Here is a 72,089-nt window from a genome sequence, read left to right as displayed (position 1 = left end):
TCCTATGATTGATACCTAAAGGCAGAAAAATGAACAAATCATAAAAACACCCCCCAATTCCAACAAAAACACACATATTTAAAGTTAAATTAGCCAAACAAAGCTAAGAACACCTACAAGTGCACGTAATATTATGGCAGACAGAACAGTTTCAAACTAAATAGTGAGGAATTGGATACCCGACTACTTCTTCATGAGGACAATGACCAGGAGGGTTGATTCGATAATATAGAGCTTCAACTACCTGACTTTAAAACTGGATTTGACCATATATTTTCTTATCTATAACAAGGAAGATTGGTACATTGTTTGCTCTCCACGTCTAAAACAAAAAACCCTGTAAATCCTTAGCTTAGTCTTACATAAGTGAACAGAAAAAGATGGAAGTACAAAAAGACAAAAATAAATTAAAAAGAGGCTAGATAGTTACATGATTTCTGCAAGTCTCTTTGTATTTAGAATGAAGGCACAACATTGCATTGCAACTAAGCAATGTGATGTGACACCTTTCACTAAATGATGGTAGCATGCTGGAAAACATAATGAAACATATCCTTCTATTGAATTGCCCACAAGACAGACTGGTTCTCCAATGACCACATAAATCAAATAAAACACAAATCAAACATCAAATTTCCTTAGATCACAACAGTAGTTCCATGGTATAACTATTGTGGCATGCCTCATTAAATTTCTCTATAAACAAAAATCAACAACAGGACCTTATAAACAAAAATCTGACATGTAACCAAAGATCTAACCTCTATTAGGTTGTCTACTTGCAACATTGTAGCTCATGAAACCATTTTTGAATCCAAAAGTGGGAGTTGTTGTGAAGATGATCATCATCACTTTCTTGAACTAGTTGATGTTCTAACTTTAACATGAACCATACACATTCATACACATAGCTACTCCATGAAGCCACGGCCAATTGCCATTCATCTAACCTTCTCACTAATGGCATCTTGGACCATGACAGCATCAGCGTTGATTGCAAAAACAACATCAGAAGTTTGAATGTCATTTCTTGGAATAAACTGCTTATTGTTTACATTGTTCTCTATGCCCTGTTCTGAAGCTGAAATAGAATCCATGATCAAATTAGAGAATCTATGATTATTTGGTTAAAAGAAAATCATCGAAACCATGTTGACAATATCTAACTTTTGTAAAGGAGATGTTGTATCCATATCATAGTCCCTTGGAACAAGCTCAAGTACAACCTTTTCAAAGATTCTCAAAGTTAAAATATATATAATTGATGTTGAGATATCATCCTGGAAACATAATTACTTGAGCTCAACACACAGTTATGAATCATTTACACATATACTAATATAAGTTCTTAAAGAGTAAATTTAGTAATTTTGAAATACTTTTCTAGCATGCAATTCTTCTTCTGTTTGATTTCCATTGTCCAAGTCCTATAGCATAAAAAAAGATATCGTCACATAAAGAAATGATTATGTGGAAAAGATCAATTTCAGTGTGTACCTTGATTTGTCCTATCACATAATGAAATTGACTTACAGAATATCAATTGTATGAATATCAAGTGAGTCTTCACACCATAATCAAAATGAGTCTTGTCATAACAAGAGTAGGTGGCATGTTTGTTGGCTTAGATGCGCCTTGAGATCCAACTTTATGATGAAGCTTAGTTATGGAGCTTGAACCAAGCTTTGAAAGCACTTTAAGGTACATCCACACTTTTTTTGTAGTGTCACCTCCATCCGACAACCAACTACTTCCAATGCTTGTGTTATCAAATTGAGATAACCCTACACAAATTTAAGGTACATGGTGTTATGATCTTTAGAAGTTAGAACCATGACATTCAACAAAACAATAACTAAAAATCACTGCCACAAGGCCCAAGCTACTATTGGCTAAGTCACGACCGTTTAAAGGTAATGGCCGCAATCCTCAAAAATGAAAACTAGCGACAACGGTTGATAGGAACCACCACTAAGCATTTGTCACAAATCAAAGTTTTTCTTGTAGTGTACTGAGATGTTGTCTACTGTTCCGTTGCATCACTAGATTGAAATTTTTAACAATAACTAACATATATGCTCACTAGGTGAACAAAAATACAGACTCTAAAGAATGCATTTATTGACAATCACTAAAATACTAGCAGAAGCTGAATATGTGAACAAACATTGAAATGTCAAAAACCTAATTACCAAATTTCAAAATCATACTAAATTAAGTGAACCTAATTAGCAAATTTAATTGAATGAACCTGGATTGTGAAGATTGAAGCTTAAGTTGAATGAATTTGAGGAGAAGGTTGAACAAGCTTGAAGCCGATTGAAAGTGAGGTTGAAGACAATTGATCGAGTTCGAGTTTGATTTTGAGCTTGAGTTTGATCGAACAAGAAGGAATCGGTGAGCTTGATACGGATTTTGTGGGTTAGTTGAAGGAATCGATGAAAATCTGCGAGGGATTGAACAAATCTGTGAAGAACGAAGGTTTGTGAAAAAAAATATGTGAAGAACAAAGCGATTGAAGGAATCGATTTTGAACGAATATGTGAAGAAGAAAGGGTTTGAGAAAAAAAATTGAAATCCTGGAGAGAAAAAGAGAGTGATGTGAGTGTGTCAAGTCGCGCGGAAATTAGAAAAAATCACGACGGTTTAGGATTGAACGGCCACAAACTATCTTGAAGATATGATAGCGGCGACGGTTCCAAAGAACAGCCGCTACATATAAGTCGCAAGAGACAATTTTTTTTGTAGTGAACACAATAAACAAGTTAAGAGAGAGAGAGATCACACAAGCAATTTATACTGGTTCCTCTCACAAAACGAGAGTAGTCCAGTCCCCTTGCACTTCCAAGGGATTTCACTATAATCACACAAGATTACACCTGCTCAAGCACACAAGCAAGAGACTTCTCAACAATGCTCAAGCACACAAGCTTAAGACTTCACACTTAAGCACACAAGCTTAAGTTTCCTCAAGTAATAGTAGAGTATATGAAAATATACAAATGCTCTTAGATGAACCTAAAGAGAACAAATACTAAGAGTAGAGAGTATTTGACTAAAGTGCAAAAAACACTTGATAAGAGGTTCAGAGCTTGTATACACAAAATTCAGAGTTTGTTCAGCGCACGTTAATTCCTTAATAATTGTTGTTAATAATGCAGCTGATCCTTCTAGTATATATACCACCAGAAAAGAGTCGTTGCAAAAAGAACCGTTGGAGTTGATAATCTTTTGTCTTCAAGCAGTCTGTCTTGATGCAGTTTGTTTATATCTAAACTGAGTAAGAGTTTCAGATACTTTGACTACTGCAGAGTGGACTTTCCTTATTCAGCTAACAAGTCTGAAGACCCACGTTCTCAAGTTAGGACAGACAAAACGAGAGTAGCTGAACTGATCAGGCTTGAAAGGTCCTTTTCTTCATTGGTAGAAGAGTTGACTTGCAAAGGGAATCTTTACAGCTTTCAAAAAGATCTTCAGAGGTTGATGAAACTTTTGTCACTCAAGAAGTTCTGAAGACTTCATCATCTGAAGGTTGTAACTTCTGAAGTCCAACATCTTCTGAGCGCTTGTGAACTTCTGAATTCACATCCTCTGAGCTTATCTGATGCTTATATCTGCGCACTTAAAATAAATTTTTAGTCCTTCCAATTGTTTATTAATACTTTGTTATCATCAAAACCTTTATAGATTTAGGGGCAAACATTTTTAAATCAATTTTGTTCCAACAATATGTTTCTCAATTGGTCCTTTCCGTCAATTTTTTATAAAAAACGTTAGTTTTAGTTGACTGAATTGTGGATGTCATTAAGTGTAAGTGGTCCACCAAAAACCTTATTAATTTTTAAAATTTTAACCAGTGGAATTTTTTGTTATATTTGGAGTTAAAATTTAATGAAAAGGACCAATATGGCAAACATATATGTCTTTAAGGGACCAATCCGGGCCTTTTTTTCTTTAAGTGACTAATCGGGGCTTTTTTTTCTTTAAGGGACCATTGTGAAACCTAAAATGTCGTTAAGGGACCAATAGACTAATTAAGCCATTTTCAATTTATATATCCAAATATCAAATTTTGTATCCTTCAATTTACTCAAATATCAATTAAAGACACAACATCGTCAATTCAATTTCATGCGAGCCACACAATTCCGTCAATTCGATTTCTTACAAGACACAATACCATCAATTCAATTTCATATTAGTCATCCTTCCAAGTCACGATGCCGTCAATTCAATTTATAAATCAAAATATCAAATTCAAAAATCATATTTTCCAACCATGTAAACATATTTCATATTAGTCGTCCTTCTAAGTCACGATGCCGTCAATTCAATTTATAAATCAAAATATCATTTTTTCCAACCATGTAAACACATATGAAATTATGCCTCCATAAGCTTCATCTCAAATTTTCTATTTCTTTTGTCATTCTATTAACGGTTGTCGAAACCTGAATATGTGTTATGAATACGTTTGAAAGAACCATATATAAAATAAAAAGGAAGAAGATACCTGCATATTGCACTTGACAAGGTCATCATACCAGGAGCTAATATTTGGTTGTAAAGCATAAAATTGAAGAATCTCTTTCTTAATTTGCAGCAAGAGTGGCGGAGATTTCCAATCACACCAACCTACAAACAAAATGCTCATTCAGATTTTTCTCGTAGCCTAAAACTTTGTAATAAGCAAAATTTAATATAAAGGATTATGTATTCATTTGAGGTATGCCACCTTCCGTGAAGGTATATTATATAGGCGTTTGCTAATTTAAACTCACTTAAAAACATGAAAGTGTAAATTAGTAATGTACACATTTTTACTTTGGACAAGAATACCCCTTTATCTATATTCAAAACAAACTGTTTACGCTTTGGGCTAATCAAATTAGTTGTTGCGTGATGTCGGTGATGATGTTTCCAAAATTCCCCACTCATAGAGTATTATTCATGTAAACTAAACAAATTAATGATGATCTTATTTTCTAAGTAGTAGGATTGATCACCAAAAAATAAAAGGTGTACCCAAATTTTGGGACGTGTGACTGTTTTTTTTTCCTTTCAAAAGAATGGTTGTACATTATTGTCCAAATTTCAAAAGAATGGTTGTATATTTTTAAGTGGGTGTAAATTAGCAAGCTCTCTCTCTCTCTATCTCTATCTCTCTCTCTCTCTCTCTCTCTCTCTCTATATATATATATATATATATATATATATATATATATATATATATATATATATATATATATATATATATATATGCAAAACCACAACACTATCCTAGTTTCGTTATTTTGGGGTTATGCTATTGATAACACTCTCTTATCCTCTCTTCTCTTTGGCTAAAAAGTTCAAACCAGTGCCATGACTTACCACACTCCCTAACTGCTTATGCAATGCTTGCAATATCCATAGACACATAACATCTACATCATATGGATGTTATGAGTAATTCTTGGGTAACATAACATGGCTTAGAAATAAAGAGACTGTCAGTTAAAAACACAAATCAACAATTTCAGTTGGTGGTCCCAAAAAAAAAAGGAAGAACAAGTTCAAGCACCAACAAACTATGTTATCAAGAAAATGAACTACTGTACTACTTACTCACGAAAGACTACATGTAGATCCGGTAAGAAAGTCTATCATAAGAAAGAAATCAGAACACCATTCCACAATATAAGAAACCGATTTTTGAATAATGTTAGGGATTTGATATGGAAAGTGAGTGTTGAATTTGAATTTGAGTTTGGGTTTGAAGGATTTCCATAAGTGGGGAAAAATTTAATTAAACCCTAAAAGATGAGAATTTGAGGGTTATGAAATGAATAGGGAAGAAGGGTACTAGAGAAAGGATGAAGAATATGTTGTAGTGTAGCAGCAAAAAATGAACATTGATTATTGAACGCGGAATCTTGTATTGTTCTTGTGTGCTTTTTTTTCCTTGCCTTGTCCCTTTGTGGCACTTTAAGTGCTTCGTGTCTGTACAGAAGTACTATGTTTCCCTCTAAATATTGTGGCAATTCAAGTGCCTTTGTGCCTTTCCTTGGCACTTTATGTACTTACTTCAAGAAACACAAACATTTAAAAAACAGTTTTTATTTTCTCTTATGATTTTTGTGACCACTTCTTCTTTGTTTTGTTTTTATGATCTCACAAATTTATGTTTGTTGTTTGACTGAATCCGGGTGAAGAAACTTTTTCCGGTACTGCCTAAAGACAAAGCTAGTAGTAGTGAGAGTAAATTTTTTCCGGTACTGCCTAAAGAAATAGTGAACTTTTACAATGTATTTCATGCTTGAGTCCAGCATCATCATTTGCTGCTTTTGACGAGGACAAATTATTCAAGATGGTTGCGCTTTATCCAAATGATTTTAAGGACGTGCCGGAAGTGGTGGTGCGCTATCAGCTTCGGACTTATGTTAAAAAATGTTAAAAATGTTCGACGTGACCTTAATTTTGCAAAGTTGAAAGGACTTTCAGACCTTTGTGCAACGCTTGTGAAAACAAACAAGTGCACCACCTTTGATGTGGTGTACAAGCTTGTGAAGTTAGCTCCGATTTTGCCCGTGGCAACCGCAAGTGTGGAGCGTGTTTTATTAGCTATGAAATATGTGAAGAGTCAAATGAGTAACAAGATGGCTGATCAATGGTTAAATGAGCGTCTAGTAACTTATATAGAAAGAGATATTCTTAGAACAATTGGTAATGATGTAATTTCAGCTCATTTTCAACAAATGGAGGATAGGCTATTTTCTTTGTAAATTTAGTTGCTACGGCTATTTTTAGTGTAACTTTTTATTAAATTTAATATAATTTAGTTCTTTGACCAAAAATGATAACCCCACTTGTAATCGAAGTCTGGGTCCGCCCCTTTGAGGAGGTGTGTTAGAAGTCTCACTGGCTAGAGATATGGCATAAATATGATAGTCTTTATAAGTGTAGTGCAAACCTCAACTCTCAAGCTAGCTTTTGTGGTTGAGTATATGTCTCACAAATTCTAATAAGCTATCATACCCCAAATTTTGACTTTCCTTTTAGTGTTATGATGCAATTTTATTTCAAATGTGTGTTAGCTCGTTTGGCAATGGAGGGAATTTTTCAAGTGCTTATGAGTATGAGGTTATGAGTTCGAGTCCTACTTGAGTCATTTTATGTGTATTTATTTTTTTATTTGTGTCCCCAACCTTATTTTTTATCTTTACTATATTCAAAAAAACCACAAAATCATCCATATAATTTCAATTTTCGTTTTTTATTTTAGGCATTTTTTAAAATGTTATTTAGTATTTTTAATCATAAAAAGAATTAAAAAAATATAATAAAAAAAAAACAAAAAGGATCAGAACAGAAGTTGGCTGTAGTGCGCGTGAATCAATCCCATAATGGAAGTTTTCAATTCTGCTCATCAAGAGCAAACGAGACGCAGGTCAAAGGATCCAGCTCATGCTTGAGAAAAACGACAGAAATCACAAATCAAAAAGGAATTCATCCCTGAATTACAGCAATCACAAATTAAGGCTAGACCTAATCTCTACCTATAAATAGCACCCGAAGTTCACACTCAAAAGACACACAAAAAAAAATCGCTAAGAGAGTTACACGCAAAAAGCATAGAAAACCAAAACCCAAAAATATTCATGCACTCCTTGCCTCCACCATCCAGCAGTAGCCTTGAACAAAACCAGAGGAGAAATTCAATAACAAGAAACATAAAGGAGGAAGCAGAGAACGAAGCAAAGCAAAAGGAAAATAGAAGACAGGAAAGCTTACTTGTGGAATTCGATGCACTCCAAGTAACTCTTCAATCTTCTAACCACTGATTGCTATGTGTTTAAGAATAAATTTGGGGTCTTTTATTATTAAAAAAGTCCCAAATTTCTTCTTAAACTCTTAACCATTAATTTTAAATCCGGATTAGACCCCAAAAATCCCAAAAATCCAAACAAACAGATTCAAAACACCAAAGCCTTATCTCTTATAGCAATAAGAGGTTAGAAGATTGAAGGGTTACCTGAAGTGCAGTGAATTCCACAAGTAACATTTTCTCTCTTATGTTTTCCTTTTGATTTGCTTTGTTCTCTGCTTCCTCCTTTATGTTTCTTGTTACTGAATTTCTCCTCTCGTTTTCTGCAAAGCTACTGCCGGAGTGGAGGCAAGGAATGTATGAATTATTTTGGGTTTTGGTTTTCTCTGCTTTTTGCGTGTAACTCTCTTAGAGATTTTTTTTTTGTGTCCTTTGAGTGTGAACTTCAGGTGCTATTTATGGGTAGAGATTAGGTCTGGCCTTAATTTGTGATTTATGTCGTTTTTCTCAAGCATGAGCTAGATCCTTTGACATGTCTCCTGTACTTGATTGCTCTTGATGAGCAGAATTGAAAACTTCCATTGTGGGATTGATTCACGCGCAGTCCAGCCATCTTCTATTTTGATCCTTTTTGTTTTTTTATGGCAAATTCTATGGTACATATGAACAATTTCAATTTACCGGTACATTAGATCATTAAATTACTAGGTAAATGAATATTTTTTCGAAAGAAATCATTTTTCTATCATTTAAAATATTATAATAACTAAATACTATTTATCAAAATTGAGAACTTTTTCTATTCTTTTGAATTTTTTATCCCTCATAATAGTTATTATTGATTTTTTTAATGAAAAAATGTAAAAAAAGTTAGTATAATGCTTATAAAACATTGAACTTTGTTTTTTCTTATTATCATCTCTAAAATACAATAATCGACAAATAGTTTTTTAATTTATAAAATAATCGTTAATTTCTTAATTAAATGTACCGGTACATTGAACTTTTTCATATGTAACGTAGAAGCTCCCTTTATTTATTATACTTTTTTATTCTTTTTATGATTAAAAATACTAAATAACAGTTTAAAAAAATGCCTAAAATAAAAAACGAAAATTGAAATTATATGGATGATTTTGTGGTTTTTTGAATAAAGTAAAGATAAAAAATATAAGGTTGGGAACACAAATAAAAAAAGAAATACACGTAAAATGACTTAAGTGGGACTCGAACTCATAACCTCATACTCATAAGCACTTTGAAAACTCCCTGCATTGCCAAATGAGATAACACACAAAAACGAAAGTCAAAATTTGGGGTATGATAGCTGCCCCTATTTAAATATCTTTAATTGCATTATTGTGATAATGGATAGTTAAATACAAGAAGACCCCGAATTTTGTTTTGGACATTGAACGAAGACGGGACTCTGAATTGATAACGAAGATGGTACTCTGAGTTTCCAACAAAGATAGGACCCTGAATTATCAATGACGTTGAGACTCTAGATTGATAACCAAAATGTGACCCTGAACTGCCACCGGGGATAGGACTCTAAACTGCCAGCGGGGGTAAGACTCTAAGTTGCTAGCAAAACAAGGATGAGACTCCGAAAATGATAGGGATGAGACTTGGGACTCCGAAAATAAGTATGGGACTCCAAAAATGATAAATAAGGATGGGACTCCGAAACTGCCAAATAAGGATGAGACTCTAAAAATTCCATATAGGGTAGGACTCTGAAAATTCCAAATAGGGTAGGACTCTAAAGATTCCATATAGGGTAAGACTCTGAAAATTTTAAATAGGGTAGGACTCGAAACTATTCCACACATAGGGTAAGACTCTAAAAATCCTAAATAGGGTAGGACTCCGAAAAATTCCACACACAAGGTAAGACTCTAAGATTCTACATAGGGTAGGACTCTGAAATGTCAAATAAGGATGGGATTCCGAAAATACTGATAAGTGCTCAAAAATAGTGATTTTACCTATATAGTTTTAGCACTTATTGACTTGTTTTATAAGTCATTTTAGATAAAAACCCCAATTATTTGTAAATAATAGTATTTACTAGCAAATTAGTATTTTAACTATTTTCCCTTACTTTTGTAGGTTTTAGCTATTATATATTAATTATATAAGTTACATATTATTATATTATGATTAATGTTTATATATGTGTTAATAGATAAAAAAAAAAAAGAAGTGCAAGGATACAATTATAAGTGGGCTTAAAAAGAAAATAAGGCGGTCCAATTGGAAAAGGCGGTCAAGCATCACCGTTTGTGCTTTCTTAATACCAAAGGAGTGCTAAGTTTCAAAGCCTATAAAAGGCATGAATCTGCCTTTCCAACAATTCATTCACTCTTACAACAACACACAAAACTTCATGAGAGAGGGTGAAGGCAGAGGAGATTGAGAGCTACCGAGAAGAGCAGAGGAATCATCTTTATCATCTTTCCATCTCTTCTAGCTATGTATTGTAAGGTTATTATGTATAACTAATTCTCTCTTTTGTTGGGATTAGGTGTAAATTACTCTATTAGTATGTGTTTCTATTGATCATGGTTTTATATATGGTTTTAGTTGTCTCTCAATATTGATGTTATCTTTGATTTCATTGTTTTAATCTTTTATTTGAATTGTTATAGACATATGCCTTTTGAATCTAAGAACTAGGATAATATCTATTGAACTCTAAATTCTAGACATAGATTTAGGTTTAATATTCACTTAGAGTATCGAATCTTAATACTATTGTATTGATTGACGATCCGAGACATCGGAGGTTAATAGATGCAATAGATATCTCGGCGTTATCTGGACACGGAAACGTTCGACGAGCGATACGTGATAATATTGATAGATGACTAAAACCTGTGTAACTGATTAGGGGAATATGTATGAATGAGTAATTGAAATCTAATCCCAGCAATTTAATCTCTCTGTCAAATTAATCATCTTTACTACTTTCATGTATTCGCAACTTTCGTAATCAACCATCTTTGAAATTCTTTACTTGAAATTATATTAATTGTTGAACGGCATCGATATCGCATCAGTCCCTGTGGAGACGATAAAAATATACTTACTTTTGTACTTTCAACAAATACCGAATAACGATGGGACCCCGAAAGGGTAAGCAGATTCGGACATCATTACCTACATTGGAAATATGAGTGGATCTTTGCAGACACAGGCGTCATCGCTAAGATCGAAAAGGTAAGCAGATTCGGGCATCTTTGTTTACTTTGAAAGGATAGGTAGATATTTGCAGACTCGGGCATCGTCGCTAAGATCGAAAGACAAGTCGTCGCCTCGATGGGTGCTTAAACTAAAAGGAAAATAGATTGTCGCTTCAGCGGATGCTTAGATCCTAAAGACAAGTCGTCGCCTCGGGGGGTGCTTAGATCCTAAAGATGAATAGATCGTCGCCTCGGGGGTGCTTAGATCCTAAAGACAAGTCTCCTCGGGGGGTGCTTAGACTTAAAGATAAACAGATCGTTAGATCCTAAAGACAAGTCAATTTGTTGGGGATATGAGAAGTCCTCTGAATATTAACATATTAAACTCAAAAAATGAAAAAATGGTAATTGCCAGACGAGAACCGGGCTTTGAATTGCCAAGCGATGTTGGGCTTTGAACTTTGGACGCAAGATGCGTGAATGATGTATTATAATGGATGCAATGTGAGGCATGGTTTGTATATATGTGTTTACGTATGCACGATTTTGATTGACACGGGGTATGCATGCTATGTGGAATGCAAGGTAGATGCATGAAATGGAGTGCTGGTAAAGACTGGGCTTTCAAAGGGCCGATGGTTATTGGGCTTTGAGAGTGCCAATGGATATTGGACTTTGGGGTGAAAGCAATTTCACGTTTATTGGAAGATTTGAAGATCCCATAACACAAGCATGATGCAAGATGCATTAATGATATGTTATGATAGATGCAATGTGATGCATATTTTGATATTATACTAATGCAAGCATGATTGATGCATGGTTATGATTCGAAAATTTCCGAAGGCTTCCCGTGATGGGCAACCGGCTGGTTGAGTTTTTTGAAATACTTTGCCACATGGGTTTCTTGAGGTTATGAGGTGTTGCACTAGCTTGATCTCCCGACACTCATGTTGAACTCAATGATTGGTGATGGTACTGCGACCCTTAATCTAAGTAAAATAGTGGAGAGGATTTGCCCCTGTTGTAGCTCATTTTGCCCTTTTTGTTTTTTCTTTTCTTTTTTTGAAATCCCTAACTTTTGCCTGGACCGCCCTTTTGAGTTTTCAGCCCACCGGGAGTATACCCTATTTTGCCTAGAGCGCCCTTTCGAGTTTTCGGCCTAGCGGGTTTTATTTCCTTTTTTGTGCCCCTAATTTTTGTCTGGATCGCCCTTTCAGGTTTTCAATCCACCGGTAAGTCGCCCTTTCAGGTTTTCAACTTAGCAAGCCCTTTTTTATATATATCTCTTTTTCTTTGGGCATTGTATCATTTGACTGCGTCAGACTGAGAGCGGTGGCTCCTCTCCATCCATGGGGTGATAATAGAAGCTGCCCCAATATTTAAATCCTCAAAAGACGTGCCCCTTGGCGTTTAGAATGATGTGACCCAGTTTGACCAATTCTTGAAATATTTTGCCCTCAATCAACAAGATCTTTGGATGATCTGCCCCTTGATTATAAGGATGTACTCTTGATTAGCAGGACCCCTAGATGATTTGCTCCTTGTTAAGAGTGCCTTGAAATGATTCACTTTTTGACAAGCATTGATTTGCGAGTGAAATTGTTTCTTTTGAAAAGTAGTTTTGGAGTAATGCACATGTAAGTTTCAAAATCAAAATTTGGATGGTATTTGGCTAGGAGATCGGTGCAAATGCAGGCGTGAAAAACCGATAAAACAGAATTGGTCAGTGATGATTCATAAACATGAGGAGTTAGTTTAGCAACAATCTGCCGAATATGCTTTCATAGTGAACCCACCTCTCAATTACGTTTATAAGGATGGTGAGAAGACCCGAGGCTTCCGAAGAAACTACTTAGAAGAAAAAGCAAGAAAATTCGCTGAGGCGCGAAAATGGGAGTCTCTTGGAGATGTGCTGGCTTTACTCGTCTTTGGTTTGGACCTTTTTCCTAACTTAGAGAATTTCGTCGACACTACGGCAATTATTGAGTTCTGGGTTGTTAAAGTTAATGAAGAAGACTGTACCTGCTCTTCTCGCCGACGTTTATTATACTCTTCACATATGCCATGATAAGGAAAAAAGGGTTAATGCTCTGTTGCATCCCACTGCAATACTTGTGGCTCGTTACCCATGTGTTCAACGATATCTTCATAGTCACAATGATGAGTAGTAATGAATGGTCCCAAAAGATAAGGAATCTCACCGAACACTGGCATGCTAAAAAACTTGATGTAGAAAAGGTGACGGTCAGCTGCGTGATTTTCCAAATGTACCCCTCAAAGGGTCCAATGGAAGGGGAGCCTAATAATGAAGCTCCAAAGGGTTTCGTACTACATGGTATTGGTGTCGGTGACCTAGATATGCTTCAAAGGATTATCCGGTCATGGGATGAGGTGAATAAAAAGGGGAGTGAGCGAAGAAAGAGGGGAAATGTGATGAGGGGAACTTACACTTAATGGGTCAAAGAGCGCGATGAACAATATCAACCGAATGAACAGTAGCGCATGAACAGTATGACAGAATGAACAGTACCGCACACAAAATCAATTGTCGTGATCGGAATGTAAACACGACGGCGTCTAGGGTTTTGCGGAAGCGAGACCCCCAAGATCGAGAGCTCTTTGAAAGAACAAAACTTGGAGTGCTATGAATGACACTACCAGATGGCAAGAAGACGGTTGGATGCAAATGGGTGAAGTATAATTCATATGGGAGCATTGAAAGGTATAAAGCTCGCTTGGTAGCTAAGGGTTTTACTCAGACCTATGGTATAGACTACTCAAAGACTTTTTGCACTGTTGCAAAATTGAACACCGTCAGAATTCTCTTATCTCTTGCAGCTAATTTAGATTGGCTCCTACATTAGTTGGATGTTAAAAATGCATTTCTCAATGGCAATTTTGAAGAAGTATATATGGACATGCCTCCTGGCTTTGAAGACAAATTTGGATCAAATGTATGCAAACAAAATAAGTCTTTGTATGGATTAAAGAAATCTCCTAGAACTTGGTTTGAAAAATTCACCCAGTCCATGACGAAACAAGGGTACATTCAACGACAGGCTAACCACACCTTGTTCACAAAGTTCTCCCCAAATGAGAAGGTCGTTGTCTTGATTGTTTATGTTGATGACATCGTTCTTACCGGAGACGATATGTATAGTTGAAATGGCAAAAGTAAAAGAGAAATTAGCAATAGATTTTGAAATCAAGGACTTGTGGTCCATGAGATACTTTTTTGGTATGGAGGTTGCCCGATCAAAGGATGGTATTGTAGTTTCCCAATAGAAATACATTCTAAATTTATTGAAAGAAACAGGAATGAGTGGATGTCAACTAGTAGATACTCCCATGGATCCTAATGCAAAACTTTGCTAAGAAGGTAGTGTTCCTGTTGATACTGGAAGGTACCAGAGATTCGTTGGGAAACTGATTTATTTGTCACACACAAGACCTGACATTGCTTTCTCGGTTAGTGTAGTAAGTCAGTTTATGCATTCTCCTTTTGAGGAACATCTTGAGACAGTCTATAGGATACTGAGATATTTGAAAGCAAATCCCGAAAAGGGATTATTTTTTAAGAAGACTAGTGAAAGAAATGTGTCTATCTTTACCGATGTTGATTGGGCAGGTTCAGTCACTTACAAAAGATCAACCTCCGGATATTGTACTTATGTTTGGGGTAATCTTGTAACATGGAGGAGCAAGAAACAAGTTGTAGAAAGAAGTAGTGTAGAAGCTGAGTTTAGAGCTATGGCTCAAGGTATTTGTGAAGGATTATGAATCCACATAGTCCTAGAAGAGCTTAAGATGAAAATTGAGCTTCCATTGAAATTATACTCTGACAATAAAGCCGCTATTAGCATAGCTCATAACCAGTTCAACGTGATAGAACCAAGCATATTGAGATCGATCGACATTTCATAAAAGAGAAGTTAGATGTTGGAATCATATGTCTACCTTTTGTAACTTCGAGTCAGCAAACTGCGAATATCTTGACCAAAAGCTTAGCAAGACCCAATCTTTGAACATTTGATAAGCAAGTTGGGCATGATAGATATCTATGCACCAACTTGAGGGGGTGTTGGAAAATGTTTAGTTTCCTAGTTTGTTATTTCTAGGAGATTCTAAGCTTATCTATTATTTCCTTTTATTTTTGTACTCTTTCTATTTAAACCAGCCTTGAGCTGAGGAATAACACACAACAGTATCGGATTTTGATTTCTTCATAAAACCTACTTAAATTTGAAACATCCATTTGGATCGGCTTAGGTTGGAAGTTTTTTATTTTGGGAGAGGGGCTTGATCATGTTTGAGTTCGCTCTATTCACATATCGAGTTAAAATTTAAATTCTCTATTCTAAAATTCTCTACCTGATGAGGATTCAACCTGTTCAAAAACTTTTAACACTAATTTTTTATTATTGGAATATCAAACACGTGTCTTATTATTTTTCTTTTTTCTTTTCCTGTTGGAGAACACATGTCTTGTTTTTTACCAAACTCAATCCAGGAAATTCACAAACTCCATAGTCACGGAAATAGATATCCTGCAGTTCATTTTGACACAGTTTCCACGCAGTTTTGCATTACAGCCATCCGATGAAAAACCTGTGGTAGAGATTGTTTCATGTGATTTTTCAACTGTGTTGATCTGAACCGTCTGATCTATCATCAACGGTCCAGATTTAAAACTGTGTGAAAACTTTGTGAAAATCTACTGCAGGAAATCTGCATCCCATAGTCACAACATACAGAACCTTTCCAAAAGCTACAGTACCAAGAGGCTCAAATTAATGACATGACATAGATCAATTGATGGTGATAGTAAGAAAATACTTCGTGAGTGGAGGAGAGAAAGGCTTCGCCGGTTACCGGTTAATGAGTCAGTGACATGGACCAATGAATGGACAAGTATATAAAAGAGTGTGTTTGAGAAGTTGTCCATAGCATTCCTCTTATTAAGATATATAAATAAAATATAAAACAAAATATTTGATAGAAAATAAAGCTACATTGGGTCAAGTTGATCACATTTCAATCTTCCCAAGCTAATACCGGACCCAACCTAGAACCATTTTTTCCCTTTCCATCAGAATCAACTACTCAAACCAAGTCCATTTCACTTTGGTTAAAATTATGAGAAGGCCTACTAAACGACAGGTATTTAGTGCTTCTAAATCTAATGTAACACTAATTAATTTCAGTATATCAAATTATTTGAACAAAGCAGGTGTAAAAGAAATGATATCATACTTGAGTCATTTATAGAAGTTGAATAATAAAGAACGCCTATTTAAATACCAAGTGTTCACCTTGTTGAGAACAACCACACGTGATTTGTTGGTAATCGCCATTTTATGCAAAAAGAGATTATCTCAGGGGTAGAATAGAACTTTGGCTTTCCATTGCCCAATTCAATAACTGCTGTAGCCACTACTGCTCCAAACAAGAAATGCCAATGAATATATGATAGGAAATAATACTACATCACACAATTCCAAAAACAAATTTAAGTCTATTTTATACATAAAATTTGGGCTAATTTTGTTGACTCGGTAAAAGTCATCCTTTTGTAGATAACAATATGAATTTTACTTTCCAAATTGTAATGTATTTTGAAATTTGGAATGTGTTTTTCAAATGAATCTAAAAACACTATAATATTCAAAATCACATGAATTTACCATAGTCTTCATGAGGACGCTGTCCATGGTATCCAAGAAAATAGTAAAGTTCCATGGGTTCTCTGAAAGAGAAGAAAATAGTAAAGTTCATTTCTTCAGCTTGAACACAACTAATGATAAATTAAATGAAGGTAGTAATAGAATACTACAGTATATCAATTTATAGTTATACAGTGAATTCAATTAACAGCCATATGAACTGGAAAGTGTGTTGGGAACTGGGAAGGGGAGAATGACTTCTGTCAAAATGATCATAAACCATGTATTGAAAAGCTATCATATTATTCATAAGCTAATCATTTACACGCTTTAATCATCAGCCCTGCAGGTGGTCGGAAATAAAAACAGGCATAATCAACAAAAAAAATGGTTACATAAAGTGGAATAATGAAGTAAATGCATTCAGAAATGGATCACTACAACAATAATATTCCTAGAAAAAAAAATTATTCTGATTTGCCATTTGCCGATGACCATCAATCACAACAAAGGAGAGAAAACATTAATAGCAAGGTAAATAGAAAGAGGGGACAAAAAAAAGACATAATCTCTTGTGGGCATAGAAATTTCCAAAACTGTTTTTTGCATAAGCTCCACACTCATGACCCGCATACATAAAAAGAGAGCCAAAGTGTTTAAGTGAAACACACAAGTCAATAAAATCAAGTCCACCACTGAAACAATCCAATCAAAGTTCATGTAACTAGTATGCAGTTAACTGCAACAACAAAAAAAAACTAGTTACAAAATTGTATGGAAATACAATACTACAACTACCATACCTCTAATGTAGCCAAACGTTATGAAACCAACTCAATAATCCTTGACCTTGTCTACAGGAACATAAAATACTGATAAGTAAAACCTTCATCCTTGACCTTCCCAACCAACACTCTGCTAAAGGAAGATTAAGTATGTAGTCTTTAGCGTCAAACGGAGAACAGTAAATAGAAATATCGGTTAAGAGAAAATGTAAAACAATTATTAGCTACACACATTTTTTCCATTAGGGTCATTTTATTTTTTCCATCGAGTCATTCTATTTCATTTAATTTATAACAAAGTAGGCTTTCTACTTTCATTCTATTAAGGGTCACAACAACATCATTCTCCCATTTATCGAACCGTATAGGATCACATACCATATATTTTCCATCGGCGGGATTTTATTTTTCCATCAGGGTCATGCTATTTTTCCATCGGGTCATTCTATTTCATAGAATTTAAAACAAAGTAGGTAGCAGGCTTTCTATTTTCATTCGATTAAGGGTCACAGTACCATCATCATCCCATTGATCGAACCATATAGGTTCAAAAACCATATATTTTCCATCAGGTACATTTTATTTTTCCATCGGGTCATTCTATTATATAGAATTTAAAACAAAGTAGTCTTTCTGTTTTCATTCGATTAAGGGTCACAATACCATCATACTACCATTTATCGAACTGTATAGGTTCAAATACCATATATTTTCCATCAGGGACATTGTATTTTTTTCCATGAGGGTTATTATATTTTTTCCATCGGGTCATTCTATTTTATAGAATTTAAAACAAAATAGGCTTTCTATTTTCATTCCATTAAGGGTCACAGTATCATCATCCTCCCATTTATCGAACCGTATAAGTTCAAATACCATATATTTTCCATCAGGCACATTCTATTTTTTTCATCGGGTCATTTTATTTCATAGAATTTAAAACAAAGTAAGCTTTCTATTTTCATTCGATTAAATGTCACAGTACAATCATATATTTTCCATCAGGGACATTTTATTTTTTCCATCGGGTCATTTTATTATATAGAATTTAAAACAAAGTAGTCTTTCTATTTTCATTCGATTAAGTGTCATAGTACCATCATCCTACCATTTATCGAACCGTATAGATTCAAATACAATATATTTTCCATCAGGGACATTCTATTATTTCCATAAGGGTTATTCTATTTTTTCCATTGGGTCATTCTATTTCATAGAATTTAAAACTGATATAGGCTTACATACCATATATTTTCCATCAGGGTCATGCTATTTTTCCATCGGGTCATTCAATTTCATAGAATTTAAAACAAAGTAGGCAGCAGACAATCTATTTTCATTCGATTAAGAGTCACAGTACCATCATCATCCCATTTAATGAACCGTATAGGTTCAAATGCCATATATTTTCCATCTAAGTACATTCTATTTTTTCCATCACGGTCATTCTTCTTTTTCCCTCTGGTCATTCTATTATATAGAATTTAAAACAAAGTAGTCTTTCTATTTTCATTCGACTAAGGGTCACAGTACCATCATCAGACCATTTATCGAACCGTATAGGTTCTAATACCATATATTTTCCATCAAGGACATTTTATTTTTTCCATCGGGTCATTCTATTTTATAGAATTTAAAACAAAGTAGTCTTTCTATTTTCATTCGATTAAGGGTCACAGTACCATCCTCCTACCATATATCGAACCGTATAGGTTCAAATACCATATATTTTCCATCAGGGACATTGTATTTTTTCCATAAGGGTTATTCTATATTTTCCATTGGGTCATTCTATTTCATTTAATTTATAACAAAGTAGGCTTTCTACTTTCATTCTATTAAGGGTCACAGCAACATCATTCTCCCATTTATCGAACCGTATAGGATCACATACCATATATTTTCCATCGGCGGGATTTTATTTTTCCATCAGGGTCATGCTATTTTTCCGTCGGGTCATTCTATTTCATAGAATTTAAAACAAAGTAGGCAGCAGGCTTTCTATTTTCATTCGATTAAGGGTCACAGTACAATCATCATCCCATTGATCGAACCATATAGGTTCAAAAACCATATATTTTCCATCAGGTACATTTTATTTTTTCCATCGGGTCATTCTATTATATAGAATTTAAAACAAAGTAGTCTTTCTATTTTCATTCGATTAAGGGTCACAATACCATCATACTACCATTTATTGAACCGTATAGGTTCAAATACCATATATTTTCCATTAGGGACATTCTATTTTTTCCATGAGGGTTATTCTATTTTATCCATCGGGTTATTCTATTTTATAGAATTTAAAACAAAGTAGGTTTTCTATTTTCATTCCATTAAGGGTCATAGTATCATCATCCTCTTATTTATCGAACCGTATAAGTTCAAATACCATATATTTTCCATCAGGGACATTCTATTTTTTCCATCAGGGACATTTTATTTTTTCCATCGGGTCATTCTAATTTTTAGAATTTAAAACAAAGTAGTCTTTCTATTTGCATTCGATTAAGGGTCACAGTACCATTATCCTACCATTTATCGAACAGTATAGGTTCAAATACCATATATTTTCCATTAGGGACATTCTATTTTTTCCATAAGGGTTATTCTATTTTTTCCATTAGGTCTTTCCATTTCATAGAATTTATAACTGATATAGGCTTTCATACCATATATTTTCCATCAGCGACATTTTATTTTTTACATCAGGGTCATGCTATTTTTCCATCGGGTCATTCGATTTCATAGAATTTAAAACAAAGTAGGCAGCAGGCAATCTATTTTCATTCGATTAAGAGTCACAGTACCATCATCATCCCATTAATTGAACCGTATAGGTTCAAATGCCATATATTTTCCATCTAAGTACATTCTATTTTTTCCATCATGGTCATTCTTCTTTTTCCCTCTGGTCATTCTATTATATAGAATTTAAAACAAAGTAGTCTTTCTATTTTCATTCGACTAAGGGTCACAGTACCATCATCGTACCATTTATCGAACCGTATAGGTTCAAATACCATATATTTTCCATTAGGGACATTCTATTTTTTCCATCAGGGTCATTCTATTTTTTCCATCGGGTCATTCTATTTCATAGAATTTAAAACAACGTAGGCTTTCTATTATTATTCGATTAAGTGTCACAGTACAATCATATATTTTCCATCAGGGACATTTTATTTTTTCCATCGGGTCATTTTATTTTATAGAATTTAAAACAAAGTAGTCTTTCTATTTTCATTCGATTAAGTGTCATAATACCATCCTCCTACCATTTATCGAACCGTATAGGTTCAAATACCATATATTTTCCATCAGGGACATTGTATTTTTTCCATAAGGGTTATTCTATTTTTTCCATCGGGTCATTCTATTTCATTTAATTTATAACAAAGTAGGCTTTCTACTTTCATTCTATTAAGGGTCACAGCAACATCATTCTCCCATTTATCGAACCGTATAGGATCACATATCATATATTTTCCATCGGCGGGATTTTATTTTTCCATCAGGGTCATGCTATTTTTCCGTCGGGTCATTCTATTTCATAGAATTTAAAACAAAGTAGGCAGCAGGCTTTCTATTTTCATTCGATTAAGGGTCACAGTACAATCATCATCCCATTGATCGAACCATATAGGTTCAAAAACCATATATTTTCCATCAGGTACATTTTATTTTTTCCATCGGGTCATTCTATTATATAGAATTTAAAACAAAGTAGTCTTTCTATTTTCATTCGATTAAGGGTCACAATACCATCATACTACCATTTATCGAACCGTATAGGTTCAAATACCATATATTTTCCATCAAGGACATTATATTTTTTCCATGAGGGTTATTATATTTTTTCCATCGGGTCATTCTATTTTATAGAATTTAAAACAAAATAGGTTTTCTATTTTCATTCCATTAAGGGTCACAGTATCATCATCTTCCCATTTATCGAACCGTATAGGTTCAAATACCATATATTTTCCATGAGAGACATTCTATTTTTTCCATCAGGGTCATTCTATTTTTTCCATCGGGTCATTCTATTTCATAAAATTTAAAACAAAGTAGGCTTTCTATTATCATTCGATTAAGTGTCACAGTACAATCATATATTTTCCATCAGGGACATTTTATTTTTTCCATCGGGTCATTCTAATTTTTAGAATTTAAAACAAAGTAGTCTTTCTATTTGCATTCGATTAAGGGTCACAGTACCATTATCCTACCATTTATCGAACAGTATAGGTTCAAATACCATATATTTTCCATCAGGGACATTCTATTTTTTCCATAAGGGTTATTCTATTTTTTCCATTAGGTCTTTCCATTTCATAGAATTTATAACTGATATAGGCTTTCATACCATATATTTTCCATCAGCGACATTTTATTTTTTACATCAGGGTCATGCTATTTTTCCATCGGGTCATTCGATTTCATAGAATTTAAAACAAAGTAGGCAGCAGGCAATCTATTTTCATTCGATTAAGAGTCACAGTACCATCATCATCCCATTTATTGAACCGTATAGGTTCAAATGCCATATATTTTTCATCTAAGTACATTCTATTTTTTCCATCATGGTCAATCTTCTTTTTCCCTCTGGTCATTCTATTATATAGAATTTAAAACAAAGTAGTCTTTCTATTTTCATTCGACTAAGGGTCACAGTACCATCATCGTACCATTTATCGAACCGTATAGGTTCAAATACCATATATTTTCCATTAGGGACATTCTATTTTTTCCATCAGGGTCATTCTATTTTTTCCATCGGGTCATTCTATTTCATAGAATTTAAAACAACGTAGGCTTCCTATTATTATTCGATTAAGTGTCACAGTACAATCATATATTTTCCATCAGGGACATTTTATTTTTTCCATCGGGTCATTTTATTTTATAGAATTTAAAACAAAGTAGTCTTTCTATTTTCATTCGATTAAGTGTCATAATACCATCCTCCTACCATTTATCGAACCGTATAGGTTCAAATACCATATATTTTCCATCAGGGACATTGTATTTTTTCCATAACGGTTATTCTATTTTTTCCATCGGGTCATTCTATTTCATTTAATTTATAACAAAGTAGGCTTTCTACTTTCATTCTATTAAGGGTCACAGCAACATCATTCTCCCATTTATCGAACCGTATAGGATCACATACCATATATTTTCCATCGGCGGGATTTTATTTTTCCATCAGTGTCATGCTATTTTTCCGTCGGGTCATTCTATTTCATAGAATTTAAAACAAAGTAGGCAGCAGACTTTCTATTTTCATTCGATTAAGGGTCACAGTACCATCATCATCCCATTGATCGAACCATATAGGTCCAAAAACCATATATTTTTCATCAGGTACATTTTATTTTTTCCATCGGGTCATTCTATTATATAGAATTTAAAACAAAGTAGTCTTTCTGTTTTCATTCGATTAAGGGTCACAATACCATCATACTACCATTTATCGAACCGTATAGGTTCAAATACCATATATTTTCCATTAGGGACATTCTGTTTTTTCCATGAGGGTTATTCTATTTTTTCCATCGGGTCATTCTATTTTATAGAATTTAAAACAAAGTAGGCTTTCAATTTTCATTCCATTAAGGGTCACAAGATCATCATCCTCCCATTTATCGAACCGTATAGGTTCAAATACCATATATTTTCCATCAGGGACATTCTATTTTTTCCATCAGCGTCGTTCTATTTTTTCCATCGGGTCATTCTATTTCATAGAATTTAAAACAAAGTAGGCTTTCAATTATCATTCGATTAAGTGTCACAGTACAATCATATATTTTCCATCCGGGAAATTTTATTTTTTCCATCGGGTCATTCTAATTTTTAGAATTTAAAACAAAGTAGTCTTTCTATTTGGATTCGATTAAGGGTCACAGTACCATTATCCTACCATTTATCGAACAGTATAGGTTCAAATACCATATATTTTTCATCAGGGACATTCTATTTTTTCCATAAGGGTTATTCTATTTTTTCCATTAGGTCTTTCTATTTCATAGAATTTATAACTAATATAGGCTTACATACCATATATTTTCCATCAGCGACATTTTATTTTTTACATCAGGGTCATCCTATTTTTCCATCGGGTCATTCGATTTCATAGAATTTAAAACAAAGTAGGCAGCAGGCAATCTATTTTCATTCGATTAAGAGTCACAGTACCATCATCATCCCATTTATTGAACCGTATAGATTCAAATGCCATATATTTTCCATCTAAGTACATTCTATTTTTTCCATCACGGTCATTCTTCTTTTACCCTCTGGTCATTCTATTATATAGAATTTAAAACAAAGTAGTCTTTCTATTTTCATTCGACTAAGGGTCACAGTACCATCATCGTACCATTTATCGAACCGTATAGGTTCTAATACCATATATTTTCCATCAGGGACATTTTATTGTTTCCATCGGGTCATTCTATTTTATAGAATTTAAAACAAAGTAATCTTTCTATTTCATTCGATTAAGGGTCACAGTACCATCCTCCTACCATTTATCGAACCGTATAGGTTCAAATACCATATATTTTCCATCAGGGACATTCTATTTTTTCCATAAGGGTTATTCTATTTTTTCCATCGGGTCATTCTATTTCATTTAATTTATAACAAAGTAGGCTTTCTACTTTCATTCTATTAAGGGTCACAGCAACATCATTCTCCCATTTATCGAACCGTATAGGATCACATACCATATATTTTCCATCGGCGGGATTTTATTTTTCCATCAGGGTCATGCTATTTTTCCATCGGGTCATTCTATTTCATAGAATTTAAAACAAAGTAGGCAGCAGGCTTTCTATTTTCATTCGATTAAGGGTCACAGTACCTTCATCATCCCATTGATCGAACCATATAGGTTCAAAAACCATATATTTTCCATCAGGTACATTTAATTTTTTCCATCGGGTCATTCTATTATATAGAATTTAAAACAAAGTAGTCTTTCTATTTTCATTCGATTAAGGGTCACAATACCATCATACTACCATTTATCGAACCGTATAGGTTCAAATACCATAAATTTTTCATCAGGGACATTCTATTTTTTCCATCAGGGTCATTCTATTTTTTCCATCGGGTCATTCTATTTCATAGAATTTAAAACAAAGTAGGCTTTCTATTATCATTCGATTAAGTGTCACAGTACAATCATATTTTCCATCAGGGACATTTTATTTTTTCCATCGGGTCATTCTATTTTTTAGAATTTAAAACAAAGTAGTCTTTCTATTTGCATTCGATTAAGGGTCACAGTACCATCCTCCTACCATTTATCGAACCGTATAGGTTCAAATACCATATATTTTCCATCAGGGACATTCTATTTTTTCCATCAGGGTCATTCTATTTTTTCCATCGGGTCATTCTATTTCATAGAATTTAAAACAAAGTAGGCTTTCTATTATCATTCGATTAAGTGTCACAGTACAATCATATATTTTCCATCAGGGACATTTTATTTTTTCCATCGGGTCATTCTATTTTTTAGAATTTAAAACAAAGTAGTCTTTCTATTTGCATTCGATTAAGGGTCACAGTACCATTATCCTACCATTTATCGAACAGTATAGGTTCAAATACCATATATTTTCCATCAGGGACATTATATTTTTTCCATAAGGGTTATTCTATTTTTTCCGTTGGGTCATTCTATTTTATAGAATTTATAACTGATATAGGCTTACATACCATATATTTTCCATCAGGGTCATGCTATTTTTCCATCGGGTCATTCGATTTCATAGAATTTAAAACAAAGTAGGCAGCAGGCAATCTATTTTCATTCGATTAAGAGTCACAGTACCATCATCATCCCATTTATTGAATCGTATAGGTTCAAATGCCATATATTTTCCATCTAAGTACATTCTATTTTTTCCATCACGGTCATTCTTCTTTTTCCCTCTAGTCATTCTATTATATAGAATTTAAAACAAAGTAGTCTTTCTATTTTCATTCGACTAAGGGTCACAGTACCATCATCGTACCATTTATCGAACCGTATAGGTTCTAATACCATATATTTTCCATCAGGGACATTCTATTTTTTTCATCGGGTCATTCTATTTTATAGAATTTAAAACAAAGTAGGCTTTCTATTTTCATTCCATTAAGGGTCACAGTATTATCATCCTCCCATTTATCGAAACGTATAGGTTCAAATACCATATATTTTCCATCAGGGATATTCTATTTTTTCCATCAGGGTCATTCTATTTTTTCCATCAGGTCAGTCTATTTCATAGAATTTTAAACAAAGTAGGCTTTCTATTTTCATTAAAAAAAAAATCATTTTCTATCAAATACCTTTTCTTCAAATATGTGGAGCATGAGACACAATGTCAAGTTAAATAAATAGTGCTAACTTAACATTCATACCTGGTATAGATACGTTCGCAATTTCATCAAGAGCCCTGCATACAGAAGTTGCAGTACCTTCCTCGCATTAGGCATCATAGGCAGCAAAGAAGGAAGAGGCTGATTTTCTACATTTACATAAAGGTTCTCAATCAAAAAGTTTTACTATTATATTATATATTACTATATACAAAAAAAAAAGCTGATCTCACAGACCAGAAATCTCTAAGAACTTAATAAATAGAATACCAATCCATCAGATTTTAATCACATAATAATTACACATTTCATAAAACAATAGGTATTTAGTGTTTCTAAATCTAATATAACACTAATTAATTTCAGTATATCAAATTATTTGAAGATAGCAGGTGTAAAAGAAATGATATCATACTTGAGTCATTTATAGAAGTTGAATAATAAAGAACGCCTATTTAAATACTAAATGTTCACCTTGTTGAGAACAACCACACGTGATTTGTTGGTAATCGCCATTTTATGCAAAAAGAGATTATCACGAGTAGAATAGAACTTTGGCTTTCCATTGCCCAATTCAGTAACTGTTGTAGCCACTACTGCTCAGAGCAAGAAATGCCAATGAATATATGATAGCAAATAATACTACATCATACAATTCCAAAAACAAATTTAAGTCTATTTAAGTCTTAAATTTCATGTCTGAAAGAAAAACTATTTGCTCACTAATGAATCTTGTATATTCAATTATGAGTATAATATAATTAGTGTCTGCATGGATCTTTGTTCACCATATACAGAAAACATGTTTTTAGTTGGTCCTGGAAAAGCTACATTAGATTAGTCATAAGCTTTTAAGGTTCAAACCAGCCAAAATACTTATGCATAGACATTATAATATATCCCTTACGGAATGAAATACAAACCAAAAGGATCCTAAAAGTCAAATGCATTTGGTCCAAATTTTATTTTACTTTTTGGATCCTTTGGTTTATATTTCATTCCAGAGCAAGGTAGTTAAAATCGAGAGCAAGGTATTTTATTACGCAAAATGGGAAAGAAGTAAAATCATGGAATCGTAACTGTAACATTAATCGTAAGATTATACAAAATTCATAAAACTGATATACATATATGCATATAAAATAGTATTAGTGAGACAAAGAAAACCTTAAATCACTTGAAATACTTGTGTAAATTTAATTTCATAAGCATAGCTCACAAGTAAGATAATTAAAACCTTAAATCACATTTCAAATCCTTATATAAATATAAATTCATTCATTAGCATAATCGCATAAGCGTTTTAAAGATCGTAGACTATGCGATTCAACGACTAACAAAGGCAATTCCACCCTATTCAGCCAAAATAGGATTATTTGTATACTCATAATCGCTGAGGGCAAGCATTATTGTAAAGTTGTGGGATTTTATAATTCAAATCGAGATTTTAACTACCATGTTCCAGAGGTATCAATACATTTACTAACCCTTTTTCCTTGCTTATCTCTAGTGTTAAACAACTCAAATTCAAATACATTTGAAGGGGCAGAAATAAAACCTTTAGAAGTTTACCTCTCAGGCTTTCCACAGATTCAGCAGTGCTTCGAAAATCATTAATAATTGCAACCCGTATCTCCCAATCTTCTTGTGAGGGTGTGACCGTCTGAAGTATATCATTTAAAACAATGCCCAACATATTATGTGTACTCATTTTCTTTCTCTCTGTAACCGCCAATAGCAGTTAATGTATCAATGACGACAATGGTTTGCAGAACTAAGTGAACAAAATGAAAGCAAGAGGATCACAAATCTACAAACATATGCATTTTGAAACACACATCATATACTTTGAAATCCCTGGAGCAACATCCTTGACCTGATACAATTGTTCATAAAGTTAAAGACTGAACTATGTGTGCGGATCTATTCCATTCAACATACAGTTAAACACTTAAACATGAAAACTGACATAAGTATTTACACGGATGAGAATATAAAATCACTTTCACGATTGATAATTCATAAATTTCCTTAAAAAACAAATCTTTTTGGTTACCACCCGTGATACCAACCCTAAAAGATATCTAGCCATAGGAAATTTAAAAGACGAACAATTAATATGATGTTTATTTCGTATTTAGGGTATTAACCCGAGCATCAAGCACAATCACAACTAGCTACTTTTTTTTTTTGACAGAACACAACTAGCTACTTATAATCCATAAATGACACATAATTATATCTAAGTTATCAAATACAACATTAGAGAATTAGGAAGTTTGAAGTACAAGCGTTATGACAGAATGAGATAATAAATAGAATCTTAGCACAATGAAGAAGAATGCACACAGATTTTACATGGATTGGTCAATGTGACCTATGTTCACACCCGCAGTAAGAGGGTTTCTTACTTCTTTTAGGTAAATAGATAAAGAGAGCCGCACTGATACTTTGAGCAACCCTAGTAGCCCCTTATTATACTGACTCGATATTACAAGGAATATATATCAACAGGTTGATTCAAATTGTTGTTCTTAATATTTTGCACTCCAAAAAATTGGGCCAGGTTGTCCATTAATGTGATTCAATGCATCTCGACACAAAAAAAAACTATATAGCGCAATTACAACTAGCTACCTATAATGCAGAATTAACAATGCGGTTCGGTCCATGTAATCTACGCCCATGGGCAATAAGAAAGTTTTTTCTTTTAGGAAAACTGATAGGCGTCGCAACGATACAATGAGAAACCCTATTACTCCCTTATTGTACCGGTTCAAAATTATAATGAATACATATAGGTTCAAATACCATATATTTTCCATCAGGGACATTCTATTTTTTCCATCAGGGTCATTCTATTTTTTCCATCAGGTCAGTCTATTTCATAGAATTTTAAACAAAGTAGGCTTTCTATTTTCATTTAAAAAAAAAAAAAATCATTTTCTATCAAATACCTTCTCTTCATATATGTGGAGCATGAGACACAATGTCAAGTTAAATAAATAGTGCTAACTTAACATTCATACCTGATATAGATACGTCCGCAATTTCATCAAGAGCCCTGCATACAGAAGTTGCAGTACCTTCCTCGCATTAGGCATCATAGGCAGCAAAGAAGGAAGAGGCTGATTTTCTACATTTACATAAAGGTCCTCAATCAAAAAGTTTTACTATTATATTATATATTACTATATACAAAAAAAAAAAAAGCTGATCTCACAGACCAGAAATCTCTAAGAACTTAATAAATAGAATACCAATCCATCAGATTTTAATCACATAATAATTACACATTTCATAAAACAATAGGTATTTAGTGTTTCTAAATCTAATATAACACTAATTAATTTCAGTATATCAAATTATTTGAAGATAGCAGGTGTAAAAGAAATGATATCATACTTGAGTCATTTATAGAAGTTGAATAATAAAGAACGCCTATTTAAATACTAAATGTTCACCTTGTTGAGAACAACCACACGTGATTTGTTGGTACTCGCCATTTTATGCAAAAAGAGATTATCACGAGTAGAATAGAACTTTGGCTTTCCATTGCCCAATTCAGTAACTGATGTAGCCACTCCTGCTCAGAGCAAGAAATGCCAATGAATATATGATAGCAAAAAATACTACACCATACAATTCCAAAAACAAATTTAAGTCTATTTTATACATAAAATTTGGGCTAATTTTGTTGACACCGTAAAAGTCATCCTTTTGTAGATAACACAATATGAATTTTACTTTCCAATTTGTAATGTATTTAGAAATTTGGAATGTGTTTTTCAAATGAATCTAAAAACACTATACTATTTAAAATAACATGAATTTACCATAGTCTTCATGAGGACGCTGTCCATGGTCTCCAAAAACAGCAGCTACTAATTCCATTGATATGCACATATGCTTTCTATGGTTTCTCTGAAAGAGAAGAAAATAGTAAAGTTCATTTCTTCAGCTTGAACACAACTAATGATAAATTAAATGAAGGTACTAATAGATTATAGTTATACAGTGAATTCAATTAACAGCCACATGAACTGGAAAGTGTGTTGGGAACTGGGAAGGGGAGAATGACTTCTGTCAAAATGATCATAAACCATGTATTGAAAAGCTATCATATTATTCATAAGCTAATCATTTACACGCTTTAATCATCAGCCCTGCAGGTGGTCGGAAATAAAAACAGGCATAATCAACAAAAAAAAGAGGTTACATAAAGTGGAATAATGAAGTAAATGCATTCAGAAATGGATCACTACAATAATCATATTCCTAGAAAAAAATCATTCTGATAATTTCATGCTATTTGCCATTTGCTGATGACCATCAATCATAACAAAGGAGAGAAAACATTAATTGCAAGGTAAATAGAAAGAGGGAACATAAAAAAAGACATAATCTCTTGTGAGCATACAAATTTCCAAAACTGTTTTTTGCATAAGCTCCACACTCATGACCCGCATACATAAAAAGAGAGCCAGAGTGTTTAAGTGAAACACACAAGTCAATAAAATCAAGTCCACCACTGAAACAATCCAATCAAAGTTCGTCTAACTAGTATGCAGTTAATCGCAACAACAAAAAACTAGTTACAAAATTGTATGCAAATACAACACTACAACTACCATACCTCTAATGTAGCCAAACGTTTTGATACCAACTCAATCATCCTTGACCTTGTCTACGGGAACATAAAATATTGATAAGTAAAAGTTTCAAGAAGGTGTTGAAACAAAATTGCCTTACCACCCAACACTCTGGTAAAGGAAGATTAAGTACGTAGTCTTTAGTGTCAAACTGAGAACAGTAAATAGAAAGTATTGGTTAAGAGAAAATGTAAAACAATTATTAGATACACATATGTTGAACTACAATGAACAATATTAACTAAATTTCCTATGTTAAAATCACAATGCTACAGTAAATTGAAGGTAACATAATAAAAATTCCAACATAGCCGCCAAACCTTGAACTATGCAAGTACTTATAAGTTGTTGTGTAACACTAGATTTGGGATATAATCGGGTGTTTTATCTTCTGATTACCATTAATTTTTCTGTTATTTTCTGTTTTGTACTTTAATCGAGAGAAGTATTCCTTGTAATTTTGTTTTCCTTTCATCTTGATGTATTTTGACTTTTTTTTATCAAAAATAAAAATAAACCAATTGTTTATTATAAATTTTTCAAGAAATAAGAGATTTACAAAGAGTTAACCATCATTTATGTAAACAGGTTATTCAAAAAACAGAAAAAACTCCCAATCTATTCTTAAGCTTCAACTTCAATCATCTTTAGATTTCAAGATATCATCAACAAGATTTAATTTTGCTAGGTTATTATAACATGGCCATCTTATTTTCTCTTAATTTTTGGTTTTTTGAAACTACAAACAAAGCAAACAAATTTGTACTCGTACGTACCCAAGAAACAAGATGTACTTTTGGAACTACAAACACCCAAAGCTGTTGCCAAAAACCTAACATTTGAACAAATACACAGCAAAAAAAATAGGGTAAACATACATGTTCGAAGAATTGATAATTGATTTTTCAAATTACCAAGAATTGATAGAAAAAGAAAAGGGGAAAAGGGATAATGACTTCACCAAAATTAAATTCGTGTGATTTCTTCGCAAGCGGTGAGAGATTGGGCGATTTCTTTCGTGATTGGGCGAGTTCCTTCATTCGTGACGGTGGCATGTTGATTCGTTGAATCCTGTTCGTGACGGTGGGGAGGAGCTGAGTGTGACGGTGGAGAGGAGCTGAGTGTGACGGTGAATTGGACTAGGGTTACATTGTGATTCTCTCTCTTCTCTTCTCTTAAAATTAAAACGAAGTCCCAACGGAAACTAATTTTTGGATCGTATACTACTAGTAAATAGATATATACTAAATAGTTGCTTTTTTTTTTTTTGGTACAAAATAGTTGCTTTATTTAGTTTTTTTAATTTTAGCGAAGAAAAAAAACAACATAATGAAAAAATATGACTCTATAAAAAGAGTTTAATTGTTGTGCACCGTCGGTGTAAATATTTTTTACACATAAATCCAATAACGCGTTGCCACATCATTTAATGAATATGACACATTATGTGTTTTTAATTACCATACATGATGTGTCGGTATATTATTGGACGCATGTGCAAAATAACTTTACACTGACGGTGCATATAAATTAAATTCTAATAAAAAGTAAAAGGTAAACTCATTCAATTTTTATAAAAATATATTTAAATTTTCATATATTATTATTTAAATATATAAAATTTTAATTAAAAACGTTTTGATCTGATTGAACCTTAGTCCAACCGATTGAACTTTGAACCCGTAAACATATCAATTCAATGACCGGTCTGATTGTGTTGGAATGAAAACAAATAGAAACTCAAAAACACTTAGATGAGATGACGCGGATCCCTTATCATCTTAAATAAGGTTCTGGTGTTTGTGCTTCATAGCTTTCATGAGATAAAGCTTCACTCTAGAATTGTTAATTATGTCCTATTACTGTGTCGTAGTTAGTTAGTCATTGGACTCATAACTGTTATGGTGGATAGTTAAACTTCACTTAGTTAACCGTAACTGAAATTGGGTTAAGTAACCGATGGCAAACTCTATAAATATTTGTAGTACTATCTTAGATATGGACCCTTAATTACGATAAAAATAATGATGGACCTTATTATTATCATTAGTAAGCAATTGTTATAAAAAATAATTTTCATATGGAACTACAATTAGATTAGACTAGATAGTTTATTTATATATAGAAAATAGATAGAAATTCTAACCTAACATTGATCTAACCCAACTATGTCACAAAAATTCTAATAAAGACATAAACTCAAATAAAAAATATTTAGGCGCACACACAATTGAAAAATTTAAATATAAAATAATTTAGTCACATAACATCATTTCATTATCTTTTCTATTATTTTTTAAAAAAAATTGTGTGAATATTTAGGCTTGTGGCTAATAGCTCACTATGTCATCTATAATATGTCCTTATCCATTTATGAACCTTATAATAACATTGAAATTGTATAAATAATATAATTAAACACTAGTTAAGGTTTTCCAACTTCTTCTTTTTTTCACAAAAGGAAACTCAATTCATTTCATTAATCAAATAGCTTTCAATACAACGAGAAATCGACTCAAAAAGACGACGACTAGACATAGAATAGGCCGCCCTTACTAAGAAGTGAACAACTCTATTCGCTTGTCGCTTTACAAACTTGAAGTTAAGGTTTTCCAACTTAACCTTTACCAATATTGTCAAATTAATTGAGCTTAGGCCCTCATCATTATAAAAAAAAATATTGCTTGTTCAAAAAAAAAAAATTTGTCAAGAAGAATTCTTTAATAGGCACAACCATAAATGTGATTTGTTGGGCACACACCCAAAAAACATAAATATAAAAATAAAAAATAATTAAAGTAATATAATTTGATGTGACTATTTTATTTTTCTTTTAATTTTTTTGATTTGTGTGTCAAGTAATACTTAAACATGCTCTGAATAATAGCACAAGTTCAGAATTGTATAATCGAGTAATTGCAATATAATCCCCACAAAAAATGTCAAGCAATAACCTAATCGGGTAATCATCGTTGTTTAGTCCTCAAGAGCAAATAAAAAAATCACGCCAATTTACTTATAACCCAAGAAACCCAGTGATATTAATTACTTCTTTTAACAAGAAGTAAACAAAAATACAAGTTACTCATAACCTGTTGACTAGATGAACATATATTCCCTTCTGTATTTTCGGTATACTATTGGAATTGGAACTTTGGCCTCCACGCCTGCTGCTGCGGACCTTGACGAGCTTTCACAGGTACCGTTGGAGTTGAACCATTGAAGCTTGCTTCTTGCTTTGAGGTTGAGCCATTGGAGCTTGCTCCATGCTTTGAAGTTGAACCATTGGAGTATGCTCCTTGCTTTGAAGTTGAACCATTGGAGTATGCTCCTTGCTTTGAAGTTGAACCGTTGGAGCTTTCACCTTGCTTGCCATTTTGAAAACGATGCCGTGACCTTGGGTGGGGGGGTACCCCCCTGTGCAACTGTGGCTGTGGCTGAGTTGGAAGAGAGTAACCACCAATGTGATTTGGAATAGCAGGCCTAACATTATAATTTGGAATGACAGGTCCGACAATAAGTCTCGACACATGTGGTGGTGCTAATTGAGTCAGAAGAGAACTTTGGTTCTGATTTTGTGACATGAGTAAGCTGTATGTCTTTAGAAATGCTTCAGCTATCTTTTTCAGTTGTCCTGAGCTGACAGACCTTGCTGAATTTTCCGGCTGCTCAAAAGGATCCTCAACCTAACCAAGTAAAATTCAAATACAATATATTCAATAGCAGAGCGGGAAAAATCGTGCATGATAAAATATAGAATTTTCCACATTGCGTTGACTGAAGAGGGAGGAAAAAGGAACCAATATTTTGTAGAAGTAATTAAATAAAAACCATAATGTCACAAAAAAGTGAAGAGAAAGATATTGTTAAAGTGGGAAAAGCATTACCAATACTGGGCAAGTCTTGGGCAACCATCTCATGTTGTCTTTTATCTGTTCCCATTGTCCAGTATAAGTGCAAATTCCGATCTCTGAGGCCCATGAATCTATCTGAGCAAACTGTAGGAACATAAAGCATGTTGTGATCACAAGAGGGCAATGCTATAGATTGAGGAAATTCATACCAAATGTTTGCATTTCATAGAAGCACACAATATCTACCGCTACAACTTTTAATTGGTATTTAACAGATTAGGGGAAAAGACAGGTAGTCTAAAAAATATCAACTATGAATTTACCTTTTTTAGGAAATCAATAAAAAGTTCAGGTAAAGATTTTCTGTTAATTGACCTCGACTTCTTTATGAACCTGTTTATGTTAGCCTCACAGGTTTGTGCGATAAGATTCTCTGCATCAGCTCTAACACCTGCAGAAATTACACCAAGACAATGGTTATACAAGAACTGATAATGGATTATAAATTATACCTAACTCAGCCCTAAAAGCTAGCTTAAAAGACAATGATAAGTTGTGCGCATTTACAGACTTCTTAATGTTGAAGCATGCACACAACCTGAACATCTAAAAGTAAATATTTCATCTATATGTTTCATGCTTGAAATCAGAGATGAAATGTACCTCTCAGCTCATCAACCATATTGGTAGGGTATATATCTTTCAGTGGTGGTAAAATTGCCGGAACACATGTCTGAAAATGAAAGAAAGTGTTGCATGCATCAGAAGACGAAGACCCATTTATTATTCGCAGAAGAAAACAGACAGCTAAAACATATTAAAGCGGAGACATCAACTATTTCAGCTAGATGCAAATCTTCAAACTGCACCGAGCACCCAACAGTTTTCTCAAGACTAAGACTCTGAAACCAAGTGATTGGGCTCAAGTTCTTATTGAGTTTCAGTAAAGGTCAAATCATCAGAGTACCCGAGTTCGAACCCTAGTTAGAATAATCATTGGCCATACTTTCATTATCTTCTGGCTGAACTCCGGATTACCAGAGTTCTTTTCTCCCGGAACTGAGGGTTAAAAAAAAGACTTCAGAGTTCAGAGATTGAAGGTACTATCTGACAAATAATTGAAGGTCTTACTTCATGTAGGGAGGGAGATGTGAAAGAGAGTACACAGAAAATGCATTAGATTCTAGCAAAATTCCAATCCAAAATAAATAAATAAATAACCTAAATGATAATAAGCTTATAAATAAAATATTTCCTAGAATTTGCTACATTGACCACCCCCTAAAAAAAAGCAAACGCTCTAATTTAAGGAGAAAAAAATATCAGCACAAAAAGAAATGTGCAAAAGCAGAGGTACCTGAAAGTGAAAGATTACAAGTAAACTGAGCGTAAAGGAGTTGAAACTTCCAGTCTTAGAGTTATTGATTTTATGTGCTTTGGCCCATTGCTTAACCTACACAAACCAGAAAGAATGAATCAACCCGAAGCAATCGCTAGCCTAGCAACCCTACTTCAGCCACAAGAACATACCACTAAAACCAGATCATGAAAGCGGCCATCTATCTTGTTGATCCAAAGCAAAAATTTAGATTTCATTAGGCCCGGCAGATTATTGATCGAAACATCACAAGATATGCCTTTTCGGACACTTTTAAATTTTAAAATTGGAACTCTTGCATTTGGGATGAGCTGAAAGTTCATGCATCCACCTGTAAATTAGCGTTATTACCAAATGTATTAGGACATACAAATAAACTTGCAAATTCCATGCATCTTTTTGCTGATTATGGTTATAAGACTCCAAAGTAACAAGAAATGTTAAGCATTTTTTTTTTGGGTGTTAACCTTCCGGTTCCTAGGGGAAGGGGGCCCTAGTAATCCGGAGTTCGGCCGCGAGGTAAGTAAAGCCTAGCCAATAAATTGTTCCACCTAGGAATCGAACTCGGGGTCCTTTGGTGAAAGATATTTTAAGCTTAATAAGCACTACTTATGGAACTCTAAACTCTAGGAAAAAATTCTTCAAATAAAATAAACCATTCAAAACCGGTACTGAAATTGACGTGGAGTGACAACAATTATTATTGGACTGAGTGGTATCATAAGTGATTGCATGGTTTTAATACTTATTACCTATGAAATTATCATGATATTAAGAACAACTCAATCTTAAATTTCAAAAGCATATTATAAAGCAATTCGTTGAGCATAAAAGATCATTCATCCCAGTTTTCTATCTAATTCCTGAAGCGAAATTTCCTTCTTTAAATCAACTCAATAAAAGACATATCTGTTACATCAAACAGACAGGACAGAAGTTTGAACTCAAGTCATCTCTACATGTCTTAATTTTCAACTATCCTACCAATTTCAAATATATTTTTAAAATTACTTGGAAAGAACATTTCAAGGTGAATTAAAAAACCAAATTTGTACCAGCACAAGTCACTAATAAGTGCTCTCTAAAATAGATGAATAATATACATATGTTATTTGTATTAGTAAATCTAGTAGAGTATGCATAATAATAATAATAATAATAATCATGAGTTGACTAAAGAGTGGTTTGCATTCCTCACAAGTCACAACAACTTCATGGGTAATTGTAAAAGTTCATTGATTTTTTATTTTCATTTCCATGAAAAAATTCAACTAAGTTTCTCACCTAGAGCTTCAGATATGGGAAGGTGAAAGAGAACATGCCAAACATGAAAATAAATGGATGTTCTATATGGTTAATGTTGAGTGTTAAGAATAATTATAATAAGTTACTAGTGTTTAGTCGTATACGGGCTCAGTCCACATGTCTTTCTTATGTAGAGTACTAGTATCTTAACCTAGAAATATAAAGACAAGGGTCACTACACATTGAACTGTATTCCATTACAGTATATCATGGCTCCTCCTCTCTTTCTACTCACTCTCTCTTTCTAGGTTGAGATACCACATCGACTAGGAATATGGCAAAAGTAGTCATTATAAGGTTCGGACAACCCTCACCTCTTAAGCTGGCTTTTCGGGTTGAGTTAAGTTTAAAGCTCAAATTCTTAGATGGTATCGTCGGAGCTTATTCTAGATCTATCGTTGGATCACCAACATTGTCCATGCTCCAAAACTATAGCATTGGGCATGAGGGGGTTTGTTGGAAAGCTGCTTTAGTTACGGTACACAACTAGCAGCCTTAACTGCTGCAACTTTGGGGTATGTTTAGTTTGTAGGGTTGAGTCAGACCTTATTTGCAAATTCTAAGAGTTAACAAAGACAAAAATTTTGTACCAACTTCCACATGACACAAATTTCTAGTGGAAGAAAATTACCTCTCATTCTCAAAGCTTGTAGAAAATTTACCAGCAATGTTTGTTTTTGTTTTCTCCCAGCAGATCCAATGTGGGAACCATTTAATAACTCAATTGAAATATCCAAGTCACCCCATCGCGTGAAGAGATTAGACACAAATGACCCAAATGGTTCAACAATTGCTCCTGTTCCAAAAATTGAGTAGAAGTGCGATTATTCTTAAATTTCATGTCTGAAAGAAAAACTATTTGCTCACTGATGAATCTTGTATATTCAATTATGAGTATAATATAATTAGTGTCTGCATGGATCTTTGTTCACCATATACAGAAAACATGTTTTTAGTTGGTCCTGGAAAAGCTAGATTAGATTAGTCATAAGCTTTTAAGGTTCAAACCAGCCAAAATACTTATGCATAGACATTGTAATATATCCCCTACGGAATGAAATACAAACAAAAAGGATCCTAAAAGTCAAATGCATCTGGTCCAAATTTTATTTTACTTTTTGGATCCTTTGGCTTATATTTCATTCCAGAGCAAGTAAGATAATTTTTTTTTTGAAAACTTGGTATCCGGCCTTAGGACCGACTAATCCAAGGGGACCAATCCCACCGCCCACTTGCGGGGGCCCCATTTAAAGCCAGAGTTTTTTTTGCTCTGTATGGACTTAGCCCACCGAAATTGGCACCAGTGGGAATCGAACCTGAGACCTTGAGAGGAGCATACTCCAAGGGCCCAAGCCAACACCACTCGACCAACCCTAAGTGGGTTAGCAAGTAAGATAATTAATAAGCATAGCTCACAAGTAAGATAATTAAAACCTTAAATCACATTTCAAATCCTTATATAAATTTAAATTCATTCATTAGCATAATCGCATAAACGTTTCAAAGATCGTAGACTATGCGATTCAACGACTAACAAAGGCAATTCCACCCTATTCAGCCAAAATAGGATTATTTGTATACTCATAATCGCCAAGGGCAAGCATTATTGTAAAGTTGTGGGATTTTATAATTCAAATCGAGATTTTAACTACCATGTTCCAGAGGTATCAATAAATTTACTAACCCTTTTTCCTTGCTTATCTCTAGTGTTAAACAACACAAATTCAAATACATTTGAAGGGGCAGAAACAAAACTTTTAGAAGTTTACCTCTCAGGCTTTCCACAGATTCAGCAGTGCTTCGCAAATCATTAATAATTGCAACCCGTATCTCCCAATCTTCTTGTGAGGGTGTGACCGTCCGAAGTATATCATTTAAAACAATGCCCAACGTATTAGGTGTACTCATTTTCTTTCTCTCTGTAACCGCCAATAGCAGTTAATGTATCAATGACGACAATGGTTTGCAGAACTAAGTGAACAAAATGAAAGCAAGAGGATCACAAATCTACAAACATATGCATTTTGAAACACACATCATATACTTTGAAATCCCTGGAGCAACATCCTTGACCTGATACAATTGTTCATAAAGTTAAAGACTGAACTATGTGTGCGGATCTATTCCATTCAACATACAGTTAAACACTTAAACATGAAAACTGACATAAGTATTTACACGGATGAGAATATAAAATCACTTTCACAATTGATAATTCATAAATTTCCTTAAAAAACAAATCTTTTTGGTTACCACCCGTGATACCAACCCTAAAAGATATCTAGCCATAGGAAATTTAAAAGACAAACAATTAATATGATGTTTATTTCGTATTTAGGGTATTAACCTGAGCATCAAGCACAATCACAACTAGCTACTTTTTTTTTTTTGACAGAACACAACTAGCTACTTATAATCCATAAATGACACATAATTATATCTAAGTTATCAAACACAACATTAGAGAATTAGGAAGTTTGAAGTACAAGCGTTATGACAGAATGAGATAATAAATAGAATCTTAGCACAATGAAGAAGAATGCACACAGATTTTACATGGTTTGGTCAATGTGACCTATGTTCCCACCCGCATTAAGAGGGTTTCTTACTTCTTTTAGGTAAATAGATAAAGAGAGCCGCACTGATACTTTGAGCAACCCTAGTAGCCCCTTATCATACTGACTCGATATTACAAGGAATATATATCAACGGGTCGATTCAAATTGTTGTTCTTAATATTTTGCGCTCCAAAAAATTGGGCCAGGTTGTCCATTAATGTGATTCAATGCATCTCGACACAAAAAAAAACTATATAGCACAATTACAAATAGCTACCTATAATGCAGAATTAACAATGCGGTTCGGTCCATGTAATCTACGCCCATGGGCAATAAGAAAGTTTTTTCTTTTAGGAAAACAGATAGGGTGTTGCAACGATACAATGAGAAACCCTATTACTCCCTTATTGTACTGGTTCAAAATTATAATGAATACATAAATACAGACAATAAAGGAGTTTCTTCTTTAGGAAAACTGATATAGAGCGACACAACGATACAATGAGAAACTCTCTTACTCCTCAATCGTACCGGTTCAAAATTAAAATGAATACATAAACACGGTCCCAATCCCATTGTTACAATTCGGATTGTCCCAATATGATCCAATGCATCTCAACACAAAAAGGCTATCAAATATCAACACTATTTGATTTGTGTCCGTGTTCCGCTCTCTTCTATAAATTCTTATGAAAACCAATAAGCTTGTCACATTAACATGATTCCTTACTCTCTCCTATAAACCAGTGTTATCGAAACCTGCCACGGCAGATATCAATGGCAGATTTTGGCCTCCCAGATATGGCAGGTTTTTCTGCCATAATCCACTATTGCGGTGCCAACGACCAGTATGGTGGGATTTTGGCTCTCCACCATCAACAACACTGCTATAAACAAAAATCAATACTCATGCCTAAGTAAACCACATCTAACTAAAATCATACAAACACAAAAGCAAGAGTAGAAATTACAGAATTCCACAAAACTCGTCAAAATTTTCTTACCAATTCAACCTATTACAGAAATCACAATCAGCAAGGGAACAAACCAATCAAACAGAACCTAATCATTATACCCAAAAAAAAAAAAAATATAGAAAAAGACAGCAGTAGTAAAACCGCACAATCAAGCAAATGCATACCTACATTAAGATTTGAGGGTTTTTAAGAAGAGGAAAAAGATGATTATGGAGATGAAAATTGAAAAATAAATAAAGGGTCATTGCTGAAATTCAAATTGACATTGCTATGAGTCATAAAGTAAACAACTTTACATGTGTCGGTGAGTGAGTGAGTGAGTATGACACAACAACAACAACAATGATAACCTCGTATAACATTATTGTTACTTAGGAAGAAGGGTTTTGTACTATCAATAAAAAAAAACACTTTAAAGTTTAAAGATTGATTGATTGATAGTTACCTTTTCATTCGTTGGATTTGGAAGCGGGAAAAAGGGTATTGTGTTTGTGTTATTCTTGTTCCTTTGAAATTGTTGGTAGTGTTGTTGAGTGTGATGATAATTTTGGAGCATATTCAAAAAGAGATTCTTTTATTTGGTTTCATTGGAAGAAGAGGTTAGATTCTAGGGAGAAGAAGAAAAGAAGAGGTGGTTTTCAGTAACTTTCATAGCAACTTCTTTGGGCCCTTTTTATTTGTCATCATGTTTTTTTGGGAATTTTGGTGATCTCATTAAAAAAGTGTAGTGGTAAAAAATTTAGGTTGACTTTTTAAATTGGGATTTTTTTTTTTTACAGCAATTGGAAAATTTTATTTTATATTTGCATATATTGCATATAATAATTCAATAATGATATTGTAACTAGGGGTGAAAATAATTCAATAAATATTATTATTATTATATATTATATATATATATAGATTAAAACGGGTTTGTAATACTCCGTGAGTTTAGTTTAGTTGCTAGGAATATTGCATTATATATGAAGGGCCGGGTTTGTAATCCTCGTTTTAAGAGGTTAGCCCTTAGCCGGATGCAACATCTTTTTAACTCGACTTATTAGAACATAAGTTGTACAACTTGATCGTTTTCAAACTCACTTTTAAAACACAATCAACTCATCGCAATCAACACCCCGCATCAATATATTTTTATTTAATCAAACTCTCGCATTTTTTTTTTGCAATCATCGCAATGCAAATCTTTTTAAAAAATCAACCAACACACAAATATTTTCTACCCAGGACTACGTAGCTTTGATTTCTTCATCGCACCGGAATATACGTAAGAGCAAGATACACAACTCTTGTCAAGCACAATAATAAAAACTTTTTCCTTTTATTTAAAGGGTTAAAAGCAATATTTTCACTTTGATAAATTGAATGTTAATTCGCATTTAATAATAAGCAGAAATAAACATATTTTGAAGTTAACAAAATCGTGCACAATTAATTAGAGGTAGCCGTTTGTTAACGGATGTTGTAGGATGTTAATATCTTCCCTACACATAATCGACCCGAACTCAAAATCTAGTTTAAAAGACTTTTTTTTTAAGTGTTTTTTCAATGTTTTTCCTATTTTAATAAACTTTGGGGGCGACTTCATTGTTTTCAAGCAACCCTCGAATTTTTAGGCCGCAACAACTGGCGATTTCATTGTTTTCGAGCAACCCTCAAATTTTATTACACAAAGTTAAGGCACATATTCTTTTTTTGTCAAGTAGACTAGTGGCTATAAATATCACTTTTAAGGTGAATAAGTGAGATGATCGAAGTTAGAACTCCAACCCCTTACATATATAATGCATGTAATGCTTTGTTAACTTAACTAAACTCACGAAACATAATTTAACTATTCCTTTATTTAAAACAGTATCACACATGTAATTTTAATAAAAAAATTATTAATAACACTTAAAAATTAAAATAAGAAAAGCAGTAACCTCTCTCTCTCCCCTTGTTTCACGATAACGCCATTCCTACCTTTGCCAAGCTACGTTTCATGTATGTTTTTTTCCACAATATTTGTTCCGGGTTTGATTTGATTAGGAGTAAAACACATACAAAAGCATTAAAGCAATTGCATGTTTGTTTTTTCCGCTAAAGAAATGTGGTCTATGTTTACTTAACTATTTTTTTAGATTAGTATCTCACTATCTGCGGTGGAATGAGTAAGGAATTGGAGGCTTAGGGTTGAAGTACTGACAAGAAGAAAAAATTAACAAAACATTGTAATATACTAACAACTAATAATTTTGCATTAAAAAAAAGTATTCTCACTATCTATCTATGAGCATTCATCATCATTGTGCACGAGCTATTTGATAAAATGTTTGAATTGTTGCATTTAGAAGAAAAATGTTGTACTTGTTTGGAGTGACTTTTTAAAACTATATATATGGCTTATGTTTTCACTGGTTTTTTTTTTATGTGACTAGTAATTTTATGGAAGCTTAAAGTTGTTAGTGTATTCACTCGTTTCTAATGTGGCTAATAAATTTATGGAAGCTTAGTTAATATTTTTCAATGGATAGTAGTAATAGGTAAAGAAGTAACTATACAGTCTTACCAAGTTATTATAAGATGAAGTTGCTTGAATTTAACATATCTATGTTATTAGCTTAAGCTCTAGAATAGTTTGCGTTATTAGTTGAGGAATTTTTTTTTTTTTACGGGAGTTGAGGAATTATGTTTGTTGCAATGTTATAAGGTAAAAAAAATCAAATGATAATTTAAACACGGAAAAATAAATGTGTTAGTTGTGTTAAAAAATGGATAACTAGTTCAAATATTTGGTTAATTTTAAAGTTTCTGTCAAAAATTGTAAGGTTACATAAGGGTAGCGACATCATGAATATGTCCCTCTTATGTTTTTAGACTTATACAAAACTGAAATCATGTTACTAGTTTAAGTTGTAGAATAGTTTGTGTCATTAGTTGAGAAATTATGTTTGTTGTATTGGTGTGGGACGCCATTTATTAAAAAATGGGTAATTGCTTCAAAGATTTGGTTAATTTGCTAATTCGGATTAAAAGTTGGAAATTTCACCCAAGAATATTTAGATGAGATGACACGAGTCCCTTCTAGTTTAACTAAGGTTCTTGGCTTGATCTCTGATTTGGGCATGCAACAGTTTTAAAACTTCTATGGAGAATTTGCCACTCATTTAGGTCTCACAAGACTCGAGGAATCCGTTTCTGCAGTTATTCGCAGAGGATATCTCATTTACGAAAAAAAAATAAAAAATTGGAAATTTCATACAATTTTTGCCGCCTACTTTGAACATAGACCACACATTAACAATACATTATTCCAATGTAACCCAAACATGTTATTGCAACTATTACAATTAATATTTGTGCAATCCTTCATCTCACAATAAACCCTCACAATAAAATAAAGTATACCATCAAAATGTTCATTCTACACTAAGGTCCAATTTCACACTCATTTAACCAAAATTAACGCTAAATCATATATAGAGAGTTCATACCTTAACAATGTGTTTCAAGAATTAAGAGAGTTGCAAGATTGAGACTAACGATGCTGCAACAAGTGTGAGAGACGACGACGAGAGATTATGGCGAAGAGTGAAGAAAATGATTGTTTTGTGGTGGATGGAAAACAACGGCGGTGAGGTGTGGTAGTAGATCGGGAAGCGAGGGTGAGGTGAGTGAGATACATATGAGTGAATGGTGACGCAATATATAATCACGAATTTACCCCTTTTGAAAAAAATAAATAAGGAAAGAAGATGTATTTAGTAACATTGTTATGGTATGTGTGTTGGTATTGTGTAAAAAAATTGTGTTATAATAACATTTCTGTATTTAATTTAGGGCATATAAATATTCTCCTTTTTTTTTCCTTCTTTTTTATTATTTTATATTTGAGTTAAAGAAGGACTAAATTTAAAGTCATTAAATTTGGTTTAGTGGTGAGGAGTCTAAGTAGTATGCTAAAGGTTTTGAGCTTCGATTGTCAGATCAATTGTAAATTAAAAAAAAAAATACTAAATTCAAAAACAAAGAAATTGCAAATTAATCAATTTAGTGGTTATCAACTAATAATAAGTGTCTAAACCAAAAAAAACTAATAATAAGTGTATTTTTTTTTTTACAATAACCGTATATTTTGAGCCTAACAATACTCAATGAAGTACCAACTTCACACCCTTAATTTGCCGAAACATCTAACATAGGCATTAACTTTTCGATAAGGTGAAATACATTATACATGCACACTCTCAAAGACAAACCATCTCAATATGTTACACCAATATGCACTTTCCAATTGCCACACTCCGATTAGTATTTGTTGTTAACATATTGACTCGTATTGACTCATGTGTGGTTGTTAACACGTTAACATCATATGATGTATATTGTTAAAAAAAAAAAAATCATATGATGTAATTAAAATCCATACATCATATGGTACACCATGACTCATCCTTATATGATGTAACTAGGATTGATGTAAGCTTTTTTTAAAAAATAAAATAAAATGTGAGTATAGATTCATGTAAGTAATTTTGATCAACCTTCCACTGATCTCTCAAGCTGGATAGGATCAAGATGGCAACTCATTCAACAATTTTAACTTTTAACGTTGTTGCATTTGTAAAGTTATATTAAAATCTATAACCTCTGGTTAAATCGAAAGATGTTTGAATCATCTCATGAAAATGGACCTTCATGTTGGCTTTTGTGTGCCATTCTTTGTGGCACTAGAGAAAAAAGTTGACACACATATCGGAAATTTTCATCTTCCTATAAAATTGTGGCCAAGTTTTTAAAGGCTACATAGTTATGTTAATGCTTCTATAGCTATGTTGTAGTGGCATCTGCAGGTTAAAGTTATGTAGAATATTTTTGTGGTTTTTGGTTTTAAGAAAAAAATAATCAAAATAAGATAAAAACTATCTTAACTCAATTTTGAGTATTTCTTTTTGCATCATCTTTCCTTCTCGCACGTCTCATGCGCTTCTAATTTTACTCCCTCACTACTTAACCTGCGAGTGTGTAAAAACACTTTTTTTTGTAAAAACTGTGTTCACGAGATAACTTGTGAACTGCGTTCGCATTTTAAAATGTGAACCTGGTCGGTCGGTGGTCAGAATTTCTGGTTTTTCGTAACAGTCAATGATCTTGGACGGTGTACAATTTTTATTACCTCCAGAGAGGCTGTTACAAGGCTTTAACCAATCACTCGCAACCGAAAATTCTATAGATTGAAACTTTTCTTTTCTCTCATTCACATTTCTATTCTCCCATTTCTCTTAGTTATTTCGTTGAGCTTTTTTATTTTTGTTAATTCAGTAGTAAACGGCGGTATAATCCATCGTCAGTTAATCATAACGATCTTATTATCCATCTTCTTTGACAATGATGATCGAGATCATTATGCTAATCTACGAGGGACTTTTTGAGATCTATTGGGATTTGAGATCGTTATGACTAACCGAGAAAGGTACATCATCTGGTACTCTAGTTTTCTCAGGGAGGAATTATTGAATTGTGTCCCCCAAAAGTGGCAGCCCAACCTCCATCATTTTGCACTCCATGAAATCATCTCAGCATGTGTATCAAACTTCCTCGCAGTCATGAACTGCACGCGAAAATCAAGTTTAGGAGCCTTAACATTAGGTTGTTCTTTGATCGACTTCGCATCAACCTTAGATTGTTTGTTTGCCTTGATATCAACCTTAAGTTTAGGTTCTTTTCTTGGTTTTGCATCAACCATAATAACTGGAAAAAGAAAGAAAAAAAAAGAGACATAACAGTCTCAGTATCAGAATGGTTCGCTACTTAACCACTGAACTTTCCCATAACAGTTTGTTTGATAACTAGCGAATTGTACCAGTGAAAGTTGTTTGACGTCAATGAAATTAAAAACTTCAGAAATCGAATGAGGAAGGTTTTAGAGTGACATTACCTTTGCATTGAGCTCAATGCAATGTCTGAAGAGTCCCTTGATGCTTGGATTGTGTGTTGGAAACAATATTTCGTCAAAAATGGAGTGATTTTGAAGGGTTTGGAGTGGAGAAAAAATAGTGTGTGGTGGTTGTACGAAGAGTTGGCTTCTTAACATGCGAACACATGAGGAGAGTTCGCTGCTTAACTTGCGAACTTTGTTTTTCAAAATATTTTCATGAAGGGTGGGGGAAGGGCAGGGGTGACAAAACAATCTCATTTTTACAACTCTCGCTACTTAAGGTGCAAAATCAGTTCACAACGTAAGTAGCGAGATAAGTATTTTGGTAATTTAACACCACGCGTAATATTGGTAGGAGACGTAAAAAGTAAAACTCCTCAATTTTACCCCCAACAAATTTTGAAATTGACTTTTAAAAATAAAAACAAAAAACGTTTGGTTCGAAGTAGAAGGATGGGAGGGGAGGTGAGAGAGTAATCTTGACCAAAAAAGAAGTCTCAATTATTAGAGAGATTTGATTGTTTAAAAATACGTTTTAAATTGGTAAAGGGAATATTTTAAATTGTGAGGGAATATTTTAAAAAAAATTGTTTTTAATTTTTTTTCAAGAATAAAAAACTTTTTTTAAAAAAAATGATTTAATAAAAAGAAAAAAATTTGGTCAAAATTACCCCCTCCCCTCCCCCTATTTCGAACCAAACATACCCTTAGGTGGTGGCTCCTCCCAAACAGACAACTTTTACTAGATGAGATAAATCTATCTTGCTAGAATCCATCAGAAAAGTTTAATAAATAATAATTGTTTTTCAATAAAAGGTTTCTACTTTTGGTTGCTTTAACATGTGCAATATTGCACATGTTAGACAAACCCTTATTTTTAAGAAGAAAAGAACGTCTTTGATTCTGAATACACAAGCCAAACACTTCTTCTTTACAGAAAATTGACTTTCATTAAGCAACCAAAACAAGACAAGGAAGACAATCTTCAATCAGCAGAAGTTAAGGTAAACATAACTAATTTGAACACAGCAACACTCACTATTCTTTCGATATGAACAACTAGGCAACTAGAAAATGAATTTCTAAAATTACAACTTCATAAATAACAGCTAAAATAAAAATTATCAACAGAATTTGTGAGTAATGCTCGAATCACATTCGAGGGAATTTCCTTCTGTCGAAACATGATGAAATCCCAACAGCTTCACTTAGTGCACATTGTATTTTAGATTACAAAACATAAATAGCAGGTATTGGACTTTGTAGTAAACATCATTGAATAATATAACAGATGCGCCCTACGTAGAGTTTTGTATTTGTAATATTATACAGATAAATTAAATTATACAAATATGTTAAATGTCGCAGTCGACCTATCCAGCTGTTTGGGATCCTTATGCCTAACCAGTAGTATAAATAAATAAACAATTGTGCACCACCTCTTGTGAGGAAGTGATACTTCTACACTTGCATCTTCGCGTACTTCTCAAATGACTAATTTGCCTTGTTATCGCCGGGGATGACTGTATAAAAAACATGTTACATGCTACCACCTCATTGCTTCGAAGCGCGTAGCAGATGTTTATCACAAACCAAGATCCTATAACTTGCATGAGGTCCCTCGGCTGTGTCTCGTAGTGTCGTGTGCCAGCCTATTGCTTTGGCAATCTCTTGAAGTTCATCCATTATGGCAAGAGAATCGCGGATGTATACACGTCCACCAGGTCTTAGTATCCGATCCATCTCAACCATAATTGATGACACATTGCATCTGGTAGAGAGAAATGTAGCATATCGTAAAATTACACATGATCACATTGATACGTATCTTATTTCAATTAGCACTGAAGTACTAGTGAAGTCAGAATACATGCTCTAAGTGAATGATCAAATAAGAGTACTTGCTCTAAATGAACAACGAAATATGTAAGGGTCTGTTTGGTAAAAATAAGCTATAAGCTAGCTGATAGCTGATAAGCTAGCTGATAGCTGAAAAGCTAGCTTATAGCTGATAGCTGAAAAGCTAGCTAATTGAAATTAAAGTGTTTGGTAAAATTAGCTTTTAAAGTGGTTAATAAATATAAAATGACATAATTGTTAGTGGGTAGTTTCTTTTTTAGAGTGGGTAGTTATTAAATTAAAGGGTAAAAATGGAATAAAGTGTAAAAAGCTATAAGCTATAAGCTCAAACGCTACTTGAAATAGCATCTGAAAAAAAGCTATAAGCTAGTAAAAAAAGCTTGTTACCAAACACCTCTAATTTTTTGAAACAAGCTTATAAGCTCATATAATAAGCTATAAGCTAGCTTATTTGTGTTACCAAACACACCCTAAGTTGTTTCAAGATGCACAGATATGTAGATTGGGAGATTCCCATAACAGTCTTAAAATTTATTAATGCTAATATATGCTCATTTAAGGCAAGAATGATAACACAATGGATATTGAAATCACCATAAAATACTCATTTATCTTGCCAGCGGCACAAAACAAATACAATAAAAATTAGCCAAAGAGATAAAATAGCTAAGAAGTAGAGAAAATGGTACCTTTTCTTCTCGACTGAAAGCAGATTTGCTGCATGCAGGAAATCATAAGTTCTTGGATAGGTGTCAAATGGTTCACACCTATAGCATAAATTATGAAATATTATTACATGCCAACACAAAAGTAATGTGGAGGATACATTACCACATGAGAACACTTGTGTTTTATATATCTTGAATAAAGTTAGTAGTGTACCAGTCATGCATGACTCCAATTAATCCGCGGTCGTATATGACAGGCAAGGTGTTTGAACCACTAACAGGAACGACATTCATAACCCAGCAGTCAAGTTTCTGCGCAATCAATGCTGCTGCAAATCTGTAAAGCAAACCAATATATTGAATATAGATATCAGAAAATCCCTAATGTATATTCACAACAAGAAAGCAAATAAGACATAAGCAGTACCCTCCAAAACCTGCCCGCATGTCCATAACATTTCTTAATGCCATCTTCTTCCAGCGCATAGAACGAACATAGCCTGCTATTATCTCATTCCAGTACTTCGATTCTGCCTTAAATAGCTCTTTTCTGGATGTAAAAGCATCAAGTTTTATGCTTTGAAGCCTATTGGGTGGGGTTTGCAAACGTGCAGGCCAATCGGTAACTTTGGCTTCATATTCATTCTTAGGCAATTCAGAGATGCATGCTTTTAGATCAACATACCTAGATTAGTAAACCAAATAATAAATCAACATAAATGAGCCATTAAATTTAATAATAACACTTAAGATGGATGAAAAGCTATCATGCAGCTTCAGCAAAAATTATTGATACGTCATCTTTAGATTTCTTCCTCATGAGCAGCCTAGATGCCAAGAGTATAAGCAGAAAAAGTATTCTACATCTACAATATTGCAAATAAAAATCGAAAATACATGTACAAACAGGGGGCACAGCCAACTCTTTTGCTTCCATGATCTATTGCAGAGTTCCACATTATTTTATGAGATAATACAATCTTTAGAAAATGAAAAACCACATTCACAGCGAAATAACCATTTCTGCATTCTTATATACCATCATTTAATTTCCTTTTTTCCCTTTTTCTTATCACATTTATTTTTTTCTTTTTCAACCACAAGGGTTGAACATGCTTCAGTAATTCACCACCTAAAAGGCTAACCTATTAGAAGAAAGTATAAAATAAATTGAAAAGTAGAAATTTATAACACAAAGGCTTTCTATTCACTTTCTGAAATGGCAAGCATTACATTCAACCCTTACAATCTTGCTTCTTATTACTTATTTGGTGACTCATGTATATGTATATACATTGTATATTCCCCTTTCAATATATCACATAACTTCGGGATATTATGTTGTTGGTTATTTAATGTTAAGGCGGGCCTCATGGTCAAATAGATCGATTTAAAGCTCGCCTAGTGGCGAAGGGATACACTCAAGTTCATGGTCAAGATTGCAGTGATACTTTTTCTCCAGTTACGAAAATGGCATCTGTTCGTCTTTTTTTTTTTGGCCATGGCTGCAATGAAACGTTGACCTTTATTTCAGTTGGATATCAAGAATGCATTCTTGCATGGTGACTTGGAAGATGAGATTTACATGGAGCAACCTCTTGGATTTGTTCCTCGGGGGGAGTGTAATCTCGTATGCAAATTGCATAAGTCTTTGTATGGCTTGAAACAATCACCTCAGGCATGGTTTGGAAGATTTAGCAAAGTCTTGCAACAATTTGGGATGATCCTTTGTGAGGCTGATCACCCCGTTTTTACTAAATGCTCATCATCAAATAAATCTATCTACCTTGTGGTTTATGTTGATGACATTGTGATTACAGGTGATGACAATGAGTATCAAGGCTTTAAAACAACACCTATTTCAGAACTTTCAGACTAAGGACTTGGGGGGTCCTCTTCATTACTTTCTTGAGATTGAGGTAGCTCAATCGAAGTCTGGTATTGCTATCTCTCAAAGGAAGTATGCACTTGATATCTTGGAGGAGACAGGTCTTACAGATTGCAAACCTGTTGATACTCCTATGGACCCTAATGTAAAGCTTCTTCCTAATCAGGGGGAGCCCTATTCTGTTCCAAGTAGATACTGGAAACTTGTGGGAAAATTGAATTATCTCACCATGACTAGACCCGACATGTCTTTTCCAGTCAGTGGGTAAGTTGGTTCTTCAACTCTCCTTGTGACAGTCATTGGAATGCAGTTATTCGGATTCTTATGTACAACAAAGGATCGCCCGAAAAAGGGCTTGTTTTTTACTGATAGAGGCAACACCAATATTATCGGATATTCAGATGTGATGGGCAGGAGATGCAAGTGATAGATGGTCTACATCAGGTTATTTGTTTTCATTGGTGGAAACTGGAAATGTGATTTCATGGAAAAGCAAAAGGCAAACTGTTGTTGCTAGATCGAGTAAAGAGGCTGAGTATCGAGCTATAGCTCATGGCACATGTGAGCTTTTGTGGTTAAACCACTTGTTGCAGGAACTTCATTTTTGTGAAATTGGCCTGATGGAACTTGTTTGTGATAACCAGTTAGCTTTGCACCTCTCCTCCAATCCAGTTTTTCACGAGAGGACAAAGCATATAACTTTGACTGTCACTTTCTTAGAGAGAAGATACTCACAGAGGTATCATCAAAACATCTTTTGTCAACTCCAAAGATCAACTTACTTGTTATCTTTACAAAATCTCTATGGAGTCCTCGTATAACCTACATATGTGACAAGATGGATGCATATGATATATACGCACCACCTTGAGGGGGAGTGTTGAGATATTTTATATTTATGATTAGTATCTTTTAGGATATTATGTTTTTATATCTTGATTAATTATTTAGTGACTCAATTATATGTATATATATACATTATATATTTCCCTTTCAATATATGAAAATCACATAACTTCAGTTTCAAGTAAACATAACATAACAAAAATGCACCTAGTTTTACATATAATTTTTGTGGCTTATCAAAAAAAAAAAAAAAAAAAAAAAAAAAAAAAAAAAAAAAACATATAATTTTTGTGATACTCATAGATGGATGAAAATTGATGGACTTTAACTATGGATCTCCTATAAAAAAAAATGTATATAATTATAATCATCACAAGATCTAAAAAGCTTGAAAACAATACCAAACATTGTCAGGGTCATCACTTGGGTCGCATAGAGGAGGTTTAGTTCCTGCCTCGCGGTTTAAATAGCAGCTATTGTCAAAAGGTTTCTGCCATACTGCAATGTACCCATCTTTTTTCAAAAACTTCCAGCAGAGTCGAGTTGTAAGATTAAGCATTTCTGGAGACAACAAAACCCAAAGTTACATTACACTCATCGTGGTACAGACAGACGGCTTTTGTTATTATTAATGAGGTAGAAAAACCCCCAATAACTTATCGATTGTTCAAGTCAGTTAAAGCAAGTAGCAGAAGGGGCTGTCTAAGAATGAAAAAGTATTTCACACTATAACAGTTTAGAATGCTTCTCCTCGGGTCATAGCATATAAGACGCGGAACAAAAAAAAAGTTTAGAAATAAAGAGCAAAGGACAACACAAAAGATCAAATTTTTTGGTTCAAATAACAAACAAATTGTTGAAAGAGGTATAGGTCAAAGATACAGTATTGCAGAATACTGAAATTCAATATTATCATATCTAAAAAGCTTCAATAAATTCAATCTAAACGGAAACAAACTCGTTTGAACTATACCTTCCCATTGTTCTTCTAAAACTTCTTCGTGCTTATAAACCGGCTGGGCAGCCCATACAAAATACCCTCCTGCTCTTAGCATCCTATTAACTTCAAGCAGCAATATCCCATCTTCATCACAAGCAAACAAGTTTTAAGCATCATAATGCAAATAACAACATTGAGATATCATTATCAATAGTAACAGTTCCAACATTGAATCTCTAGTCCTCTACTGGTTGACTACGAATCTCTTCATATCATTATTACAAAGAATTATTGCACATTATACAAGATAGGACAACACATACCATCTCGAGTCCAATTAATTCTACAGCGTGAACAGTGTATCAAGTCGAAAGCTTGACTTGGATATAATAACCGTCTAGTTGCAAATGCTGCCACCATGGCCGGCACCCCACGCTCAAGAGCAAACTGAATCTGATTCTCATGAACATCCTTGGGAGCTACAGACAAGGTCACAACATTCCGTTGCAGTAAATACGCACCAAAACTAGCCACCCCACAGCCAACATCAAGAGCAACTCGTATATGCCGACCAAATGTAATTTCAGGAATCATCTGCAAAACAAACATTCAACATCAACACTACAAGATACACCTATACTGTCCCAAAACAAAGGTGAAATCAAAATACATAATATAACGAGATCTAATTTATATACACCAAGAGTCTAAACATATTTTACACAAACGTCCAATCATATTTCACCGTCTTGCAACCATGAAATGTAATGATTAAACTCAATATAGTAAGTAACCTTAGCAATATGGTCCAAGTATTCATTTGCCCCGTGTATAAATTGTGTACCACCTCCCGGAAATTTAAACTTATTTTTGTCTCTTGAAATCCAGTTTTGGCCACCTTTATCTTCAACAAGACGAGTATGAGGAACATTACTGAACCAAACCTACACCAAAAAAAAAAAAGAAGCTAATTCAATGTTATGAGCGCATACAAAGAACCCGTTTGGATAGACTTATTTTTTAGCCTATGTAAAAACAACTTATGCAAATAAATTAGCTTTTATGTCTTATTCATAAGTTCGTCAAGGCAGTTTATGAAAAAACAGCTTATATGAAGATACAATTTTTGTTAGTGAGAACTTATGAATTAACACAAAAACTTATTTATTTGCATAAGCTATTTTTCATAAGCTCAGAAATAAGTTAATCTCAACTGGCCCAAAATCAAAATCCTCCAAATTGAAACATGAACAACCTATTTAGCTTAATTGAAATAAAAAACAATAAAAACAAAATTTTAACCTCATCTCGGCTTTTAGGCCATGGAATTGGGGCACGGTACCCTTTAGGTGCAGGAACCAAACAATTCAAGTTCAACCTTTTACCTTCTTCAGGACAATGCCGTTCAAATCTTTCACCTTTCTCAGTCGACGGCAACTTCTTAATCGCTTCCACATTATCCAAACAAGGTATATACTCACTCATATCTCTACTACACAACCCAAATTTCTTAATCACAAATTTCGTAACACTCTCAGAACCTTCTTTCTCAACCTGCGTTTCATTAACCCAATCATCCACCATTTCCGGATCAAAACTCCCAACCTCAAACTCCTCCGACATCGTTCCATTCTCATTCACGATCCCGAATTTCTCAACCGAATCATCCACCGCCGGAGGTGGAGGTGGCGGTTGTGTCTCCGGCGGTGGTTGTGTCGCCGGCGATGGTTGTGTTAGGGTTTTTTCAGGAACTTTTTCTACATCATTGTGATCAATTAATGAAGAAACATTGAATGATTTGTTGAAATTAGGTGAAATTGAAACTTCGTGATTGGAATTGGGATCTGAGTCGGAATCTTGTGTGAAGAAAATGAGCTGTTGATAGCCATCGGACCAGTGTTTACCTAAGTAGAAGAAAGTGATTGAAATGAAAAAGAAAGCACCGATCTTGAGAGCGTGTGTTGTTCTGAGAAATTCTAGATTAATTGGTGATTTCATAGTTTAATTTATGGATCATAGAATAATGGGTTTCAGTCAAAATCTTTCTTTTTCTCACTATTACTTCATGAATGAATGAATGAATGAATTAAACCATATCTGAAAGATGAAGAACAAGAGTGTGAGTGTGTGTTTATGTTTAAAGTTGTAGTACTATTTTTTTTGGTGCTCGTTAAACTAAATAAAGTTTAAAGTTGTACACTTGTACTAGTATTAATCACTAATTAATGAGGACAGTTCATTAAACCGATTTTAAACTAAATAATTACTCCAGCAGTGTCAACCGGGTTTCCTTCTTAAATTATTGTTTTTTAAGGCAAAAATAGACAACGTTGATAATTGCTTTTTTCAATAAATTAATAGGAAAGAGGTTGGGACAAGCATATATAGATGGCAAACCACCTTCATGACAACGTGCTAGTATTTATGGAAGTGAAGAAATAAAACTATCTTTGAAGCTGACTTCAGAAGGCCGAATAATCCAACTTTATTGATCCAGAGATTCATTAAAGATATTTGAGACTCCAAAATGAAGTCTTTCCACAAAGGGCCTAAATTGAAGGACACTGTCTGCATAGGATGAAAGCGACCATGCGAAGGATGGGTCAAACTCAACAGCGATGGTGCGTGCAAGAATAAGGGAGAGTTTGCTGGTTGCGGTGGTCTTTTTCGAGAATCAGATGGTAGATGGATTAAAGGCTACACTAAGAAGATTGGAACTTGTGATGCATTACATGATGAGATGTGGGGTGTATTTTTGGGTTTAGACATGGCTTGGAGAGGAACACTTTTCTCATCATATAGTGAAAAATGACTCAAAGATATTGATTGACATGATCTCTGACGATTTCAATTTTAATGGGAATATCCCAATTTTAGTTCAACGTATCATGAAGCTGCTAAATATGAATTAGCATGTGCGAATCAACCATAACTAGCGCGAAGGAAATCGAAGTGCTGATTGGCTTGCTAACTCTAGCATTACGATGGATATTCGAATTTGATCATTTTGGAGTTTACTCCAAGTGAGCTGCAACAAATTCTCTTTGATGATATTTCTGGAACTTGCATGCCTAGAAATTTGAAGTTAATGATGTAGTTTCTTTCTTTCTTGGGCTTTGCCCTCTATTGTACCAAAAAAAAAGAATATAAGTTATGCGACATTACATGATAATCTTGCATGTGCATGAGTTTGCTTTCATAAGCTTTTTTTTTTTCCTTTCTAAATGTTGCTTGTTTGGTTTAAATTGACGTAATTCCTCCGTGACACTTTATAAGTAAAAAATGTACTTTTTAGGTTTATTGTATATTTAATGTATTTGGTTATATTATGGACCAGATACTTTTTTTTTTGGTCGAGTATGGATCAGTTACATTAAATATACAATAAACCTAGAAAGTGCATTTTTGCTTATAAAATATTACGGAGGGAATATTAATTTTTATTTGTTGATTTATTGATTTAGCTAATGACTAGATCGTAAACGAAGCAGATATAATGACATAGTAGATTTTACAATCATTTTGATTTTATTATATTATTTACGAGATGAATATATAATTTTATATTATTAACTAGAATGTTGCGAGTTCAGCTTTATCATTTTATTTTTTTTGGTAAAAACAGATTTATCATTTTATTTTTAATGATGTTGAATTTGCGCGCGTATTTAATGTATTCTACCAATTTAAATAAATACTGTATCTTTTTATTTTGATAAAAAAAACAAAAACAATTGTTTGTTAAAACAGGTTTACACTATCACTAAAAAATCAACGTCTTTTGAAAGAAGTTTGAATCACGCTTTTCTCTCATCTTATGTTAAAATGAAACTAATTTTAATCTATTGTAAAAAAATCTATTTTTGTGAAAATAATTAATTTTAAGGTATGTTAAACGGTGTCCCCGGAACAATGGCTAAGGAAATAAAAATGGATTCAAAAATAAAAAAATTAATTTTAAATAGAAGATATTCTTTTTTTAAAATCTGAAAGCATCGAATAAATACATTACTTTCAACATTATATTACCAGTTTCTTTTTTTAATTATCATTATTCTGTAAGTATTGTTTAGCATTTCACTTAATTTTAAGTCACTATTTTATATAGCGAGCCCCTATTACAGACCTCAATTTTAAGAGACCACGAGCTCGATAAATTACATCATATCATCATTGCAAAGTACACATTTTGTGGGGCCCACAAACATTTTGTGCACTCGTGGTCTATACTCTCTTTTGGGGTCCTAAAACTCATCTATAACCATTGCATGAAAGTTTCTCTTCCCATCCCCAACGTTTGTTTTATACCCATAGACTGATGTTTTTGCCCCTCAAAGATATTTCGGTTTATACGAACCGAAGGTTTAAAAAGCTTCGGAAAATAGAAACTGCTCGCTTATTTTTTCGGGAAACGTTTACCAAAGTTGACTGATATGGAAAAAGAAGTGTAACTCCTATAATGGCATATTGTACAAATTTGTTTTGTAGGTTGATCCATGAAAACAACACGGTAGGAAAATAGTTGAACATACTTACAGATTTAGGATGTGCACAGAAAATATCCAAAAGAATTTCAATTTCAGAGTCACCAACGAATCCAAATTTGAAAAAATAGTTGTTATCCTCAAGTTTTTTGAACAGGTGTTGCATTTCAGTCATTGACAACCTAGTTGCAACTTTTAATCTATGAGAGACATTGTACACTTGCGGATATTACATTTATAGGCAAGACCGAATTCATTGCCATTTCGTCCAAAAACTCATTCTTTTGAGGTTTCAAACGACCAACAACGAGATTACCTTTCAGCTCTTTATCCAACTCATGGTTGCGTAAGCCGGACACACCGGTTAAATGTCATTCCTTTGATGCATGAAAATAACCACAAAGTCGAAATGGACATCAGCATTTCCTCGTTTCCGTTTGATCAAGTTTTAACTTCTTGTTGGTTGGTTTGTTCACACCACCCATTTCCCAACCCAACACAAAATATGACTTTCTCCTCTCGATTATCTCAATTACAATTGCAAATCGTAACTTCACAGCTACGCCACGAGCTGATTTAATCGTCTACTCTTGATCCTTAGTTGTTTTATAAGTCACAAATGAGAACTTGTATCAATTTCTATTGGCGAAGGTTTACAATTGATACAGTGAGCTTCATACACCTTGCTTGTATCAATAACTGTTGGTATCACTTATTTTATACTTTAGGGTGCGTTTGATTCGTAAAACAGCAAAGGCTAGACAGAACAGTACAGGCCAGAACAAAATAATATAGGACAGGACAAAACTGTACCAGAGAGATACAGGACGATATTATTTTTATATTCGAAAATAAAATGAGTATTTTCGTATTTTTTATAGTTGTAGTATGGACAAAAAGTTGTCCCGTGGTTCAATGAGGGACAAAAAATCTTGTTTTTGTCTCTAATTTGTCAATCAAACATGATACAACAAAAGTTATCCTGTCCAGTCCCCTGTTTTTTGGCCGATCAAACGCACCTAAATATTGGATTTGGATACTCTTATATTGGTCATGGGATAGTAATATTCATTTTTTTCTCTCTTCTTAAATCCTTTTTGTTGTTTATGATTTATCAATCATTGGATGAAGAAAAGAAGAAATAACATAAAAGAAAAAGTTGAAGATGATCCAAATCAAAATCAAAATATTATAGGGTTTACACCATTATGAATTTCATTGCTCAACAAAAAAAAAAAGTAGTATGAATGATGCTAGTGGGATGAAACCAATCGTTAGTTGATCCGATGATGTTTAACACTGAACTTGTTAGAAAGAACTACAATTCAATCATCTAAAATAATTTGATGTCACAACTGATGCCGAATTAGATTAAATGCCGTCGTAAAAACAAGAAAAGAAATAGTGGGAAGAAGTGAGCGCGTTACCGTTGGCAGAAGAATCATGTAAATAAATAAATAGAGCGAAAAACAACGAAAAGTGAATCCTTTCCTTTCTATCTCTCTCTCTCGTCACCAATTTTCGTATCGTAATTCGTAACTTCTATATCCGTTTGATTCTACCACGCAAGCCTCAATTCAATTTCAATTCTACACTTCATCACTGTCCCCTAACCCTAATTCCCAACTTCATCACGAGGTCGGGAAATTAGGGTTTCATTCAACAATCCATGTTCAATTAATCAAAAAAATGGAAGAACGAAAGGGGAAATCATGGGAAGAGTGGTCATGGTCACGTTCTGTAAGCGAAACAGTAAATGGGTCACACGAATTAACAATAAAGGGTTATTCTTTGGCTAAAGGAATGGGTGCTGGAAAATACATCACCAGTGATACTTTCAGCGTCGGTGGTTACGATTGGGCTGTTTACTTCTACCCTGACGGGAAAAACCCTGAAGATAATTCTATGTATGTTTCTGTTTTCATCGCACTTGCTAGTGATGGTACTGATGTTAGGGCTTTGTTCAAGTTAACTTTGCTTGATCAAACTTCAAAGGGTAATCATAAAGTTCATAGCCACTTCGATCGTCCACTTGAAAGTGGTCCTTATACTTTGAAGTACAGAGGAAGCATGTGGTTCGTAATTATACATTCAATTGATGATAATTATAAGAATTTTTTATTTTTAGGGTTTTGAATTTAGTGTAATTGATTTTTTGGATTTTGTGTGTTTTAGGGGTTACAAGCGTTTTTTTAGGAGGTCGTTGTTGGAAACATCGGAGTATTTGAAGGATGATTGTCTTGTTATGCATTGTACGGTTGGTGTTGTTAAGACGCGTTTTGAAGGATCCAAACAGGGTGTTATTGTGCCTGCTCCTGATATGGGTAGAGATTTTAAGAGTTTGTTTGAATCTCAAGTTGGTTGTGACATTGTTTTTAATGTCAAGGGTGAAAGTTTCAAGGCTCATAAGTTGATTCTTGCTGCTCGGTCGCCTGTGTTTAGAGCTCAGTTTTTTGGACTTGTTGGGGATCCTTCTTGTTTGGAGGAAGTAGTGGTAGAGGATATTGAACCCTTTATCTTCAAGGTAGGTTGTTATCATATATACTGATATATCTGGATATTGAAATGATTCTGCATTCTTAAAGTTATAAGAAATGGAATGTTTAATCCCATTTGTAATATATGAATCACTGGTTCGCAATTGGCTTTGGTATGTGGTACGCGTTCGGGTATGTGTGGGGTATATAAAGCAGTTGTACTGCTTCCCTTGTTCGGCTAATTGGCTTTCTGCTTTTAGCTGTTATGTATTAGCCATTTTTAATCTTGAGCGATTTCCATGCTTTGGTACTTGGTTTTCAGTGAATTGTGTACAAATTCTAAGGAACCAATTTGCAAAAGAACCATGAATTGGTATCCACAAACCAATTTGTGGTTCTCCACTAAGTGCAACGAATTATGTGACTATGATATGAACACAAATAATCTATTTGCATTTGTTTATGAAGCAGATAGTTGGAATTGTGTGTATATTAATATTATCAAAATAATTGTTTGTGAGTTGTCTCTATTCAAAATAAACAGAAAGGGTTTAATGTTTACTGCATTTAGTATAGACTATAGAGAGTGCTATATGTTAATGAAATGCGTACTTCACTGGAGTCTTTTATTGAACAGTGACAGCTGATTACTTCAATTATGATCCCATAGACCCATACCATTCTATTAAATTGGAGAGTTGTGGCTGGTTTTTTAAGATATTGTTCTTACTGTACAGTCTTCTCTGTGTTGTGTGCTTTTGCTTGCGGACAACATCTGACTGAAGCAACTATTCTTTCATGCATTATTGTTAAGCAGATTGATCGAGTGAAAATCCTGTTATTGTTTTTTCCAGGCAATGCTTCTCTTCATTTACTCGGACAAACTTCCTGGCATATATGATGTTATGGGCTCAACACCTATGTGCTCTTATACTGTCATGGTGCAGCATCTATTGGCTGCTGCTGATCTCTATAATCTTGACAGGCTAAAAACATTATGTGAATCAAGATTGTGTGAAGAAATCAATACTGAGAGTGTAGCCACAACTCTTGCTCTGGCTGAGCAACACCACTGTCCACAGCTCAAGGCAATCTGTTTAAAATTTATTGCAAATCCAACAAACTTGGGAGGTGCGTATTGTTGAAGGTTATTGTTTGTATGTTGTTTCTGATGATAATGCAGGGGTTTTATTTGGTAGTATAACACAGCCTTCTGATAGATCTAGAATTTACGGGTAAGTGAGGGATAGTATATACTGAATATAACTTATATTATAGTCAACAACATTCTGAGAATAACATTCTGCAGAGTTGGTTATCAAGTTAGGGAGGGAGGAAAGGAGGTAAGGAACCATATAAGTACGCTTAAGTAGATATTTTGTGAAAAGAACATTTTTTTTTTTTGAACAAGCTGAAAAGAACATGGTTATCTGTGTGCTTATGCGTAAATTGCGACATTCATGTATTAATATTTTGCATGAACTGTTTTAGCCCTTTTTTATGTACACGAAGTTGCAAATTATCGTTCATCATCGATGTCTTCAGCTTGCTTGAGTGAGAAATGCGTTATTTTGCTTGGGCATATTGCCGCAAGTTTGGAAAATAACGTGTAAGCTTGTCTATTGAAATAACATTCATCTAGACACATGTGCACTTATGTACTGTTTACAATGTTGCTAATGGGTGTTGTTCTGAGCTATGTTATTTAACTACATTACATATGTGAATTATTTTTCATAAATCCGTTGCTCGTTCAATTAACAAAGTTATTTCCTAACTTATTCAACGAGGGGGATGATTCTAGTTTTAGTTAGGGGTCGACACAAATGTCAACGTCTGAATGAACACTGAGATGCCCGGAAAATAAAAGTCGTTTGAGATAAATGGGTAGGTGGATCTATGTTGTTAATCTCGGATAGCGGCGTGTAGCGCCGACCCTCAAAAATGCTATTGCGGTATAGCGGGTAGCGCTATAGTGGTATAGCGGTCATGTACAAATTAAACATAAATTCCAACATGCATAAAATAGAAAAATACCCAAAATTAAAAGGACTTTCTTACTTAATAATTATACTAAATATTGTCATTTACCATCAAAATAGGTTCTAAATAAAGACTAATAACATTCCATGATTTTATTTCTCCCGATATCCCCAACTAATGCTTCTTTGCTCTTGTTATTCCTCCATTGGAAGGGTGAAAACAAAAATCACAAATAATTGTTTTCTTGCTGCTGTCTTTATAAGAATTCCACTTGCAACCTATATCAAGGTCGTCATCAGTAGGCTTAATGAAGCCTCTGTTATCAGCAGTTCTAGAAGATGGTGCCATTGCGCTACCAAACCGCTCACTTATGATTTATTTTCAAAATAAGGATTTTCATCAATTTTTTTCCCTCCAAAACGCTAAAGCGGTCAAATAGCGCTACCAAACCGCTACGCCACCGCTACCAAAACGCTATTTTCCTGCAAATAGCTGCCGCTATTTCCGCTTCTCTAAATAGCGGAAAGCAGCCTTATAGCATAGCAGAGAGGTGGTAAAACGCTACGCTATAGCGCTATCGCACGCTATAGCGCCGCTATTAACATCCTAGAGGTGGATGGTAGAATCAATTTGGAACGAATATTGACTGTTGGGTCCGGATCGCTAAAACCTGTTCCGTCGGTGACCAAACCTGGGCGATATACAGGATATAACATACTTAAAAGTCACTAAGATGTGATGACTCACCGGCTACATCACACTGATCGCAGTTGCATCAACTTGCGTTATTGGTAACCAGCGAGCTACTTTGCTGATAATGTTTTATGAAGGAAAAGACTGGCCAGCTGTTTTATATTTTGAGGCTTGAGCTATTAAATCTCCGCTGAATATCAGCAAAAGTTGGTTTGTAGTTCTAATTTCAAATTAGGACCTTTCTGTAAAAGAAAAAAAACTACTAGTACCGTGGATGAAAAATAATAAATAAAATAGAGGGTGAGAGAGAAGTAGGGAGAAGGGAGAGGATGAACAATTCTTCATCAGTTGTACGACTGTTTAGTGTAAGTCGTGGCTCTGGTCAGACTGAGCCTCATTCAGTGTCTCTGACCGCAAGCATTGGCAACTCTGCATCTCCCACAAGTCCCACCGCAAGCACTGGCAGCATGCATTTCCCATGGTGCTGGTCTTCTTGCTCTCTTTTTTTACTCATTTCTCGTTTTCATTTGTATTGTTTTGCCCTATTTTTTGGGTTATGGTACTGTTGGATTTCGGCAGCTCCTTGATAATGGAACTGTGGAGGTAGTAAACAAGAATATTTCAACAGTGAAAGAGGATAAATCAATGAATCCAACCAAATCGATGACTCAAACTGACAAAGATGGGTCTAGATGCAGTGAATCCAACCGAAGCTGACTGACGTTCATTAACTGTAGTAATATCCTAAGTATATTAAACACTAATTCTTCTGTAAAAAAAAAAAACCAGTTCTTTTAACCATTGGCGTTACCCTCTAATGATCATTGCTTTTGTCAATTTACACTTCATCTAAACAGTTATGCTTGTACCTCTTTCTTAGGGTGTGTTTAATGGGTATTTTTGTGTGTACCATCTCACTTGATCAATTGATGTTATTTTATTTCTTAATTCAAATTCACTTGATCAATTGATGTACTATATTTTTTTCTTGCTTTGAGAAAGTAATTTTTATATGGCATTACCCCTCTAATAATCCTGGCCTTTGTCAAGTTACACTTTCATCTAAATAGTTATGCTTGTACTGTGTGTGACACACACCATTTCACTAATCAATTGATGTTATTTTTTGGTAATTTTAATTGACTTGACCACTTCATCACTGCTGTTCGCATTACCTTTTCACCACATCCCATGACTAAATTGTGTAATTACTTGTTATTTTGTCCTTTTTATTATCTATGATTATTTATATCATAAAAATACAAGGAAATGGTGATTTGCGTCAGTAGTCCAGATTTCATAATTTGGTGTATTGATTGGTTTTGAAGTTGGTTTGTGAAGTGAAATTTCATGAAATTGTCCCAGCGATTTAGTTGCCGTATGTATGAAAATTATTTTCCAATTCTCTCGAGCAATTTTAGAAGGTAATTTCTATGCATGAAATATCAAGTTTATGTACAATGTTAGTGCATTTGAAAATTGTTTGAATTTGGTATTGATTTCAAGTTCTTGAAATTATTTTTCAATAGTTAGTTTTGAGGCTTTTTCGATTCTCTTCTTGCATCTATTTTGTCAACGAGTCACTTCCTAGATTTTTGAAGGTTTCTTCTTGTAATAAATGTTTGCTTGCTGTTCAGAAACAATAGTTTTTGAGGTTTTTATGACTTGTTATTTAAATTTAAATTTCGCTCACTGCATACTCATAAGGAGTTTATCCCCTTGCTCTTAGTGCTTTTTCGAATCATTGAAATTTCAACTTCTGAATACTCTTTGATGGATATTATGCTTTGTGCAGCTGTAATGCAATCCGAAGCTTTTTTTCATTTGAAAGAGAGCTGCCCCACAATGTTATTGGAATTGCTGGAGACATTTGCGTCAGTGGATGATAACTCAGGTCAGACCCTGAGCAGGAAGAGAAGTGGCAGTAGCATATATGGGCAAGATTTAGCAGATGGAGGGGCAGCAGAATCAATTAATCCAAGTAGTAGGCGTGTTAGGAGGCGATCATAAGAGTGGTTTACATTGTGGATCTTCAACCCTGAAAGATAAACCTCTAGTTGTGGAGCTGTCAACACGAATTATCTACGGTTTTCTTTTCACCTGATTCCACTGCTTTTATTTGTGAAGTTTTTGCCCTTCCTACCTTGTCTCAAAGGGCTACTCTGGACAGCATTTTCAACTGTAGTCTGACATTAGAACAGTTCTAAATTTCTAATGTAGGGTATATCATGTTTGATGAGTATAATAAAAAGTAAATAGTTGATATATTTGTTTGTACAATGATGTCTTAGAAGGAAACACTTTTCCTTATAAGCTATATTATATAGAGTAATGGTAGATTCAATCTGTAGATGACTCCTCTATATAGTTACTGGGTTGTGCTGTGTGTATGTCTAGGGTATGATTCAATCTGTAGATGGATCTTAATATTTGACATTTTTCAGGTCTGATTTGTCTTGCTTTGATCTATGGCCTTGTCTATCTGCATTGTATCTGTAGAGTATTCATACATGAAATAGCTGAAATGTTTAATGAATGAGTAGAGAAAGTAAGAAAAGATTGCAGTTAAGATGTGGTTTCAAGCTATTGATAGAACTACTATTTATTCAGCTCATTGTTTCATAATTCAAACCAAACTGGTAAATCTGACCAAATTGAATCAAAGATTAAGTGTTCTGTCCATTTAATTCAAGAAAAATGACTATTTTAAATTAAGTCAAGGAGAATTGATCAAACTGGTCCAACCCCAACAAGGATGCTGAAGATGAGCAAAATTTCAGCGATTATAAACTATATTGGCTATGATAAACCCCTACAACTACAAGGATGATAGGAACTTGGTGCCCCCTTATTGTCGAGTTCATTTATTCTATTATTAAAGTTTTGGAAATATACAAATTGGTCCAAGTGGATCAAGTAGTAAGGGTCTTGGTCCTCTTAAGCATGTGGTCAGGGGTTCGATTTTTGGCTCATGCGTATGAAAAAAAAATTGGTTGGGAGGGGATAAACCCACTTTGTGTTCTCCACAAGTTTCTCGACGAAGATTAATCATCACTAACGGTGGTGAAAACTTTGTACCGATATCATTGTAACACAATTTTTTTTTGGAAATATATATGTAATGATATGACATTTGGTGGGTCTAATTATTTAATATATATCACCAAATTCTTCAAAACTATAGTAACGGAGAGAAAAAATTGAAAAAAAAAATGGAGAAGATCCTAACTCCTTATTATCGGTGTAGTGCTATTTTATTTTATTTTTACAAAACAAATGTGGCTATTGATATTAGATAAAAATATGTCCTTTACATTTTTTAAGTAACAAATTGATCCTTTAAGATCTGTGATTGGTAAAAAAAAAATGGACAGGGAACGCAAGGAAAATACTCTGCTCGATCAAGGACTATCTGCAATTGAGTAGTATAAATATCAAGTGATAGGGATATTGTTAGTGTGTGTGATTTCTTCTATTCTAGTCTGTAGAGAGAAATTTCAGAACCCCTTTTAAGAAATTTCAGAAACCCTCAATCTCTCCTCAATTTTTGCTAATCGATTGACAAACCCAAAATCTATGCTTCTGTTGTTGTTTCCGCAGTGTATACACGAAGGAGACGGAGAGTCGCCAAACCCATGAATACCACGATTTCTTCGTCGCTCTTTTCTGATCCATTCTACCCGTTCTTCCTTTTTTTTTATTATTCAACAGTATCATCGAAGCTTAAATTATTAGTTCCGAGGTTAATAGAGTGACAATAATACATTGAGGAAAATTCTGATTTCTCTAACAAATAAACAATGTATAAATTTGTCACAACTTTGACTCTTTGGGCATAAATAAATAATGGATTATGTTTCGAATAATCACTTAATTTTGAAGCTCTTTCAAATAGATTTGCATAAAAATCATTTCTGAAATACAATTTTTTGAATTTTTTTTTGTGATTTTGACTATGTTTTGTTCTTCAATAATGTGTGTTTATGTTATATTATGTCAAAATTAGTGATTCGATTTAGAAAAAACGATTATAAAAAAAGTTGTAATATTTTGAAAAACAGTTTTAGAAAAAGGTTACGGTCCCGACAACAGCGAAAAAGGCGCCATGGTGTCCTCAGGAATCACAAAGATGATGTCATAATGGGTTTTTATAGGCAGTTCATAAAAGGTATAAGCTCGACCAAAATGGAATGTCAGGCGATCATTACGGGCCTTGAGAATGTCGCCTGTTTAAGTCTCCATAGAATAGAAGTATTAAGTGATTGTAAGACAGTCACGAATAAATTATTAATTAGAAAACCCAAAGGGAAGCATCGGCACTCACAAAAATTTATGTTAAGCTTTCACAATAAAATCGCTTTTTTACGTTTTCGATTCGTGCCTAGGGAAGCTAATAAGGCAGCAAATCAATTGGTACAAATGGCCTACGACAATGGTACAAATGGCCTACTTTAGAAAAATTGTTCCAAATGATTTGAAATTGAATGATATTCTGAACAAAGAAAGAGAAATAGACTAGAGATATTGTGTCTATGATATCCAATATGTAATTATTATTTTCTGTCTTCATGAATAACCCAGACTTATTTACATTCTTATGATGTTTCCGGTAATTATGGCATCCGATGTATTAGATTTACAAGTAATTTAAAAAAGTATTTATTCTATGTAACAATCTAAGCATTGTATGTTGCTAAAACACCTTCATAAATACAAGTGGATGTATGTTGCTAAGCTACTGTTAATGCATATCTTTTTGAATTGTGTATTTAAGGCAAATTTCACGGTTACTAAAATCTTATTTGTCCGACGAGTTCTATATTGAATGATATATGTATTTACCGTAACATTTTGACGTATATTTATTGTACGAAATTACTACAAGACGGTGTTTCCCGTGCGTTAGCACGGGCACTAGAACTAGTATGTATTAAGAAACAAATGTAATTTGTTCAAAAAAGAAACAAATGTAGTTACATTAGCAAACTTGGACATGAACAAATTTCGAAGTTACCATGTAATTACATTATTTCTAACCATTCTACCCGTTCTTGCTTTTTTTTTTTTATTCAACAATATTATCGAAGTTAAAATTATTAGTTCCGAGGTTAATAGAGTGACACTAATACATTGAGGAAAATTCTAATTTCTCTAACAAATAAGCAATGTTTAAATTTGTCACAACTTTGACTCTTTGGGAATAAATAAATAATGGATTATGTTTCGAAAAATCACTTAATTTTGAAACTCTTTCAAATAGATTTTCATAAAAATCATTTTTGAAATACAATTTTTTGAAATTTTTTTATGATTTTGACTATGTTTTGTTCTTCAATAATGTGTGTTTATGTTATATTATGTCAAAATTAGTGATTCGATTTAGAAAAAACGAATATAAAAAAACTAGGGATTTCAATGCGGTTAAACACGTTGATGAACGTCGTTCCTCTCGGGGAGGGCAACGCAGTCATGATCACATCCCTTTTAATCGTTTTATTGATGATAACAACTTGGTGGATCTTCCCCTGATAGGTCGAAAGTTTACTTGGTTTAAAGGGGATGGTCTCTCGATGAGCCGGTTAGACAAGTTTCTTCTATCTGAGGAATGATGTTTGACCTGGCCCAATTGTAAATAGATGGAAAATTTGAGAGGGTTGTCTGATCATTGTCCTTTAGTCCTTTATGCGAATGAGGAAGACTGGGGACCTCGTCCCTCTAGGATGCTCAAGTGTTGGAAAGATGTTTCTGGGTATAAGTTGTTTGTAAAAGAGAAGTGGAATTCGTTTCAAATCGATGGCTGGGGTGATTACGTGCTCAAGGAAAAGCTTAAGATGATAAAGGTGGCTTTTAAAGACTGACACAAGACTCATGTTCAAAATTTGCCTAGTCGTATTGATTCTTTAAAAGACAGGTTGTCGTTTTTAGACCAGAAGGAGGAGGAGGATGACCTGTCTGGTGATGAGTTAGAGGAGTTGCACGAGGTCACAACGGATATTCACTCGCTCTCTCGGATGAGTGCTAGCATCAGCTGGCAACAGTCTCGCTCGTTGTGGCTTAAAGAAGGAGATGCGAACTCGAAATATTTTCATTCTGTTGTTGCAGGTCGTCACCGGGGGAATGCTATTTCTGTGATTCAAGTGGGTGAGGCTACTCTGGAGGGCGTGTCTCCTATTCAGCAGGCCGTGTTTTCGCATTTTGCGTCTCACTTTAAGTCCTCCAACGTGGAGAGGCCCGGGGTGGATAATCTCTTGTTTAAAAGGTTGAATCATCTTGAGTGCAGTAGCCTCACTAAACCTTTCACGAAAATCGAGGTGAAATCAGCTGTGTGGGACTGTGATAGCTATAAAAGCCCTGGTCCTGACGGGATAAATTTTGGTTTCATAAAGGATTTTTGGGCTGAGCTTCGAGGTGATGTCATGCGCTTTATTTCTGATTTCCATCGGAATGGTAAAATGACTAAGGGCATCAATTCTACTTTCATAGCCCTGATCCCAAATGTTGATAGTCCCCAACGGTTGAATGAGTTTAGGCCGATTTCGCTTGTTGGAAGCCTTTATAAAATTTTGGCAAAGGTTTTGGCTAATAGGTTGCGTCTTGTTATTGGTAGTGTGATATCAGAGTCTCAGTCGGCGTGTGTTAAGGATAGACAAATTCTTGATGGTATTCTCATTGCTAATGAGGTAGTGGATGAGGCTCGAAAGTCTAAAAAAGAACTTATGCTTTTCAAAGTGGATTTTGAGAAGGCCTATGATTCGGTGGATTGGGGGTACCTGGATAAGGTCATGGAGAGAATGTCGTTTCCAATCATGTGGAGGAAATGGATTAGGGAGTGTGTGGGCACGACTACGACTTCTGTTCTTGTCAATGGTTGTCCAACTGACGAATTCCCTCTCGAGAGGGGTCTTAGACAAGGAGACCCTTTATCTTCTTTCCTTTTTTCTCCTGGCTGCTGAGGGTTTAAATGTGTTGATGGAGGCTATGGTTACTTAGAACTTTTTTACGGGGTATAACATGGGCGAGTTTGATCCTATCTCGGTGACGCATCTCCAATTTGCTGATGACACTCTTCTGCTTGGTGAAAAGAGCTGGGTTAATGTTCGGGCCTTGAGGGCTGTTTTGGTGCTGTTTGAGACGATGTCTGGCTTGAAAGTTAATTTCAACAGAAGTATGTTGGTTGGGGTTAATATTCCTGATTCTTGGTTATACGAGGCTGCGTCGGCTTTATGTTGTAAAGTGAGAAAAATTCTTTTCCTTTATCTAGGTCTTCCTATTGGGGGCGATTCGAGGCGTTTCGTCTTTTGGGAACCGTTGTTGGCTCGTTTAAAAAATAGATTATCTGGGTGGAAAGTCGTTTTCTTTCTTTTGGTGGTCGCCTGGTTTTACTGAAATCCGTTTTGACCTCTCTACCTGTCTATTCTCTATCCTTTTTCAAAGCTCCCTCAGGTATCATTTCTTCTATTGAATCTCTTTTAATTATTTTTTTTTTGGGGGGGGGGGGGTGGGAGGATTTTAGGAAAAGTGCTTGGGTTAATTGGAAAATTATTTGTCTACGTAAGGAGTATGGAGGTCTGGGGGTTAGGCAGTTGAGGGAGTTTAACTTGGCACTTTTAGGTAAATGGTGTTGGAGGATGTTAGTCGATAGAGAGGGGATGTGGTTTAGAGTGTTGGCAGCCCGGTACGGGATGGAGCGAGGGCGACTGAGAGCTGGAGGGAGGCACGGGTCTATGTGGTGGCGAGAGATAGCGAGTATTAGGGAGGGTGTTGGTGTGTCAAAGGGTAGATGGTTTGGGGATCATGTTGTTAGGAGGGTGGGGGACGGTGTCGATATTTTTTTCTGGACCGATCCTTTGTTAGATGAGGCCCCTTTGAGTGAGCGGTTTAGGCGTTTGTTTGAGTTAGCTGAGACCAAATCGTTTACGGTGGCTGAGATGTTCTATCGTGGGTGGGGGACGGATGGGGCAGCCTGGGTGTGGCGTAGGCAGTTGAGGGCGTGGGAGGAGGAGATGCTAGGAGAGTGTCAGTCTTTACTTTCTAACATTTCTTTACAGACACAGTCTTCAGATAGGTGGTAGTGGCAGTCAGACCCCGATACAGGCTTTACTGTCCGTGGAGCATATCAGCTCTTGACTACTCTTGACTCAGTTACTTTGGATGAGGCAGAGCATCTCATTTGGCACCCTCAAGTTCCCTTGAAGGTTTCCATTTTTGCGTGGCGTTTACTGCGTGACAGGTTGCCTACTAAGTCAAACCTGGTTACTAGAGGCATATTATCTTTTGCAGCTCATTTGTGTGTATCTGGTTGTGGGGTGGTAGAGTCGGGTCATCACTTATTCATCTCTTGCAGCACTTTTGGTTCTCTTTGGGATCTAGTTCGGACTTGGATTGACATTTCTTCGGTGGTTTCTACTTCTATCCGGGATCAATTTGTTCAGTTTACTCTCTCAGCTGGTGGATCTAAAGCACGTCGGTCTTTTTTACAACTCATTTGGCTTGCTAGCATTTGGGTTGTGTTGACGGAAAGAAATCACATGTTATTCAGAGGCTCAGTCAGTACTATTTATCAGTTGTTGGGCGAGATCAAGCTTTTCTCCTATAGGTGGTTGAAGATGACGAGTGTTACTTTAGTCGCAAACTACCATAGTTGGTGGTCTAATCCTTTATTATGTTTGAACCTTGTATGATTGTTTATTTCTTTCTATGACTATTTGTAAACTTTGATAGTCTATCTTGATACATCTTATACTAAGAAGACTTGTTTTGTTAATATATCTCATTTTGACTTGTTAAAAAAAAACATATTCAATTGAATATGCAAAATATTTGAATATGCTATATTATTTATCTTTTGCTTATTTATGGTTTCCCTGTCTTTGTCCATCTTAATTCTTGTGTGATTGGTAAGATAAAAAAAGACATGTCCACAATAATTTTGTACGTACAACTTATTTAAAGCCTGTCAATTGTTACTGTTATGGTAATTGACAAATGACAAGTGACAACTACCAAAACCAATGATAAGAAATTGTACGGTCATGCCGACATCAAAGAAGAAACATCATCTCTTCTTCACCACAAGATCTCATACAAACATCTAACGGTTCTAACTACTCATTAGTATTTAGTAGTTCATATAATTCTGAGTGTGATTGTGATGTGATGTGATGAGTTCGTTACCCATCGTCTTAACATGGACCCAGCCACACCAATTATTACTCGGTTATTCAAAATCGATGGATCATGAATTATTATTAATCAGTACTGTAGTTAATAACTAAGGCTTGATAGCTACTGAAAATGAAACTCAATTCATTGACTGCTCTTCAATTGTAGTATTTGTTAGATTTGGATCACCCGTTGCAACGGCTATTCACAGTTAACGCCGACGATCACATCTGCACAAAAGAGATCGGACGGTTTAGATAGAATTAAATCTCAACCACTCGTTTTTTATTAGACGGTCAGAAACAATTAATAACTGCATCAAATCCATTTTCTTCTTTCTTGGAATAGATAACTCATTATCTTTCCGACCAATATAATACGAAAAATATTAACATTGAATGTTTCAAAAATATAATCAAATTGACATTGTAAAATTCAATTAATAATTTTCTATAGATAGTTTTTGATATTGTGTATAAATTTGGATGTTTAAATTGGGTAATTTGGACAAATCACAAGCTGAGAAACAAGGGAGAGCTTATCTATGTGAGTGTTCAAGGTAGTGCGTGGAACATTCTAAAACAATATAAGACGAAAGAGAATTTTTGCATCA

General features: G+C 34.2%; 4 protein-coding genes across 11 annotated transcripts; 1 reads left to right on the top strand and 3 right to left on the bottom strand.

Moving 5' to 3' along the window:
- Positions 1 to 16,233: 16,233 nt before the first annotated feature.
- Positions 16,234 to 31,689, bottom strand: LOC123918213. 6 transcript variants are annotated; one of them, XM_045970203.1, is made up of 10 exons: positions 31,445 to 31,682; positions 31,260 to 31,315; positions 30,584 to 30,634; positions 30,468 to 30,518; positions 29,668 to 29,755; positions 26,306 to 26,427; positions 25,874 to 25,980; positions 17,465 to 17,579; positions 16,683 to 16,744; positions 16,234 to 16,434 (listed from the first exon to the last, which is right to left on the bottom strand). In XM_045970203.1, exons 1-7 carry the CDS (start codon positions 31,536 to 31,538, stop codon positions 25,948 to 25,950), a joined length of 495 nt encoding a protein of 164 aa, XP_045826159.1. In that variant the 5' UTR covers positions 31,539 to 31,682; the 3' UTR covers positions 16,234 to 16,434; positions 16,683 to 16,744; positions 17,465 to 17,579; positions 25,874 to 25,947. The 6 variants fall into 6 exon arrangements, with proteins under 6 accessions (XP_045826159.1, XP_045826158.1, XP_045826160.1 ...); XM_045970202.1 differs by having other exon boundaries at positions 17,465 to 17,576; XM_045970204.1 differs by having other exon boundaries at positions 17,465 to 17,515.
- A 1,675-nt stretch (positions 31,690 to 33,364) lies between these two features.
- On the bottom strand, positions 33,365 to 41,282 carry LOC123918212 (protein HESO1). Of its 2 annotated transcripts, none has more exons than XM_045970201.1 (9): positions 41,001 to 41,282; positions 38,790 to 39,093; positions 37,652 to 37,816; positions 35,868 to 36,046; positions 35,695 to 35,790; positions 35,001 to 35,070; positions 34,661 to 34,788; positions 34,371 to 34,481; positions 33,365 to 34,169 (listed from the first exon to the last, which is right to left on the bottom strand). In XM_045970201.1, exons 2-9 carry the CDS (start codon positions 38,926 to 38,928, stop codon positions 33,621 to 33,623), a joined length of 1,437 nt encoding a protein of 478 aa, XP_045826157.1. In that variant the 5' UTR covers positions 38,929 to 39,093; positions 41,001 to 41,282; the 3' UTR covers positions 33,365 to 33,620. The 2 variants fall into 2 exon arrangements, with proteins under 2 accessions (XP_045826157.1, XP_045826156.1); XM_045970200.1 differs by lacking the exon at positions 41,001 to 41,282 and adding an exon at positions 40,720 to 40,879.
- A 6,326-nt stretch (positions 41,283 to 47,608) lies between these two features.
- LOC123918211 (probable methyltransferase PMT11) lies at positions 47,609 to 55,028 on the bottom strand. The gene is made up of 9 exons (XM_045970199.1): positions 53,980 to 55,028; positions 53,472 to 53,621; positions 53,001 to 53,271; positions 52,711 to 52,821; positions 52,139 to 52,298; positions 49,431 to 49,688; positions 49,218 to 49,340; positions 49,025 to 49,102; positions 47,609 to 48,246 (listed from the first exon to the last, which is right to left on the bottom strand). The coding sequence occupies exons 1-9, from the start codon at positions 54,673 to 54,675 to the stop codon at positions 48,030 to 48,032; spliced, it is 2,064 nt and encodes a 687-aa protein (XP_045826155.1). The 5' UTR covers positions 54,676 to 55,028; the 3' UTR covers positions 47,609 to 48,029.
- Positions 55,029 to 58,569: 3,541 nt separating this feature from the next.
- Positions 58,570 to 64,779, top strand: LOC123918210 (BTB/POZ and MATH domain-containing protein 3). 2 transcript variants are annotated; one of them, XR_006812723.1, is made up of 4 exons: positions 58,570 to 59,236; positions 59,337 to 59,685; positions 60,493 to 61,529; positions 62,234 to 64,779. XR_006812723.1 is itself a non-coding variant. In XM_045970198.1 (4 exons), the coding sequence occupies exons 1-4, from the start codon at positions 58,851 to 58,853 to the stop codon at positions 64,322 to 64,324; spliced, it is 1,227 nt and encodes a 408-aa protein (XP_045826154.1). In that variant the 5' UTR covers positions 58,570 to 58,850; the 3' UTR covers positions 64,325 to 64,779. The 2 variants fall into 2 exon arrangements, 1 of the variants encoding a protein (XP_045826154.1); XM_045970198.1 differs by having other exon boundaries at positions 60,493 to 60,769; positions 64,110 to 64,779.
- The last annotated feature ends 7,310 nt before the right edge of the window (positions 64,780 to 72,089 follow it).

Source organism: Trifolium pratense, linkage group LG3, assembly GCF_020283565.1.
Source record: "Trifolium pratense cultivar HEN17-A07 linkage group LG3, ARS_RC_1.1, whole genome shotgun sequence".
NCBI lineage: Eukaryota > Viridiplantae > Streptophyta > Magnoliopsida > Fabales > Fabaceae > Trifolium > Trifolium pratense.
This window is presented reverse-complemented; position numbering and strand designations above follow the sequence as displayed.

What these genes read in the sequence shown, in the direction of transcription:
- LOC123918213 (XM_045970206.1), bottom strand. Translation starts at nt 31,538, where the DNA reads ATGCCACCGTCACGAATGAAGGAACTCGCCCAATCACGAAAGAAATCG. An exon ending in ATCACACGAATTTAATTTTG is followed by an intron (nt 31,316 to 31,444) that starts GTGAAGTCATTA and finishes TTCAAATGTTAG; the next exon opens with GTTTTTGGCAACAGCTTTGG. An exon ending in GTGTGGTTGTTCTCAACAAG is followed by an intron (nt 28,968 to 29,295) that starts GTGAACATTTAG and finishes ATGTAAATGTAG; the next exon opens with AAAATCAGCCTCTTCCTTCT.
- LOC123918212 (XM_045970201.1), bottom strand. Translation starts at nt 38,928, where the DNA reads ATGAGTACACCTAATACGTTGGGCATTGTTTTAAATGATATACTTCGG. An exon ending in ACAAGCTTTGAGAATGAGAG is followed by an intron (nt 36,047 to 37,651) that starts GTAATTTTCTTC and finishes GCTAATTTACAG; the next exon opens with GTGGATGCATGAACTTTCAG. An exon ending in TTCATGATCTGGTTTTAGTG is followed by an intron (nt 35,791 to 35,867) that starts GTATGTTCTTGT and finishes TGGTTTGTGTAG; the next exon opens with GTTAAGCAATGGGCCAAAGC.
- LOC123918211 (XM_045970199.1), bottom strand. Translation starts at nt 54,675, where the DNA reads ATGAAATCACCAATTAATCTAGAATTTCTCAGAACAACACACGCTCTC. An exon ending in GGCCTAAAAGCCGAGATGAG is followed by an intron (nt 53,622 to 53,979) that starts GTTAAAATTTTG and finishes TTTTTGGTGTAG; the next exon opens with GTTTGGTTCAGTAATGTTCC. An exon ending in GATGACCCTGACAATGTTTG is followed by an intron (nt 49,689 to 52,138) that starts GTATTGTTTTCA and finishes TTACTAATCTAG; the next exon opens with GTATGTTGATCTAAAAGCAT.
- LOC123918210 (XM_045970198.1), top strand. Translation starts at nt 58,851, where the DNA reads ATGGAAGAACGAAAGGGGAAATCATGGGAAGAGTGGTCATGGTCACGT. An exon ending in AAGTACAGAGGAAGCATGTG is followed by an intron (nt 59,237 to 59,336) that starts GTTCGTAATTAT and finishes TGTGTGTTTTAG; the next exon opens with GGGTTACAAGCGTTTTTTTA. An exon ending in TTGAACCCTTTATCTTCAAG is followed by an intron (nt 59,686 to 60,492) that starts GTAGGTTGTTAT and finishes TGTTTTTTCCAG; the next exon opens with GCAATGCTTCTCTTCATTTA.